The sequence below is a fragment of the Rhinolophus sinicus genome, linkage group LG17, assembly GCF_036562045.2.
Source record: "Rhinolophus sinicus isolate RSC01 linkage group LG17, ASM3656204v1, whole genome shotgun sequence".
In the NCBI taxonomy this organism is placed as follows: domain Eukaryota; kingdom Metazoa; phylum Chordata; class Mammalia; order Chiroptera; family Rhinolophidae; genus Rhinolophus; species Rhinolophus sinicus.
The window spans coordinates 11,536,744-11,590,563 of NC_133766.1; the positions used below are offsets into that span (position 1 = coordinate 11,536,744).

At 44.0% G+C, this 53,820-nt stretch overlaps 1 long non-coding RNA gene across 2 annotated transcripts; it reads left to right on the forward strand.

Moving 5' to 3' along the window:
- Positions 1 to 21,276: 21,276 nt before the first annotated feature.
- LOC141569335 (uncharacterized) lies at positions 21,277 to 53,255 on the forward strand. 2 transcript variants are annotated; one of them, XR_012492862.1, is made up of 4 exons: positions 21,277 to 21,402; positions 22,219 to 23,191; positions 50,418 to 50,558; positions 52,772 to 53,255. It is a non-coding gene; the product is annotated as an uncharacterized LOC141569335 (long non-coding RNA). The 2 variants fall into 2 exon arrangements; XR_012492863.1 differs by having other exon boundaries at positions 50,418 to 50,514.
- Positions 53,256 to 53,820: the final 565 nt, after the last annotated feature.

Sequence of the window (53,820 nt, forward strand, 5' to 3'; positions counted from 1 at the left end):
TCAGCTTGGGGTGGCTTTGCCCAAGCTGGAATCACCCCTGAGCCAAGGGCCTATGGAGACCACGACACTCTGGGATACCCACAGCAGTTCACGATAACTATTGAGGGAATTTCTGAGCTTTCCAGTTCCTTTTTACACTTCACTCCAGAGAGTCTGTGGAATTAATTCACATTTCTCCGGAATTCTAAGACTCATCTGTGGCCTTTTAGGTATCTTGGATCTGGAGTACATTCCCCATTTTTATCTGGACCTCTCTTACACCGCTTGAGGTAGCCCCATATACAAACTCCTGGTGGCAGCCCTCTCTCTCTTTCTCCTTTCCTTCCTAGAGAGGAGACCACAAATTACCATAGAATAGTTAAGAACTTCTTTCAGGCTCTATGTATAATTATTGAGCACCTATTCTGTGCAAGGTATCCTTTAAGGATTATGAGGAAGAGGAAGTTGTATGTCTCTTAATGGTAAGAAAGCTATAGACAAAAATAATGAAGGTAAAGCAAAATACGTAAAATTCCACTGAGGCAAAAGTAAAGTGCTGTGGGGGGTTGAGGAGCAGAAAACTGCATCTATTTGGGGAGAATCGGGAAACACATCACCAATCCTATTTCTAGTTTCAAACACTAGAGATAGAAAGAAGTTATTCCTGGTAAAAAGTACACCATGTATAATGGGATGAGGTTGGAAAACTCAGTTATGTTTTGAAAATAACCAGGAAGACAATTTGCCTAGAGTATATGAACATATGTAGAAGTCGTGATAGGTAAGACTAGAAAAAGCATCTAAAATTACTTTGGGAAGAGCTGAAAATGAGGTAGATGCGTTTGAAGTCAAAGGTCTTTCCATTCAAATCAGTAGATATGGAGCGTCCCAGAAGGTTTTTGAGTAAAGCCTTCTTTTTAGGAAGAATTTGGCTTGAAAGGAGTTGAAGCCAAAGGTGGAAAAAAACATTAGGCATCTGTACCTATACAAACTAGGGCAATAGGTGTGGAGTAATAGAGAGTTTACGGGACTAGAAAGCAGGATCCTGATTCAAGAGAAAGAACAGATAGAATTTCCCTGTGGGGTCCACGGAAAGGGGCAGCAAGGAAGACCGAAGAACTTAGACTGATACCTGGGAATATGGTGGAGACCACAAACGCGGGCCAAAGGAAGACCAAGAAGAGGAAACAGTCTGAAGAGCCCAGGCCCTGCTTCCTGTTTCTCCTCTCCACCCCATCTGGGCAGCCATCTTGAGGCCACCTGTTTGTGAGGTCCAGACTCTCTGGAGAATAAGAGCCCTCTCTGTATAAGAGGCTGGAGATTTTTCACTCTCCTCTTGACCACAGTGTTTCAAGGAATTTCTGACCCAACAGACCACTCTGATCACACTTTCTGGTTCCTTAACTTCCTTAGGAAAAACTATGGAGAGACAAGTTTTCAAGTTCATCTGCCAAATGTTCCCAATAGTGTAGGCTATTTGCTCCAAGTAGTGAAAATAATCTCTACGTGCCCGTACCACAGGGACTGAACCACTCAGCCTCTTGGCATATGTAAACTTGAATTACAAACTGCGTTTTTCACACTGGGGTAAATAAGCCTCAAGGATTACTCTACTTGGGGGTCTCCTAAATCCAATGAATGAATAAAGAGGTCTCTTGCTGACATATGTCACAGTACTGAGATTACCCTTGTCTACTTCAAAGATAACAAGGTTTTGGTTTTTATTTTTAATACAGTTAATTCTTAATATTTATGGACACTGTATTTGTAAGTTCGCCTACTCATTAAAAGATATTTGTAACCCCAAAATCAGTATTACCGGCACCGTCTTGATCATTCACAGACATGTGCAGAGTGGAGAAAAATTTGAGTCTCAGGACTTGCACGCTCCCAGCTAAGGTTGAACTAGGTGATACTCTGCCTTCTTACTGCAGATCATACTGTAAAGAAGTGTCCTTTTTGTGGTCTGTTTAGTGCCCTGTTTCTCACATTTTTTAGCTTTTTGTCAATAATTTCACTGTTTAAAATGGTCCCCAAGCCTAGTGCTGCAGTCCTTCCTGTCTGGTATTCCTGAGCCTAAGAAAGCTGTGATGTGTTTTACAGAGAAAACGCATGTGTTAGACAGGCTTGGTTCAGGCACGAGTCACAGCGCTGTTGGTTGTGAGTTCAATGTTAATGAATCACCAATACACACTAAATAAAGCGTCTTTAAACAACACTAGGCACAAAACAAGAAGATGTATTAATTGGGTGATAAAAAATCCTTGTGACCAGAGGCTCCAACCTCCTAATCCTGTACCTCCCCTGGAGCCATGGTCTGTATTCCTCAATTATAAAGGTGTTCGCACCTTTATACGATGAAACTACTGCAAATAACGAGAGGTGACTATAGCCCCTTCCAAGCCCATAGCCACGTACTGAAACGTAAGGAGCAGAAAGGCAGTCAGAGAAGCCAGCCTCTGAGTTCTGCTGGATCGATAAAAATCTATCCCGTTCTGAAGACTCCATGAAGGAGACGTCACTACCCCCATCCCACCCCCATTGTTTACGTAGGTGTGTATTGGACACCTCCATTCAGCCAAACAAAAGATTTGAAGTGACTTGCCCGAAGGACAGCATGCACCAGACCTAGGACACGAAAAAGTGTTAGAGAGAAAGAAAAAGACACCCCAAGCTGGGCACGAGCTGGTGCCAGGAGTGAAGTTAATAATGCAGGATCCTAGGCGTTTACCAAAGGTAAATGTGGGCCTGCACTTTGAGCAGTGGCTGAGAAAGGGAAATGGGTTAAGATATCCGGCTTAAGGGGTCCGTAAGCTAAATATGACAGAGCAGCCCACGTGCATTTCGAAGCTCTAGCAGCTTCCTCCTCTACCTAGAAACCTGCCGCGCACGTGTCCTTCCAGGCCCTTGAGTCTCAGCAGGGAGCCCTCCCTGCTACCTTGCCACACTTAGCACACTGGCCTCCCTTTGGTTGCTTGAACACACTAAAGTCAATCCTGACTGGAGACCTTTGCACCATGATTTCCCTCTTCCTAGAATGCCTTTTCCTCAGACCTTCACACATCTGACTTGTCATTCATATCTCATCTCAAAGTCCCATCCTCGGAGAATCGGTTTCTGACTGCATAATCGAAAGTGGTCTCTCTTCCCCGACCCCAATGTGGTATTGCCTTACCCTATTGGGGTTTTGTTTGTTTGTCTCTTTGTTTGTTTGTTGTGATAGCACCTAATCACTACAAGAAATAATTTTAATTGACTTATTTGCTCATTTGTTTATTGCGTATTTCTCCCGTTATAGAAGGTCCATGAGTATAAGGACCTGGTCTGGACCTCCTAGGACAGAGTCTGGTGCTTAGTAGGAGTAAATATTTGTTGCATAATTGAGGAAAAGCTGATACTAAAACTAGGATAAAGCTTTTTCAGAAGGGTCCACATAAAAGGGACACTGAGTAATGTGATGGATATATCCTTAGCAGCAGACACTGCAAGGAGTCTCCAAGGACTGTTAATGAGTCTCAGGTCAGCTCAGAGCAGGGACAAAGGGAGCCCACCAGGAATAGTTCTATATGCACTTTCATCCAGTCCTCCTTGCTCTCTGACTGCAATCTCTCTTGCTGCAACCAAAGACCATTATGCCATCCTCAATAGATTCAAATAATGGCTAGCTGCCATCGTCTGCCCCCACCAAAAACACACTTTATAGGTGTGAAAAATTTGGAACAAGGCCCCACAAATTAATAAAAAGTTGTCATTTTTGAAAGTATTTTTTATTATTGAATAGATACAGCGACACAATTGCTAATACAAATGGATATCTTCTGAACCTATTCAGATTATTCAAACAAAACACTAGGAATTAATTCATAAACTATTATGTGTAATTTCTGTTTGCTAAAGTCACTGGCTGTAATAAGTATTAATACCCACTTCATCAAACATAAGATAGAGCTGATTGTCTCTAAGAAAGAAAAAAGGCCAGCTATTATCATTGTAAGATTCAGTTTCAGGATGTGTCTCAGAATCTGTGAAAAACTGGTAAAAGCTAACATTTAAATTTTATCACTCATTCAGCATAAAAACAAGTCCTTGCTGTGACCTGCGTCCCTTCCCATTATCCCCTTGTTCCCATCTCCCACTGATTTCCTTCTCCCTCACTTGGCTCCAGTCACACTGATTGCTTTGCTGTTTCTAAATCATGCCAGGCATTCTCCTGCCTCAGGACCTTTGCACTTGCTATTTTCTCTGTCAGCAATACCTTTCCCCAGACAATATATGGTTCAGTCTCTCACTTTCTTTAGCGTTTTACTCAAAGTCCTCTTCTCAGGGGAGCCTTCCCTGGCCATGTTATCTAAAATGTCAACCCCTACCCTGGCATTTCACATACTTTTTGTCTGCTTCATCTTTTCTCTCTAGCCCTTATTGCTATCAGCCTTCCAAATCCACCTCAGAATGTGGAAAGAGAAAAGATGCCTAAGAAAATGCACTAAAAACAAAAACAAAACAGAACATCCAATAGGATTTAATATTCTGATCTGTAACTGATAAGAGAAAGAAATTCTGGCCAAAGTTAGAATAAGTCTAAGAACGAGGAAGGAAGTGACAGAAAGGATACTCATTTAGGTGAACAAGGGGGGTTTCTACTAGTATTTGAAGAGTGAGGAGACATTCCTAGATAAAAGTACAAAACCAGATTCTATGAAGGCTAATAGGAGTAGCAAAGAAAGACCATAGAGGAAAATAGCTAAAGACAGGGCATAATGTCTTTATAGAGGTCAGTAGTAATACCAGAGTTGAAGTAATAAAATAAACTGGAAATCTTCATATAAGAAGGCAAACACAGTCTTAAGGATTTTCTAGACACTTGATGGATAGTGTCTGCAGACTGTAATATGGCCATAAAAAGGTGTGCTTTTGCATATTTGCTGGACCTAGTGGACACGGCAAGTCTGATACCCATGAACTCAAGGACAGAAGCCCAAATGGCACCATTTAGGAGAAGTGTAAAGATAAGAAAAACCAGTAGTAGCAACATGGCTGGACTGACAAAGATGCTATCCTACCTGACACAGCACAGAAAACATGGATGTGATGAGAAATTCTTTTCAATTATCTGGAAATCTGTTGCGAGTTCCTTTGTTGTCTAAAACAGAACTTCTCTAAAATTTTTTTTTTTTTTTTTTTTTTGCACACAAAATTGAGGAAGTACTAAAGGAACTGCTATTCTAGACTGACTTAATTTTGATCAACAAGTCAAGAGTCATTAGGATCATAGTGATAAAGAAAAATCTTGGAATAAAAATAACCATGATAGCCAAAACTCTCAAGGCGCAAACAAGTTAATGGTGAGTTGTCTACTCTCAATTTCTGGAGGGCAAATTAAAGTTCAGAGAAAAAGACCACTGGTCCCATGGTCAGAAGCTGATTCAACAATATCAACTGAGCACATAATCTGGACTAGACACCATTCTACAGCAAGGAATAAGGCATTTAATAACGCAAAATCCCTGTCGTTTCGGAACTCAAAGTTCAGTTGGAGGAGAGAGGAACAAAACGCAAATATAAAAATATGTAACGTCAGATAGTGGTGTTATTGAATAATAGAGCTAGCTCTTTGGAGAAATTACTGATTCTAGGACCACAGCAGGAAATATACAAGATAAGCTTAAAACATCTTGTGGTTCCAGAAAGTAAAAAAGTGCTCCAACACAAAATAAAATCCACACTAATGGGAGTCAAAGGGACACAGGAGCAAAATGACCAAAACTGGAATAATTTGAACAAAATAAAGTAGTATGAAATTATAATCCTAGGTATAAAATAAATATCTATGAGTCCATACTGATATGAATAAATGATTTCATAAATAAATGGAGAAAAAACAAGTCCCCCATGCAGAAGAATTCCAAATAATTTATGTAGTAATTCACCCTGGAGGAGGGGGAGCCTAACTCCTGACCCGGTAAGTGTAGACCCCGTAAGTGTAGACCTGCCTTCCAAAGGCACAAGACAGCGTGGCGTCGTGTGTACTCTCCAGCTAGTCTGCCCGCCATCTCATCCTGGCTCTTCCACATACTAGCTCCACGACCTTGGGGAAGTCCTTTAACTTTTCTCTGACAGGAATTCTTTCTCTCTAAGAGGTAGTTCATACTAGAACCTGCCTGCGAGGGGTTTTGGGAGGATGAAATGAGTTAATACACGTAAAGCACTAACAGCCCTTGGTATATAATAGGTGCTGTGTAAATGTTTAGCTTTCATTATATGGAAAGCCACTGGGGGCGTTAAGCAGAAGAGTGCTAATGGCTTAAATTAATTTTTGAAGGGATCTCCCTATGTTCTGTATGGAGAATAGACTCGAGGGTGGCAAGCGGAGGACTAAGGTCAGTTAGGAGGCCAGAGAACAGCGGCTGAATCCAGAGTGACAGTGGCTTAGACCAAGGTGGTCCTCGTCAGGGTGATAAATAGCTTCCGGATAATTTTGAAAGTAAAATTGACAGGATTTCCTGATGAATTAGACATAGGGTATAAGTGAAGGGGCAGGAAACAATGACGTCTCCAAGAATTTTAGTTTGAGTAATTGAGTGAATGGCGGTACCATTTTACTGATACGGGGAACACTGAGGTGGGAGGGTTTTGTGTTTGGTTGGTTGGTTTTTGGTTGAAGGAGGTATTAAGAAATGTTAAGACAGGAAAGTTCAAGTGAAATGAGAATGTCTTAAGTCTACAACTCTAACAATATAACTACAAATGATTCCAATATTGGAAAAAGAGGACTCATCTAAAGAAACATAGATACTTTAGAGGTTTCAGTTGACTACAACGCTGTGATGTGGTTAACAGACAAATGCGGATGTGGCGAGGATTAATGGAAGTATAAAATGCCAAAGAAGGACTGCAGTAGTACCACTTAATATGGGCTCATGTCGATCCACATCTAGAGTGGTAAGTTCAGCCTCCAGACTGACAAACACACTGGATGACAACGAGACTGAGCAGCCCTGTCATATAAGCAAAAGCCGAAGGAGGCGAAGGTGCTTAGCCAAGAAAATGGCAGACTTCCAAGAGATAACTGCTGCCTTCTAAAGCTTGATAGATTGTCACTTGGTAATCAAATTGAGGTGAGTCTTTGACTTCCCTTTAGCTGCAATAAAGGTACACTTTTCACAAAATGCCAGAAGTGTTTTTGAAGAACACAGAGAAACCATTTTAGCTGCATTCAAATGTCTGATTTTTGAAACAACTGACACAGAATAAACCTGGAACATCGAAATGTTCTTCTAACTGAATCTGAACTGTTGCTTCATTTGGTTTGAAACTGACTCCACCAATTTTCAGGCGTCCCCACCACACTAACACCACCTTCAACCACCTCCTCCTGTAACTATCTCAAGAGCTATTACAGTGTAATATCTGTGCCTCACACTTAGGGGTCACATATATGTCAGCCTTTCAGATGGGATCAAGAAGCTTTAAATGAAATATTTGCTTTGACTGACCAGGAGAGGGGTACAGTCCCTTTCCTATTTTTCTATTTTATCTGTGCATGGAACAGAACATGGAATTAATTGTGTAAGATTAATATCGATACCTCTTCATATTAATTTATATCATACGGTGCGGTGAAGGCTAGACCGAAATTTTAAGAAGAAAGAAATTATTTGGTCCTTTGCTATAATAAAAGGCTATTAAAAAAAAGTATGATAATAAAACCCAATGAAAAGAATTTTGCAGATACTGTTTTCCGTACCCTGATTATAATGAGGGCCTTAATTAGGCAGTTTCATTGGTGTGGGATGAGCCTCTAGCAGCCAGGCCATTCTGCCACAAACAATAGCCAAGTTCAGGCATCCATTTATTTGTTTACTCACCAGTTCATTCATTCATCAAATATTTATTGAGTGCCTTCTATGTGCTAAACACTGTTCCAGGCAGGTGCTGGGAGTACAGCAGTGTACAAAAAAAACAAAAACAAAAATCCCTGCCATCATGCAGCTGCCATCATCATTGGGAGGGAGCAATGAGCAAAATAAATCAGTAGAAGATATAACTTGTTAGGTGAGGTGGGTTATGGAGAAAAATAAACTAAAAAGAGGAGATTAGGAAAGGCTGAGATAAAGCCCTAAAGATGAGAGAGTAAGAGAAGCCAAAAGCAGAGAGAAGAGCGGTTCAGGAAGGGGCCTGAGAGTGAGCCTGGCACATTCTGGAAACAAAGGCCAGCAAAGCTGAAGTGCAGCCACCAGTGTGAGAGGTCAGAGGGCTAACAGGAGGCCATGCTGAAGAGAACCTCGTAGGCCATTGTAAGAATGTTGGCTTCTACTCTGAGTGAGACGGGGAGCTGCTGAGGGTTTTCAGCAGACAGAGGCTGATCTGCGTTACAATTTCACAGAGTCCCTGCTTTCTTGAGAATCCACTGGATGGGGGGCAGGGGGAGCACACAAATGGAAGCAGAGCAGTCAGGAGGCTGCTGTCATTATCTAGGGAAGAACTCATGATGGTTTGGAGCAGGGTGACAAGTAGTTGAGGTGGGGAGAAGTGATTGGGGGCTGGGCTACACTTGGAAGTTAAAGGCCACAGGATCTGCCAACAATTTTGTTGTCGGATGTGAATAAGACAAGAGTCCAGGAAGGATGCAGTTGCTATGAACTGAAGTGAAGACGACGATAGAAGAGCAAGTTCAGGGGATGGAGGACATCAGACTCATTTTGGGGAATGCTTGGCTGAATGTCTCTAGATATCCAATGGGAGAGGAGACGCAGGCAACTGGATATTTGAATAGATCTATGCTATATAAATTCGGAATGCCCCTCATCGCTAGAATCGTCATAGAAAGTCCTTATGTCATGAGACTAGATGAAAACACTGGGAGTGGGTGTAGGTGGAAGAGAGAGGAGGTCCACCGAGCGCTGCAGCCTGCCAACCTGAGCCATCAGAGAAGGAGCAGCAGGAAGTAGGAGGAAAACCAGGAGGAGGTGGAGCCCTCCTTCCCCTCACTGCTCTCTCGCCAACTCTCATTGTATTTTTTCTTCCAGCTCTCCCTTGACCTCTCTCAGCATCGCTCTTTGGTAAATAAAGAAGTTTTCTATCAAAGTGCATGGGCCAAAATAGATATTTACCAGGCAAACACTATCCTTTTAATTGGGTGGTTCTTTTAAAAAGGCACACAGATCACTATTCAGTGCATTCGTTACAATTTGTGGATGGGCTGGAACATCCAGTTACCCAGCTCCGTGGGTTCCCTGGGCCCGCCTGCCAAGTGGTGTGAAAGATATTTTCATTATTGTTGTGGTTTCTATTGTTCGGGGAGGCTTCGGCCCCCACCCCCCACCGCACCGCTCCCACTCCCCACCCTCTGCTCCAGAGGCAATGAATGCTCACATCATTTCACTTGGGTCCAGCTGCCAGGCTGGGGAACAGATGTTGTATTGTTAACACAAAGAAGAAAACAAACAGCCCCCTCCTCTGTGTTCTCCCACCTCCCTCTCCATCCCTCATTTTAGCCCCTTGGTGAAAATGGACAAGCAACGCTGGGGAGAGGAGAGGATGGGGCTCCAATGAGTAATGCCATCTCCCCAGCCAAGGCCGAGCCCTGACCGGAGGCACACAGAGTGCTCTCCCCGGCCCTGTTTACAGCAGACACGGGTTCTGTCAGCTGAGAGGCTGGCTCATGGCTGGTGACATGAAGATGCTCACACTGAGTGGAGCATTGAGACAAAGGAGACAATGGCCCTCTTGTACGTGGGACCCAGTAACGAATCTACCTGCATTTGATGGGCAAAAGCCATGACCACAAGGTGACCCAGGGACAGAAGGAAATGATTCCTTGGCTGAGGTCCATCTCTGCGTGTTTGATTATTCCTCCTTTGGAAGCTTTTAAGAGATGGGGCTGGGGGTTGCTTGCTTTTCTGGAGACCACAAGCTTAGATTCTTCTGTTTGTTTGTTTGTTTGTTTGTTTGTTTGTTCTTTCACTTGTCCTGCAGACCCTTTCCTCAGGCAGTGGGTGGACTAAGCCTGGGAAGTCTGGAGTGAAGGCTAGGAGAGAAGTAGCCAGGGAGATGAGGAGGCAAGTGAGGAGAAGCGGGGCCTGCAGGACCTCGTCAGCCAGGCTAAGTCGTTGGAAAGTCCCTTGAAGTTACTAAGTTGCAATGGAAAGATTTTAGGAAGGAGAGTGATATACAGAGGCAGATACACAGCTCTTGACGGGTGGGTGGGAAGGGAGAGCTGGATACGAGGCTCCTGTAGCCATCCAGGCAGCAGACAGCAAAAGCCCTGAGATAGCATTCGAGTTGGCTCAACTGTGGTCAATGAGGCAAATGGACAGGCCTTAGGAACTACCTGGGCATGGAGAGGGGTGACTGGGGACAATCAGGGGTGCGGTAAGGATTGACTTAGTAGTTCTAAGCCCTGAAAAAGGCTATACACTGTATACATCATTCAAAATACAGGTAAATATCTAGCCTTAAAATGGATGTAAGGAATTGCAAAAAAAAGTTGTTTTTTTCCCTTGGTTGGCTACCTTGATATATTTTTTTAAGCACTAAACTCTTTCAAAGTGAGTTTTTGGCACCCTGGTTTTGTTTTCTTGGTGTTTTGGACTTAGTGGATAATCCTACACTGGGAGGCAGTCTCGGAATGCCCGTGTGGGCCACGAGTTGATGGCATGCCTCTCACAAAGCACAGGGATGCAGGGAAGGGAGCAGCAGCGGGAGGCGGAAGGATGAGCTCACCCTCGGATGTGATGCGCGAGTCTGCAGGATCAATGGAGCCCGACACTGCCAGAAGGCAGCTGATTCGATGAGTCTGGAGTGGAGATGGCAGAACGGGGCGTCATCAGTACTCAGGGGGCAGAGGGGTGGGGGAGCGTCATGGGAGAGGATAGGGTCATCCAGGGTGAACGTGTGGAGGGAGACAGAAGAGGGCCTGCAAGGAAACCTGCAGAATATTGGCATTTTAGGGACTGGGCAGGAAAAGGAGCCCAATGAGGAGCATCCAGGGAGATGGAAGAAAATGCAGGACAGAGTCAAGCCCCAAAGACTAAGGAACGACGGAGTTTGAGAAACAGTAAATAATCAACAGCGTCAAGTGCTGTAGGCGGATTTGTGGCAGATAAGAGGATGTGCACGTAACATCCAAGAGGTCACTGGTGGCCTTACTATTGAGAGTGATTTCTGGGGAGTGGTCAATACGGAAGGCTGAGCGAGAAGCAACTGAGATGATAAAAGCAAGATCGTAAGTTCGCACTATTAGTAGTAGCTCTAGACCAGGGGTGTCCAAACTTTTTTCAACGTTTTTCACCAAGGGCCATGTGCGGTAAAATACACAAACAGCCGGGCCACTCACTTGAGGTGAAGTACGTATTGCCTCACCTGGTTTATTTAAGTAAACTAAATATATTTTTGGAATTTGCTGCGGGCCAATAAAAAATGGATTGCGGGCCGCAGTTTGGACACCCCTGCTCTAGAGAATAGAAGGTTGGGGGAGGGTTTTATGTAATGATAAGAAACACACTTCTATCTCATTTACTCCAAGCAAATACATAAGAGCCCACCAGTTTGGGGAACAAGAATGGGGCTTTGATACACGAGTGAGTTTTAGGGGAAGATTTCTCTTTGCATCACCTACAGGCTAGAGACTCAGCTGAGGCAGTAATTTTGCTTGGCTTGGATGTGGTGCTCTGGGAAGTTGGACAAGCGTTTATCAGGCACCTACCATGCACGCTGGTGAAAGTATGAGCAGCTGTGGGGAATTCAGAAACAAGTTCAAGGAGCTCATCACCTTATGGAAAGAGAAAGCTGGTATCAGAGGCTGCCAACCTACAGTGTGAACCACCATTGTGTTTGTTCTTACAGAGCGTAAAATCAAACTATCATTTTTTTAAAAAATCATATAAAAAGCTGGGTATCTGGTTTCTCTTAAAAACCTAGGAGGTAGATGACTCTCGACCTACATTCCTGCCAGACAGAAACTGGCAGGAGCAAATGTGAGGCTGCGGGTGACTGACAGCGCCTACTCTCCAATGCACTGCAGTCCCCAGAACTGTCTAGTAGCTGACACCCAGCGAAGACTTCATTTACACTATCTGCCGAGCACTTGGAAGGCATCTGTGTTTGTGACTAAACCTGAGGACAATCTCAGGCATGAATTACTACCTGCTAGGTTGTGTGATGCCAACAGTTATGCTGCAGGGGTTCAGGGAAAGGAGAAATCAGTCGAATTAAATCGTTGAGCAAAGCTTCTTCGCCTCGGTCTTGACAAGAAGGTAAGATAAAGATGGGTGGATGGACAAATGAGTGGACAGAGAGAGAAAAGCATCCCCTTGGGTTCAGGGATGGACTTGATGCATTTGCTCGGCAGGCCAGGGAGGGAACTGAGGCAAATACAGATCTGGCACCTGTCCTTTACAAGTTAAAAACTCCTCGTTTTCAGAGCAGGGAAAAGGCGTTTTAACTTATTCACAGACAGTGTTATCTGGCATTTATCTGTTTCCACATGACTGTCCTGTTGCAGACAGTTTCCTAATAACCGCAGTGATCATACATAGTGATATTACAAGAAGCTGCTCCCTTGAAAATCAAACACAAAGATCATACAGGAGCATTAGAATTTTATGTCTCTGCAGGTGTCCCACTTTTGCTTGGTACAATTGTATCAATTCCAATTCTGGGGGTAGTCATGATGCCCAAATAATCTCTCTTTTCATCTTTCTCAATTGGTTGTTTGCACCCATCCCCAAAGAGGGTGTTTTCCAGGCTCAATGAGCTGAAGTTCCAACCTTGCCTCTAGTGGCAAGTTTCAGACAGCATCTGAAATAACCTTAAAGGGGTAATCACTTATCAATCCTTTTGATGATTTCTCAAGTTCAAGAATGGAACAAGAAAAATTCACCCTAAGTGAAAGAGGGAAAAGCATTAAACTTTTAGCATACTAATTCATTCATTGGCCAGTTCTCAATGACCCATTTCTAATGTAGGCCTTTGCACTACATTTCCTGTCTTCTGAATGTGACCTATTGTGCATGAAAAAACCATTTGCCACCTAATGACCCTAAAATGTAGCCCACCAGCTGACAAACCGCTGTTAAACAAGAACAGACCAGAAGGAAACATCAGATACTTAAAGAAACCTTCCAACATGAAAGATGAAGATACTAACAAACAGTAATAAAAACAACCTAAAGGAAGCAGAGGCAATTCAGAAAGCAGAAAACTACCAGGAACATATTATTAGTATCATTAGCATCTTCAGAAAGATAGGAAAGAGATTCTATACATGAAACAAGAATAAAATTCAAAAACAACAACAAAGGGAACCATGAGAATGAGGAAAAGTGCTTCACTGTAAGTTTATTGTAAAGATACAATAAACTCAGTGGAATACATAAAAAAAATAAAGTTGAAGGAATCTCCCAAAAGGTACAAAAAAATGTGCAAAATTATGGACAAGAAGATTTAGAAAATCAGAGAATCAATCGAGGGAGTTATTTTTCTGACCAATAATAGTTCCAGAAATAACAAAAAGAAAAATAGAGAGGGTATTATAAAAAATGTATACACACACACACACACACACACACACACACACACACACGAAACTGAAGAACACTAAGTCCCAGACTGAAAGTGCACAGTGAAGTAAAAAAGACTCACACTAAAGTATATAAACATGGAGTTTTAATAAACTAGGGATAAAAAAAAACTTCTAGGGATAAAAATAGGTTACAAAGAAATGAGGAATAAGAATAGCAGACTTCTCAACAGCAGCCCTAGAAGCCATTAGACAAAAAACAATTTTTTTGAAGGAAAATTATTTTCATCTCTTCCCAACCAAAAGTCCCGATACAATGTGAGCATAGAACACAGACATTTTCATACAAGCAAGATGTCACAATACTTACTGCCCATGTACTCTTTTCTCAGGAATTCTTAGAGAGTGTGCCCCGACAAAATGAGGTATAAAACAAGAAAGTGGAAGGCATGAGATCCGGGAAATAGGAGATGCAACGTAAGAGAAAGATGAAGAAATTCCCGGATGAGGGAAGGTTCTACGTAGACAGGTTTGCAGTGAGTCAGGAGAGCAAGCCAAACAGGTGCTGGAGGACAGAGGCTCCTAGGGGAAGGTCTCCAGAAAGAAACGGAGCTGGACACAAAGCAGGCTTCAAGATGAATGCAAAAGTATGTCCATCCCCCACAGACACCTGCAGTGACCACATGGAAATTCACATGGAGAGGATGTTAAATGCTAGTGGGAGGAGGGGCAGCTGGATGGCTCAGTTGGTTAGAGTGTGAGCTCTGAACAACAGGGTTCCCGGTTCGATTCCAACATGGGCCAGTGAGCTGTGCCCAACGACTTGGAGCTGATGGGCCCTGGAGAAACACACTGTTCCCTCAATACTCCCCAATTTAAAAAAAAATCTTTTTGGAGAAAAAAAAAAGAATCTTTGACTCTATCAATCCCATATATAAAATGGCTTTAAATAGTGTAGGGGAATTTAGCCATAGATATAAAGGTGATTGACAAAAGAAGAAGAGGAAGAGGGAGAGGAGCGGGGGGAGGAAGAGGAAGCAGGAAATCATGAATTATCTGAAAAAAACAAAAGGTTGAATTTATAGTCCACCGCTTGGCTTAGCACAAACAGTCTTTCAGGGGTTCATAACCATCTAAACACTGAATGTTGTTTTTAATTCCTTTTGGAGGAATCAGACACATGAGAGAAAAAAAGAGTACATACAGGAGATCTAAAAACTCATCTACAGTAAAATAAAAATAATGAAAAAAAATAAGAGAAGTGAAAGAAACGTTAAAAAAATTTAGAAAATAAAAATAAAAATAAAAATAATGGCAAATTATTAATAAAGTGACAGCAGTAGGAGCATATTATTTTAAAATATGGATGTATATTATCACAAGAAAGGGCTGAAAGACTTGAAAGCAGTTTCCTCTGGGGAGCAGAATACGGGGGAGATGGGCGAGAGGCTATTGGACTGCTGTGTTGATAAGTGTTTTCAGCACATTTGACTTGCTTCAACAGGGCCTATGTCACTTTGATTAAAATTTAAATTAATTGACTATCAGACACAAACTGTATCCCCCAAACAGTTTTCGAGTGAGTAACTACGTACCTACCAAGCTGCATACGTGGAAAAATAACTCACTTAGATGAGTTATTATCCTTTGTGCATCTGACACGTTATCAAGCAGTTACCGACCTGGAGTCCCAGGCCCTGATGCAGAGTCACCTCTGCAGACAAACGCCTGCCCCATGTGCTCAGACACCAGCTGCTCTGCCGGTCCATATTTCAGGAAGAAGGACAGTGGGCGAGTTCGACAAAAGAAGGTGTCCGTGTAGGATGGAGGTATTTTTACCTTCAGCTCTAGCCTGCCATGCATGCATTTACTATGGCAGAAGTCAGAATTGTCAACGGTGCTGAAATCCACAACTAGTTTTCAGCCTCGTTCAGAGAGGTCTAGACAAAGCTATACAAAATTAATTATTAATTAATTAATTAATTTTAAAAAATGAAATGTACCAAGTTGCTGAGATTTACAGTATCTCTTCTCAGCAAAATAGATCAGCTACTTAGGCTGAAAAACTGTCTTGTTCAGAGGCACGAGAATGCTTCACCCTGAAAGGGAAGTGTTAGAAAGGGCCTCAGAAATCATCCAATTCAACCATCTCAGGAAACCCAGAGAGGCAAAAAGACTTGTCCAATCCCACCCAGCTTACTTGCATCAGAAACAGATCTAGAATCCTGGATGGGACTCCATACTGCCTACCTCAGAACTGGACCGGTAGCCTCAGACACACATAGGTGTTAGAACAAGGTCAGAATACAGGTGTAACTCTGAAACTTGTGAGCCCTCCACCACCCCAAACCGCCTCGCAAAGCAACAACAATGGAAGGGGCACTGTAACATCCAAGTCCTGGCTTCCTTCTGCCTGAGCTGCCAACCTGTAAGGTTTAGACAGTCCATGCATTCAACAGTTACTAACTGAGCGGCCTCTGTGTCCTGAGGGACGTCCGAGTACAGGTGCCTGGCAGATATGTGGGTCCTGGGGTCTGAGAAGAAAGAGTTCAGATTCATCGACAGAGATGGTGATCACTGTCACACTGAAGAATGAGATTGCCCAGGGAGAATGAGTACACTGAGGAGAGAAGACACCCAAGACAAAATCCTAAGGACAGGCAGAGTGGAGGAGAAGATAAGGAGCCTACAGCTGTCTCTGAATAACTGTCTTGCACTGAGGTCTGAGACCCTCGTTGCTTGTTTTCCTCTCCAGTGTCAAACATGGGTTGCAAGCATGTGTAGCCAAAGCTTGAAGTGACAGAAGGAAGGAAGTGGCAGGATTTGAGGGTGAGCAAAGGCATGTGAGGGTCATCCTGGAGAAGTTGGTGGTACCATTTCTGGACTTCCTGCAGAAAAGTAGGCTGCTGCCCAGTCTGCCCCCATCCTAGCACTCTTGTCACTAGCACAGGGCCCAGGGGAACCTGGGGAGGGGAGGTGTTTCCTGGAAGGGTCAGTAGAAGGCCACCCACCCCTCTGCTAATGGACTTAGTCCAGGTCAGAGCCTGTGCGCTGCTCAGTCATGGAGCATAAAGGTTGGGCAAACATGCACTTTCTCCGTGCTGAGGACAAAGACCGCGGAGATTGGGATGTGACCAGAAAGGTTATCACAAGCGAAAAGCAAAGGGAAAAAGGCAACAGCATCCAGCTTTCCCGCAGTGAAGTGTATTTCTCAGAGAAATGTCGTTTTAGAAAAAAAATAGAAATTCCAAATAGGAAAGTGTTAAGTGGGCCTAGAAGTGGTGTTCGTTGATTGTTGTTAGCGTTGGATTGGCCCAAGATCCTGGAGGCGTTCTGAGCAAGGATCTCCTGATCTCCGCCCCCCCCCCCCACATGCTAATTACACTGGGACCCGACTGAAGGTCCTCCCTGGATTTCATAGCCAAAGGGAGTAGAGAGATCTGGAAAACACTGCTGTGGAGAACAAAGAGCCCACACGTTGGAGCTAGACAGCCTCTGTTTGAACCCTGACTTTAGTAATGGTGATCAACGTGACCTCATGAGAGTATGTGAAGTCCATGAATCTCAGTTTCTTGCCCTATAAAATGGGGCTAATAGATAGCTTAAAGGATTGAACTTGATAGTATTTACAAAAAAGATACCAATAGATATCAGCTCCCCTACCTACCTACTTCCTCCTGCTCAACTTACCCTTGAGAGTCACCCTTGAGTGGGCAAAATACCACTTCATCTTGGCTTCCTCCAACTCCTTGCAAATTAGATATATTGTCCAGATCAACGATGATCTCAGCATTTTCTCTGGACCATCCGTAGGTGGGAGGCTATCATTATGTCACCAAGCTATTGCACCCCGGACATTGCACACTCTGATCAAGGGTTGTGAGCTGACATGCTTTTGTAACTCTCAGCTGTGTATCTGGTTCTTGGAGAACACATGACATTTCTAGAAGTTATTAGAGGTAGCGGAAGCTTGATGTGGTTCCTGGTCTTCTGTCCTCCCTAAATCCCCAGAACGGCTCTAGTACCTCAATTAAACACAAGCCCGTCCACCCCACCCCTATGCCCCACCCACATATGGCTATGCAGCTGCTACTGGTCAGCATTGGGGAGATTTCCCTCTTTCTCTGTTGTGATTCACCAACCATGGCTACTGTCTTTTCTGGCCTCCCTCCCTGGCATAGCAGTGTTTCCTCATTGGTACTTTTTTCCCTGAAGTTCATGCCCTCAAGTACCTCAGGCAACCTGGATAAATTTAGCTCTTCTCAGAAACCTTTGCTGATTTTGTTCCATGACTGTGAAAGGTTTGGCTGCTCCCCAGAAAGAGTTTTGGGCTGGCTCCCCTCACTTGGAGGTCTCATCTGGTTCTGGTAACTGCTGTGCCACTTGCATAAGTGGTCATTTGAGTCACCTCGCAGAACAGTATTTACTTTGAGAATCAACCAGTTTGTGCTCGTGAAAGCTGAAATCCTTAATTTCAGCTTCTGACCCCTTGGAACTCCTTCCCTGTTTTTTTCCTTGCCCTGAACAACCTGTGGCTGCTCTTAGCGATCGTGGTCACTTCCCATTAGGGCCAAGAAGGAAATAATTGACCAAGGACTGATAAACTCTTCTCAGCTCTCTGCTCCAGGAGCAGGGCCTCAGCTCCCATTACCAGGATCCAGCACACTTAGCAGATGCTCATTTAATGTTTACTAATTTAAATTGTTCTAACTAAACATAAGAGAGGCTAGAATCAAACCCCCTTGGTCAGCAGCTAAACGAAAGAGAAATGTATGCAAAGCCCATTATGTGTTTAGATAGATATGCTCATTTTTTTCAAGGATCCAAAATAAGGCTCGTGGCTCATGCTGAGACTCTTATCGTTTTAATGGTTATTGACTTCTCTTTCATATAGACTAAAGCCAACCAATCAGCAAACGCCTATTGATCACCAACTTTGTGCAACTAGCTATGGGCATTTCACAAGTAAATGTCAAAGGGGAGATAAGTGATCTCCGGAATAAGAGCTATTTTAGGTAATGTGGGCAAAACATGAAAAGAATCCAACTTGGCCTCTGCCTTCCTGGAGTTCACAGACTCTGTGGGCATAGAAAACTAACCCAGCAACATAGGGAGATGAGAACCAGGGCCAAGTTGTGAGAAAAACAAAGGAACATTCTGGAGAGGTTATATGGAGGAGGGCCTTGTGTTGGGTCTTGAAGAATAGGAAGGATTGAATAGATGCAGAGGAAAGGGAAGGACTCATCAGGGGAAAAGGAGAGTGAGAATATAGGAAACAAAGACCAGACTACAAGAAAACTGGCACAGGTGTACACATGCATGGGATTTGGGGGGGTCTCTGCAAAGAGCTAGTCTTACTCCAGTGAAAGTACGTATAAGGGGAGGAGGAAATAAGCTGGGGACAGTCAGCATCAGCTGGGTCTTGAGGGCTAGGCTCAATCAACAAACCAGCTACACACATCCCAGCCCCCAACCGCATGAGCACGCTGTGGCTTAGGAAGGGGAGATTTCACCCTTGGTCCTTATAACCACTAGGTATGGCCTCTTTCCAGTCTCATATTCAACCCCGCCCCAATTTAGCTGCCCTCGCTTCGTGGAAAACCAGGTTAAAGCGTGTCTATAGAACCAAAGGAACCTACTCCAGGTCTGTGAGCCTGTTCATGCACAGACTGCACTGCGAGGGTCTCCTGCAGTTTCTGCAGCGGCAGACACTCCCGTGAGAACTCACGTGGCAGTAGCCAGGGCCACCAAAGGCTGTGGCTGCAGGAGGCAGTGAGATGCACAAACAGCTGTGCCCTGGGTAGATAAGAAGCCCACACACTCGTATTGGCATGTGAGTGGGATCAATGACCCAGGTGTCACTGTTACCCTCCTGGCAGAACCACAAAGAAGAGAGTCAGGTCTATTTTAAGACTGACCAGTCACATGAAGAAATTGCTCCTCAAAAACAGCCATTTACCAAGAAAACAAAGCTCCCTGCAAAACAAAAGGTTAGTATGCTATCCCCAGTAACTCTTTAAACCAAAGCAAACATCTAGGCAGGCATGTTTGCTTGTACAGTTCTTGCTTTCTGCCCTTGGTCACTTGATTCCCAAGGTCCCTGGTTGATTTCCTCCTCAGGATTAAGCTGAGAAAGGGCAGCTGGGACTATCAAAGGACAAGGGTCCCTGGAGGGGACGGAGGTGAGGGGCACACAGCAGTTCTCTTGTGAAATGATGGGACTTCGGTTGTTTTTGCTGTTGTTGCTGCTGTTGGGTTTTTTGTTGTTTTTGTTTTTGTTTTTCTTTCAGGAAAGTCAAGCACCTTGACCAGGCAAAACCCAAAAGAATTTATAAAGTTTAAGACCCTTCAGCAGAAAAGCGTCCCCCCCACTTACATTTAAGGATTCTGTATTAATGGATGGGAAGTACATCAAATATGGTCTATAGAGAAACTGCGCAAACTACAGGTCCAAACCATCAAGGCAACTCCAATAGCATTAAAATCCACATCAGACAGACTTCAAACACGCCGATTAGGGTGCCTGTGCATGGTGGCACTTACTGCACAATGTCACAGCAGTATGATCCCAGCTTCTCCTTGGGTCTCCCCAAGCCTTCTTTATCTCTCAGCTTCTAAGATACGTGACTACACTGAACCACAGCAAGGTAGGAAATCTTTATGCGACCTGGCTTATGAAATTTACAACCTTGCTTAGGGTACCGTGTGACACATATATCCAACAGAGAAAATAATACAAGGCAAGACGTAAATACTAGAGAATAAGCGTCATTTAAAAATGCAAGGGGTGGGTGGGGACAGATCCCTGTGGATGTGGGGGGCAGATCACTGTGGCTTAGAGCACAGGATGCAAAAGACTTGGCCTATAATGGACACGGAAGTCCCTCCCCCGCTTTCCAGCACTTTCCATAATCTGGCTTCAACCTGCCTCTCAGCCTTACCTCCCAGGACCCTCCTCTATAATCCAAACAGTCTGTGCCCTACGCTCACCTTGCGCCCTGGCTGGTTTTTCACCCCTTAGCACAAGTCTTCCTTTCCTCTCTGCTTCTCCAAATGCGAACCAGTTTCAAAGTCTGGTTTACATTTCCCTGGTGCCTTGACATCTTCCCAGCCCTCAGTGAACGCCCCTGTTCTGTGTTTCCCAGCACGTCACATGCAGCACGCCTTGTCTGGATGCTTCGTTCTCCATCAGTTGTAGGCTGCCTTGCGATGGCCCTGGGTTTGTTATCTCTGCCTAGTACCTTACCTGTGAATGACCTACTTTCGCTTTGACGTCTCAGACCCCTACCTCCCTCCCCTTAGCCCAAAATGGGATATTAGCCTCAACTGCCCTATTTGTCCTTGGGTCCCTTGTTCTTATGGAGCCTCTGTATGTACATAGTAATACATTTGGTTATTTTCTCCTGTTAATCTGTCTCATGTCGGTTTGAATACAGTAGCCAGAACTTCAAAGGATAGAAGGAAATTTATTTTTCCTCCCCTACAGTGGTCCCCTTGTTTTCTGGATGGCCAAGCGTGAGAGTCAGCCTTTGGGGTGCTCCAGCCCTGCTCCTGTTCCTTCACCTTTACCCTCAGTTTTCCTCTCACTCCTTTCTGACTCCCAACCATCGCAGGCCCTGCATAGTCCAGCTGCCGACCCTCAAATCTGAGAACCTTGGCCCTTTGAGGTGGGCTCACAGCTGCTATTGGCTGCCCTTCCCACTTATACTCCAATCTCCTATCTCGTGCCAGCCCCAAAGAACCCAAAATATAAGCTGTGCCTCTAGGGGACTGGACACATAGGCTATGACAGCGGCCCTTTGGGATGTGATGGCTACGATCGCCACAGAGAGGGAGCATCCATTCTGGAGTCCACGCCAGATAAAGGGCCACCCAGGGAACCAGGAAAAGAAGCCACGATATGGGTGAGTCATGTCGTCACTTCCAGGAAAACACTTCCCTTGTCTGATCCAGTTGTATTTTGGCAGAATTAAGGTTGAATCAGTTTGCTTACTTGAGCATCAAAACACATACCCACAGAGTTCTGAGTCCTGACCCAGCTGTTGTCAGGTAACTGGTTCACACTCTGTCATTGAGGAGGACGTTCTCTGGTCAAGGGGCAGGGCCTTCAAAAGGGGGTTTAAGCAGCTGCAAACAATTGCCCTATGCCCGCCTCCTACCCCCAGCCTTCCACCCCACCCCAAGCCCACAAGTCTTATCTGGAGAGCCTACCCTCAAAATAAGGGGTGTTTGATCCACCTGCCTTCCTGATAAACTTTCAGACAGAAGTGTGGGGGTGGGTTGGGGGGAGGAGAATTGCATTGAGTGGAGTTGTTAATGTCATCAATATTAATTCAAAACTAATTCCTGGATAAGAACACGGTCTTAGCCTTGGAAAGCAAATATCTAGTCATTAAATGTTGATCATTGCTTTGGAAGAAATTTTAATGTGAAAATACTCAAAAATGAATGCCAATGGAAAAAAAAAAACAGCAGTGTCAAATGGTAAATGTCATGTGTTACAGGCAGAGCTAGGGACGAAGATAGGCATTAAACAAAGAGCAAAAGGAAACATATCAAAATGCCGGGAGACGTTTTGTCTAGGTTATGGAATTAGGAGTCCTCACTGCTTTCTTTTTTTCTGTACGTTTCTGTACTGTTGAAGTTTTTTACCACAAGCACATGTGACTCTAGTCATGGTAGAGGGGAGGAATCAATTTGTAAATGATTGTCAAACGCAGGTCTCCTTGCCCCAACTCAGCCTTGTCAAGAAACCGGGATGAAAGCTGAGTGACCCAAGGACAAAGGCCTGCAGATTCACCCCATGGCCTGGCCCTCCGTTCTGTTGTCCAGCGCAGTGACCTGCAAAGGTCATTACCCTTATCTGAGGGCAGACGGTGAGTTGAAAGCCACACGGGAGCAGTAGCTCAGGCACGTAGGTCTGTAGGAACCAAGCTGGAAGGTAGGCCTGGAGGCCACCAATGGCTCCGCAGCGGTGCCCCTAACTCACCGGCACAGCTTACTTCAAACAAATTCATTAGCAAAATGGGAAAGGGAGGAGGCCATGAGTAGGAGAGGAATGAGGCCAAAGAACCAAGAAGGGGATTTCTAATAAAGAATTGAAACTGCCCTGTCCAGGAGCTGGCAGGCTTCCCAGGATCTCCGAGGGTGGGGAAGGAAGGTCTGGGAGAGAACCAAGGAGAAGAGGTGAGGTTCAAGTCAGCTCAGGGACACCCCACTCCTCCTCTGGCTCCAACCTAGTCTACTGTTTGTCAGATCTTTCAAATTCCCTTTTGTGTTGCTCTTATCTCCCTCGCCCAACCTCTAGCGCCCACCCCCGCCCCCAGCTTGATTCTATCACCCTTGAACAATCTGAGCTTGTTTCTCCAGGGACTGTGGCTCCTGCTGTAGAGAGAGGGTGACAGTCACCCCAGTTCTTGCAGAGGGAACTAACTTGTGAGGTCAGGGAGGAAGTGGAGGGTGGTGCTAGATGGGGGTGGAGGAGAAAAGACTAGAAGAGACTTCATGTGGAGGAGAAATGCAGAAGTGCAGAGAGGTCATCTGAGCTCCCGGCCCCAAGCCACCACCATACCCATCACACATTACTGTGGTCCAACCCGAGAGCTGCCCTCAGTGCTGGGTGCAGAGTGATGGGTGCCCAAGGGGGAGAAACTATGGGAGCAGAGGGGAAGAAAGAGCCGGAACAGAGGTGTGGTGAGTGATTCCTACAGGGGGGATTGTCCACATCTGCATTCAGCTGGCAGGGCCCTCTGGAAGCGGCAATAGGTTGACATCTGTCCTTTAGATACTAATGCCACACAGATTGCTTGACAGTAATTTAACATGCACACCCAAGAAGTATGTGTGCCTGTGTTTTGTTGGACTGAAATGTGACCCAGGCTCCTCAGGATTCATCAGATAAACCCAGCTAATGAGTTTGCTAAGAGTTTTCACTCTTCCCTAACTTGACATTTTAATCCACCCTCTGTCTCCAGAAGCTCTTAAAAGGAGAGCTGGAATAAAATGCTTAGAGCTTTTCCAATTCCCACAGTTATTTCCCTCTTTCCACCCCACTTCGACCCTCCGAATTCTGCATTTCCTCTCAACGTACAAGCAGGGAGATGTGGTTTGCAGGTGGGTGGGTGAATGAAGAGACTTTCCTGCCAGCGCCCTGGCTCACAGGATAAGGGAGAACCACCTTAGGACTGGCTGAGACTAGGTTCCAGAGACCTTCTGCCCTGTCTACTTGATTTATTGCTTCTGTGAAGATGGTTCTGGGAAAATTGCTTATGTCACCTCCTCGACCTAAGGGAAGATCTTTGGCTGCTGAAACTGCCACTTGCCTTCCTTGTGTCCCTGCTAAGGGCTAAATGGCTCAGGAGACTTTTGTTGTTGATGTTGTCATTGGAGGTATTTAGTTTTTCCTTTGTCTTTCTCCTAATTCGGAACAGATGGAACAAGGAAATGAGAGAACAGTTCATTGACAATTCTAGAAGCCCCTTCTCTTTGGTAAATTTCAAAGGAAAAGTGGAAGTGAGTAAACAACCATTCAGTAAACAAGTATTTAATGCACACTGAGGAAGAGCTGTGATGCTCCAGTTAGTCCTGGCCCGTAGAAACAGAACGTGAGCCACGTATGGCATCTAAAATGTCTAGTAGCCACATTTATCGGGTTTGTTTTAAAAACATGATACTGGTTTATGATATTTTCTTTAACCTAATATATCCAAAACATGATCATTTCAATATGTAACAGATAGGGTAGGTAGATAGATAGAAACGAGCAGGAGAAGGGAGAGATTCAGTTCCCGTTAGAAAGCCCCTTGCTGCAGCTCCGACTTGGGCCCAGAATCCTTGCAGCTGCCCATCCGTCTAGGCTTACACATACCCCTAAAGGATGTGTTTACACATGCCCCTAAATCAAAGGGATGTGTTTACACATGCCCCTAAATCAAAGAGATGTGTTTACATATGCCCCTAAATCAAAGAAATGCATTGTGAAATGCCAGAAAAGAAAGGAAGACATCTGCTTAGCAGAGTGCATATCCTGTTTGTCAGGACCACCAACACCTTACTAGCCCAACAGGATTCCAGGGTTAGGAACACCCCAAGGGATGTGTTTACACCTGCCCCTAAATCAAAGAAATGCATTGTTAAATGCCTGAGAAGGGAGGACTAGGCACCTCAGGGGAGAAAGAGAGATAAGAGAAGGGAGAGGGGGAGGCAATTCTACCCATGGAAATAAAAGCCTTCATACATTAAAAGGCAGGGCTGCTTTTCTTTCTTGCGTCAGCCCTCTGTCCATGTCTCCAAATGTATTTGCTTTTCCTAACAAATTTCTGGCTGTCCTTTGATGCACATACTGTCTCTTGACTGAATTCTTTCTTCAGAAGATGAAGAGCTGAGGGACCAACGTCATTTCCCAGTGACATAACCAGTATAAATGTATGACTATAATATACTCAGACTAAATCTCCAAACTCTGGGTGTGTCTTTTATACTTAAAGCCCATCGCAATTCAGACGAGCTGCATTTCAAGTTCTCAAGAGCAACATGGTAATGTAGTGGCTACCACTCTGGACAGCACAGCTCTAGATGGAAATGTCTCATGCCATCATACTAGTGGGAGAGTTAGAAAACACTCGTAAAGAAGAGATTAAAAAGAAGATGATTAGATTACGATAAATGCCAGAAGTGAAATAACAGCGATGAGATAGCAACTGAGGGGTAGGGATAGGCGTTTTGCTACTTTAGATGATGAAAGCCTCCGAAACCTCTCACAGGAAGCGCATGTGCGTGGGTACGCGCTACAAGAAAATAGAGCAGCCAGGTGAAAAAAAAAAAAAAATGGGATAGAGAATTGGAGGCAAAGAGAACTGTAAGAGCAAAGGCTCAAGGCATCAGAATGCTTGGCTGGGAATGTTCTCCTGTGGAGCTGGAGAACCATGACCTTGGAGGGAGGGCAGTGAGAAGATTTTGAAGAGATGAGCAGGAACCACAGCAAACAGGCTTGTAGGCTTTGGAAGAGAGCTTGATGAATATCTAGGAACAAGGGAAAACTGATGAAGAGATCTAAGACCCGTTGTAAAACATTTCTCTATTGTCTGCATGAAGAATGAATTAGAAGCAGGAGCACAAACACTAGTCGGAGGAGATGATATGCTTGACTAGGTGAGAAGTGGCAGAGGTTTGCCTAAGGTGATGATAGATGTGATTTCAGGACACGCTTTGAAGGTGGGACTGACAGACTTGCTAATAGATTGGTTACAAGGGATAAGAAAGAAAGAAAAATCAAGAATGTCACCTACAAGCACATAGCTCCTTTCCCCCTTTTCCTTCCCTAGCCCCAGCTCTGGTAACCCCCATCCCAAGAATTTCCAGTCTCCCCGAGACTTTAGCCACAAAACGAGTCTTCCTGAACATATGATAGGAATTTGTCTGCCGACTTTCAAGCCTGCAGATGGGTCCTTCCTCTCTGTTCACATGTGCTTATACACTCCTGAGAGATTCTGTGGGGATAGGCTTCAGGTCATCATATTCTGGCCTTAAAAATGCATTAGTTTTTAGAATTTCCTTTAGACAAATTCGCCCTCCTCCATTCCCCCATGAGAAAGTGTCAGAAAAGGAAGAGGGCCTAAACTGGAGAGAAAGTCAGGCTTTCTTCCCAGGGAGCTATTGGGAAGACTGTTTCTGGAGAGCCAGGCCCAGGATCTATGCCCACTGCTGAGACGGTGTCCTGACACAGGCTGCCCTACATTGGGCACTGTGTCCTCCCATCTCTGAAGTCCAGACAACGTTGGTCCCTGGGCTGGGGGAGCAGAGGGGAGGGATCTCCTATCTTGCACTAGGAGAGACTGAAAGCCAAACTGGATAGGGGAGTCTTTTTTCATACGTAGTTATTGTGACTCAGCCAATTCCAGGATTTCAGCTGAGACCTGTTAGGCCCTAGATTCAAGTCTTCTGGGAAAAATCATATGTTGGGGAATACTTGTTTCCAAACAGCAAAAATGCTATTAGTTCTATTTTGGTGTAGCTGCTATGTGGCATGGCTCCTCTCATCCTGGACCCCGCGGCAGGAAGAAAGGGGAGGGGTCAGGCGTTTGTCATCATCCAATCCACCCTTTTTTTGTATGTTCTGCCTGTTACCCCAGCTTACTGTCCCATCATCCCTCACTCCCTTTACCCCACACATACACGCCCAAAACCTCCCTTAGTTTTCAATCCATAACATGATTAAAATGTTTATGTGGATTTTTATACACAGTCTAGGCTTTGTGTCAAGTGTGCTAAGGCTCAACATTTGCCTCGAGTAAATAAGGAAGTGCTATGAGGAAATTCACTCATTAGGATCTTTATCATTTGTGTCATAAACTAAACCAGCACCTTTTGTTATTACAGTTGTGTTTTTAGTGTAGTGTACATAGGCTTGCCTTTCTGACTTCTTATATTGAATGCATTGTTGGTTGACATTCACCCCCACAATAAATTTTGATTCTTTCTCCAAACACTGGAACCAATTCCCACGCCAGTTTAGGCTGGCTCACCTGTTCAGTGCTGTGAGTGATTGGAATAAGGCCACTTTCTCGACACTTCTTTAGCCCCAAAGCATAGGGCATACTCTACTCAGAAATGGAGTTCTGGCTTGGAAGCTCACGAGCTCCTTACAGATTTCAGGGAATGTCACCTCCCCACCAGATCTAAGATATGAACAGATGTGAGGGAGAAATGCAGGGGAAGATGGAGGTAGGAAGACAGGTAATGGAAAAGAGAAGCCATCTGCTGAGCTCAAAGCAGTTCGGTCTCCCTTTGAACAACCAACAGGATTTCAGATCCTGACCTGGTAACCTTAACTGTACATCATCATTAACCTTTCATTATTCACCCTCCAAGCATTTCCATGATCTTCCCTACATGTTTTTTAAAATTTTCATTTACTGGTGTTTGTGTCCTCCCTTCAAAGTGTTACAGCCGTGCATTCACGCTTAATTGACAGTCTGGTTTTCTCTAACTCAGAACTGGCCTTTCAATGGATGGTGTGACACTTTCCCTAGAATTAGTAAGGACTGAAAATTCTAATTAACTGACCCCACTTTCTGATAACATTGTGTGCACATATATGTGTAATCTAAGCGAGGCCATGGGATCTAATCTAGTGCCTGGAGAGCAGAGACCCAATAATCAGGTGTCATAGCTTCAAATTTCAGTTTTGCCATTGAGTTGTTAAGACTTTCAACAGGTCACCCCTTTTCTCCTGCCCACTCCCATAGGTAAATTTAGGACATTAATTCTGAAATAGCAAAACTTCCAGTTGCACAATGTCACATTGTTTGTTAAGGATTGGATACAGGGGGGTGGGGTATAAATTATTTGCATTTTTAAACAACAGATGTGCACATATGAAAAATCCACTCAACAAGGGGAAAAGAAGAAACCTGATCTGAGATAAAATTCTGAACAACATCCTCATTAGGAGAATACACAAATTTTTAAAATTCAGTGCTTTTTGGTGGTTTGACCTTCTGGGGACTTTCAGATCTTTCAGCCTTACACAAGCAGCAGCTATAATCGGCAGGGAGATTCTGCAAGGGGGAAAAGACTACATTGCTGATCTTGGCCAAAGAGACTTGCTTTTATTTCTAGAGATCTGGAATGATCCTTCCTGCCTGGGAGGCAAGGAGGAACAAAGGGTTAATCTAATCAGCCTGGCTGTGAAAAATAACCCTGTTAATGGGAAGGAGGGGCAGAGGACTTAGGGACTTAACTATACCCCTTCACCTTACAACTGAGAAGTTAACTGGAGGCTGTTTCTAGAGAGGTCTGACTTTCTCAGGAGAGGAAATTCGAATATAAAGTCCAGAGAGAAATACAAAGTCTAGTTAGATCAGTAGTTTTTAACCTGTTGATTGTTTTATTTTTCTTTCAGTCTGTCGCAAGGTGTTATTTCATGTGTTTGTTTCTCATTTGCCTCTCTCATTACTTTGTAAGTGCTGTGAGGGGATCATGTCTATTTTATTTCTATGATATTCAGTGGGCCTAGTAGAGTACGTCACATACAGTAAGCACTTGAAAGATATTTGCTTAATGAATTAATTTATTTCTTAGCCATTTTTTTAGGTCCTGGACCTCCTTTTAAAAATGGGCTGAATGTTATAAAACCTCTCTGCATTAGAAAAAAAATGTCCAAAGGATATTCCTGCTTCACCTGTGACACTCAGTATCCCTCAAAAACCCATAAACAAAATCTCTATTCTCACTGCATTCTCTAGAGGAACGGTTCTAAAGAACCCCAAACTGGGACTAGGGTCTTGTGACTCCCAGGCTAAGATGTTTGAAATCAGCCCTTGAAGATGGCTGAGAATTCTGAGTCACCTTTGGACACGTGCCCAGTAAAAGGAGACCCTCGGTGAAAGAGAACAGGAAAAAAAAAGAAAAGAAATCTAAATCTGTGACTCAGAAAACTTGAGTTGGAATCCGGCCTTTGCCCCTTCCTAGTTGCAGTATCAGAACCAGCTACTGGACCTCTCAGGGCCTTAGTTTTTCTCATGTGAATCAAGAGGTCTGGCCTGGGCTCCGGGTTCCAGATTACTAGATCAGGCCAGAGAGGCAGCTGGCAGAACTTGAAACGCAACAGGATGTTGCCATGTAGTTCACGTACGTAGTCTGTCCATAGCAATGCTCCCTCACTCACAGAAGAGAGCACACCTTATTCTGAGGCAAGAGGGATTCTAAGTAAGACATCAGGAAGAACTCTGAACCATATACTGCTTATGAAACATGAGTTGGGAATCTGGTGATAGTGGAATCTCCTTCTGAGGGTATGTCAGGGTGAGGGCTGATACTCAGCTCTCAGAATGATCTATTCACAGTATTGCCTGGAAAGGACTCATCAGGTCCGATTGCCTCCAAAATCCACTCACTCTTTTCATTCTAGGAAAAACCCTAGGCTTACCTCTGCCACAAATAAGATCATACATGCAAACTCCCTGACAATGTGTTCCAATGCTTTGGAAAAGAATATTGGTTCCCTTGAGGTGTTTTTCTTCTGGTCAGTTCTTTAATGTAAAGAAGCCTGGGAGAAAGCAACATTAGTTGAGCACCTACCTGGCAGTCCTTTCCATTTGCTATCTTGTTTAATCCTAGAGCAACTCTGCAAGGCACATTTTTTCATACCAGTTTTATAGATAAGAAAACTGAGACTTAGAGATAACAAAGTAACTTGCTGCCAGATAACTAGGTAGTACTGTAGAATTTAAATCCGGGTCCCTCAGGCTTGGAAATTATTTTTCGCAGCAGCTAGCTGCCAATGGGGAGGAACTAAGTGGTGGCTGGTCATCTGAGGGGTTTCTGGGTAGTGCTGTATACAACAGTTTCCTTCTGCTCATTGAGGGCTAATGTGCATCGTACATCTAGAGCGTTCTCTGCTTACTCTTTCCCCCACATTACTATCTCTGAGTATCTTCTTTAAAACAATGGACATTTTAGGCCCCAGCACTACTTGGAATTCAAACAAACATCTGAAAAAACAAAGAGATAATGAACTTGGGAAGAGATTCTCAACCTCATTAGCTATCAAGGGAAATGCAAATTGAAGTCACAGTGAGAGAACACTTCACACCCACTGACAAGGGCAAAAGTTAAAACTTCTGACAATACCCCATGTGTGGTGGGGATATTGAACAAAGGGAACTCGGGTACACCAATGGAAGAATAATATTTGTACCATCATTTTGGAAAACAACTGGCCTTATCTTGTTATGCTGAACGTGCTATAACGCCTGATTCAGCAATTAGTAACTAGAATATGTTATATCTATTCTTCTGTATGTATCAACCATTTGATTATTATTTTAAGATAAATAAATTAGAATATACTGTAGTCTACCGTTTATGTAGACACTGAGCTACTGTGGGACTGAGAGGATTCCCAGAAGCCTTAGATAAAGAGGTCCCCAGGAGGGGTGACAGAAGAGGGCAACACTAAATGGCCTACAGAGGGACTAAACTCACCAACTTGGTCTCATTCATGATCGATATGGATGCCAGATAAGATACAAATAGCCAGTAATTCTGAGTTTCAGATAAAACAATAGATTTTTAGGATTAAGTTGGTCCCATGCAATATTTGGGATACTTATACTAAAAGTAGTTAAACTAAAAAATGATGTTATCTATCTGGAATTCAAAAGTCCTTGGTACTCTATTTTTCTTTGCTAAATCTGACAACCCTAACATGCGTTATAAGGGAAACGTCTTTTGACCCTTAAATCAAAACCAATCATTCAGCAAATACAAGAGAACCATTTCATAGTAGTAGGATTTCCTTGCCAAGGGAGGACTAAAATACTACTGTTAAGAATCTAACGTGTGAGATGAGGCAAACTTGAGTCTGCGCCCGACTAGCTCTGCCACTTGCTAACTGTGGTCTCCAGTAAGCTACTCACTCTTTCTATGTGTTGGTCTCTTGATCTGTAAAACGAAGTGCCTACCTCATTAGGGCTGTTGAGAGTATTAAATGAGCTCAGCCCTGTATCAGACAATATCATGTGTTCATATGTGGTTCATATGAACCACTCTTACCCACACCATGTGGTTCCTTTAAAACTAAACACTAGAAGAGATTGATGGCCTCTTGGTTGCCTGGACACCACCCTCATTTCAGGGTATTCTGGACAAAATCAGAGGTAGGAGCTCCCTCCCTCCCAAGTCACTCATTGTCTGAGAGCCAGGAAGGCAGCGTAAAGGGCTATGTGACCTGCAATGGTCTCCCAACCACAGTATTCAATGGTCTTTATGTCCTTAGCCATCTTAGGGGCCTGATGACCGCGTCTCTTTGGGGCTGTAACTGAGGAGCGTGTCAATTCTATTCTATCCGGTGTGAGTCAGTCCAGTCATGGGGATTCACTTGGAGTCTGTAAACCACATATTCATATCTCTGCTCTGAAAAATGTACTTGCTCATGCTTTGTATCTCATTCATTGCTCAGGTTATTACTTTGGACAACATATAGGAGTAGACGAAGACTTGGCCACGATTTGAGAAATTCCAACAGCAACACACTCTTCCACCTGCAGAACTCTCTGTCCCTTTCTAAGTCCCTTTTCCTGTTCTTGTTTCCACCGTCCCTGCCCGGTCCATCACTATCTCTACACTCTACAGTGAAGATTATTTTTATTACTGCAGTCACAGGTATAATGAAGAGTTAGTTCCTGTCATTCCATATTAACTTTAAGAATGTGGCTAACAAGTAATTGACACTTGACAACATTGCCCATCACAAGAAAGTCCACAGAATAGGATGTCCCTCTGTCACAGGATAAGGAATCAATTGTCTAGAACAGACATTGCCCTGCTCTGTGCCACTGGCTCCATAGCATCAAATGACGCGAGACTCCGAACAGGGAAATACCCCTTGGAGGAAGGATGAGCTGAGTAGTTTCTATGTCAGCTGCAGGCCTTGAATTACATGGTGACCACCCATTATAGGAGATAACTTTTCACCGCATGGTTGAGGCCCAGAATCTGAACTTGGCTGTCATCTCATGAAATTACCCGGGGGCTTCAAGTGATGTCACAGCCCTGGTGGGTTTCCCTGAGCCTGGTGTATTCCACACCTTACTCAGTTTCCCTTTCTCCATCACAGATGCCTCAAACTTTCTAATGTTGGAAAATTAATTTTGACTGAGTGACCAAGCATGTTTGCAATACCTTTAGTTTTGGGATAAGCAGCCTTTCTTGTGAGGCTGGTTATGTCATCCCTACCGCTCAGCCCACCCAGGGAGCCCACGAATATGACCAAGCTGACCAGGCCCCAGCACCATCCAGAGGATGCTCCAGCTTAAAGGCACCAAAAGTATCATGTCATGCTGGACGGAGCTTCAGACGGAGCTCCAGCAGAACTCGTGAAATTATTAATGCATCACAAATACTGCTCCCACATCCAGCTGGAGTAGCAGAAAGAGATAGTGCTGTAAAGTAAATAAGAATCCCGCACCAGGGCTTAGCCTTTAAGGGTTCATCTTCTTTGAGTGGGTGAGTCAGGACAATCCCTGAGGTCCTTCCTTGTTTTGACATTTTATGACATGTACCGTGTCACAGAACAGGATGCTTTCCTCTTACTCCCAGATATAGATTCTGATGGCTCCCTATTGTCACCTCTCTCAAATGAGTAATATTTTGTTACCCTTTTTCATTGAGAAAAGGAAAGAAGGGAGGGAGGGGGTGGGGGGAGGGAGGGGTGTGGAGAAAGGAGATAGGAAAAACTTTTGGAAACAAAATAAAACGAAGCCATGCATTTTGGAGTTGGTTGGTTGCTGGAGGGGGGTGAGGTGGCTCTTCTGGGAAGCAGTGGCTATATAAATGGCATCCCATCCCAGGGCCATGACCATTTGACTTCACTTGGTTATCAGATCCAATTTATTTATTCAAAGTGAAATGTGGGACCCAGACAACTCGCCAAGTGGCATCAGAGGTCTTCAATGGGTTAGCAGACGAGATACCACATTCTTGCCTTCTCCTGCCCTCAAAAGATTGGGGCCTCTTGGCTTCTGCTTCCTCACCCAAAAACACCATCTCTAGAGTTTCACTAGAAGGACTTATGAAAATATCATCCATTAGCCCCCAAATGGGTGCTTTGTTAAAAAATAAAAGAAGACACTGAGAAGTGTTTGAAGGCAGAACCATCCTTCCAAACACAGGCCTATTTTGGTGTCTCTCCTCTTCCACCAACAGTCAGAAGTGGGAAGCAGGTTTTGCTGAGGGGCTCAGGGAGGGGTTTCCTCTTTGTTTCCATCAGACAAACTGTCCCTAAACTGCAGTGACTACAGCCACGTTAATCATTACTGGAAAATGAAGACCAAATCACTTCACCATGGGATCTAGGCAACCAGGGGTGCAACATTCAAATCCACTTAGTTCAAAAGGATTTCCACAGGAAAATTCCACTTGATGCTCCCTAGCCCAGCACTTTCCTGGCTGCCTATCACCTACTCCCAGAGCTTCCTCCTCCTCTTCCTCCCACCCTAACTGCCCCATTAAAGAGCAGCCCAGACAGCAATTAAGGTCATACCTCCAGGCAGCTTTACATCTGGAAGGGAACAGAACTGGAACCTTCTGGATACTTCCTCTCCTGCCTGTCTGGGAATTGAGGCTGGAGGCTGCCTACTGCGCATTGTGTGAATCAGATTGTCCTCACGTGCCTGCATAAAGTTTCCATGGGGGGGGGAGGGAATTCCTCCCTTTGAAGAGAGAAGGTCCTCAAAGACAGTGCGTCTCCAAGTGCGTGTCACAGGATGTGTGTTATAAGCAAAAATGCTCTTTGCTCCTATTTCCAAAGACTGAGCTTAATCTTAAACTGATTTCTTGACTACAAGACTTCTCAGATGTGCACTGTGAGTCCCCAAAAATGGGCTATGGCTTTCAGGATCCTCTCATTTCATTTGACTATGGAACTCGTGTCATGGCATGATTTTACAGAACTAACCATGTTCTTCAAAATACACTTTGGGAAAAACTGTCTTTGAATGAAGACAAGAATTTCTCTTTTTCCTACTTTTTAACCTCTGGTTGAGATCTTTTGGGATTGTTGAAGCCAGAATTGGTGAACGCAGGTCACCATTGCCAACTGCTGAACACGATCGATACTCATTTTGGTGGCCTATGAACCACTATTTAGCTCTGCTTATTCTGGCGGCCACAGAAGGAAAGATGTGTTTATCACCAGGGCGTCCTCATTGGAAAAGCAGCCTTTTATCTCAGAAGCCCAGGTTCTCTGAGTAGAAAGAGACCTGGCCATTGTCCTGGAGCCCTTACCTTTCCCATAGTACCTTTGAGATCAGTTGTCTTGACTTCTTTTTCTCGCACTTGATCCCTCCTCCCAAGCTCCTCCCTGTGACTCGCCAACAGATGTGCTTTATGGGGTACAGATGGGGTTTGGTCTTGTGCAGTGTCCCGCAAACTATGGTCCCTGGACCAGCAGCATTAGCCGCACTTGGGCACTTGTGTCTAACGTCCCTGCCCACACATTCAGAACCAGGAATTCTGGGAGTGAAGATAGAGCAACGTTAAGTGAAAAGGCTTCCAACTGATTCCCTTACATGCTGAAATTTGAGAACCCCCACCTTGAGAAATCCTATTTTACACTTTTCATTAATTCTACAAATATTTACTGAAAGCTGAGGCGAAAGCAGTGTGCTCCACCTTACCCAGGAGGAACTTACCAGAAGTAACTTACACATTAATGGGGGAGCCAGCAATACAAAAGTAAGTAAACAAGACAATTAAAGATTGTTCTAAGTACAATGAAAGAAAGAAATAGGGGAGTAATGGAAGACATAAATGTGGGGGGATGCGTTAAAGAGGTCAGTAAGAGCTTCTCTGAGTGGGTGACAACTAAGCTGAGAACTGAAGAAGGAGAATGAGACATCCTTTTCAGGAGCCAGAAGAAAACTATTCAGACAGTAGGGACAGCAGTGGCAAAGCCTTCAGGAGAGAAAGAGCCTGGGTATCAGGGGACAAGAAAGCAGGCTGGGAGGTAGAAATCTATTAGGGGGTTGGCTCGGTTGGCAGAAGTCAGCTTGCAGTGAGATTTTGCTTTGACAGCAGTGGGAGCTCAGGAAGAAGCAGCACTTGTTGGCTGGTTTCTGTTTGGGGTGCTTTGCAAGAACCAAGGATGCATTGAACTATCAGTTTTGTTCCTGATTCTGACTCTTAAAACAGACAAAATGCCCAAAACATAGCATTTAATTTCAGAATGGTTTCTTCTAGGAACAAACTATCTCCCTGAGTTCTTGCTATGGTGTACCGATGGTAAACACACCTGTTCTAATACTCACTTGAGTCAAACTGAAATTTGATCATGAGGAAAGTAAGTCTGTAGGGGGAACGCCTCGTATGATGTGTTGCAAAGCCACATGAGGGAATTCAAATGACTGTCCTCCCATAACCCTTGATCTCCACCACACACACACCTTTCAGCACATGGCACCCAGGCTGCCTTTGAACTTATGTCTTATAAACTTTCCTTTCAGGTAAAGAATCCTGGGCTCTTCCTCCTCTCCTCTGGTTGTCAGTGACAAACCCTTCTCCGGGCCATGTAAGTCAGGTGTACACCTGTACTGTTCTCTGGGTGTGAGCATATGAGATTAGTTCCTAGGCCTTGGAGAGACCCTCACCCTAAAGGAGACCCAGAAGTCCTAGATGCTGTGTGATCAGAACCAGCCCACTTACACCCCCAGCACGTTTGCAAAATGCCTGTAACATATGATTCATTCATTCACTTGACCAACCTTTATCAAGGTACCTCTCATGTTCCATGGACTAGGATAGTTGCTGGGAGACCACACTAATAAGGCATGGCCCTATCACAGAAGAGTTACGTTTCAGTTAGGAGACCTGCAGTGATGTGTGCGGGAGCTGACTTGGACAGACAAAAGCTGTACAAATGCTGGTCACTGCATTTTCAGGAATTTTAAGAGGCAATTGTTAAATACAGCCATTAATTTTAAAATTACATAAACTTACAATTAAGTAAATTATATTACAAACTAAAGTGATACTCATTGCTTCCTAATTACTTATCACTTCATTTTACTATTTACTACATTTTATTAATATTATCTATGCTCTTGTGATTACTTATGTGTATTGCATCTATACGGTAAAAAAGAAAACAAAAAACTATAATACTATGCTATGTACATCTCTTTCCAACTCCTCATTGAGTGATATCACATCAAAACCTGGAATTTTCCATGGTAGAAGAATTTACACCATGGAAATTGGCAAACACTATGAATTAGTGCTTGGTTTATTGTTTTGTTGACTGTCAGACTCAAGCAATGGGAAAAATGTTCATAATGCAAATAAAAACTCAAAGTGTGTCATGTCTATAGCTACTACATTGTAAACAGCACAGAAAATTGAGGAAGTATTCTTTCAGTACTCAAAAGCTGTTACCCATTTCAGCAAAGTCATGGCCAACAAATGAAGTTCCAATAGGTCTTTATCGTTTTACTTGTTCTTATTTATTAATGTAAGACTGGCTATGAATTCAAGGTTTTGCAGAAAATCAATGAAAACATTTCATGGGAATCAATCTGGCTATGTAGAGTGCACATAAGGAGATTGTAGATTATATTATTTATAAATTTTGTACTATCATCCTTTATATCAGTAAAATTTATAGATAGAGCTCTAGCTTTTTCTTTCCCAGGGAGAGCCAGTTAGTAACCCTTTACCAGCACGCACTGGCTTGGACACATTGCCAAAATCTGCAATATGGCATGACAAGTGCTGTGATAGTTATGTGGGTGAAGGAAAGATATGTCAGTAATTGGAGCAGTAACTTTACCTGGAGCCATTGGGCAAGACACTGAAGAGGAAGTGACTTAAGTTTTATCTTGAGGAAAGAATGAGAAGCTCTTAAATTAGGGGAAGGGAATTCCTAGGAAAGAATCCATGAAGATTATAAAACAAAGTTTTACCTAAATTTTATACCCTGCTCTGATTGTACTGTTATTGCTCTTTAAATAAATAAGGGAAATCATAATGTATATATTCTTCTATAATTTGTTTTTTTCTTCAATCAATATATTCTTGAATTTCATCTGTGTTGATGTACAATTATAGTTCATTGAATTCCACTGCTGTATAGCTTGCCATTGTATCTGCTTAGTGGTTTCTTTATTCTTCTACCATTGGTGTACGTTTGGGTTGTTTGTTTCATCTTTTCGCCACATAAAACAATGCTGCCATGAGCATTCGTACATAGGTCTTTTGTTGTATATGTGCAAGAATTGATTAGCTCTAGTGCTTGAGGATGTCCCCTCTTTTTCCAAAGTGGTTGAACAAGCACTTGACTAGAGTTTATATTGTATCACATCTTTCTCAACACTTACTATTGTCAGACTTTTTAATTTTTGCCCATCTGGTGGGTGTAAAATGGTTTTCCACTATCGACTTCATTTGCTATTTCTTTGTTTTTAGTGAAGGTGGTTATTTAGTAAATTTTCCTAACGGCCTAGCTGTTCTGGCCCTGGTGTCTAAGGGTAAGAAAGGAAATAAATGACTACATCCTTTCTCACTACAATAGAAATTGTGTGACTCACTTTATTGTGCCCAGTTGATGTATTTGCCACGTCACTGGGTATCAAAACTATCTTGATGTCCTAACCTGACTTCGGTTTTCATACAGTACTGATTCTATGGCAGGCAGTTTGAATCAGATATTTGGTAAAACAGGGAATTCCTTCAGACAGGGTCAGTCTACCTCAATGGGCTTTCAGATTTTCTCTCACCCAGGGGAGACAGAGAAGTAGGTGGTGTCATTACTTCATTCAGCATTTTCAGGGTGTATCAGACCCTGGGAATAATTAAGAATACAGCCCCTACTTTTCTAGAATTTGCATGCTAGTGGCACAAACTCGTAATGAACAGTTTACCCAATTGCCCTCCCCATATTTCCAAGTCACTTGGCCCTTCAGTCATCCAACCAGCATCACTGAGCACGCGCTCTGGACCCCGGCACCACGTGAAGGGTTGGGACTACCTCTGAGGAGTGCCACCTCCAGAAGCCTGTCTGGCAGCCTGGATACAGGCTCACTAAGGAATCCATCGTCCTTTAAGGGAGAAATTAACTGGATCACCCTTTGCTGGTAACCACCTTAAATAGCCATGTTTCCCTAACTGTAGTTGGCATGCAGTCAGAACCACTTTTCAATGCCTGTTAAAAACTCAGATTCCTGCCCCTCTCCTGAGTGAGCTAGCTACGGATTCAGCAGGTCCAAGAATCTACTCTGTCGCAAGCTCTTAGAGAATTCTGATGCCCGTGGAAGTTTGCCCTGCTCCCCTAAAGTCACACAGCTAGAGAATGTTAGAGGGCAAAGGGCATAAGTAACAATCACAAAACTGCAGATCAGTCCCCCGGCTTAGCAGGTGAAAACCCTGATGCTGCATTCCTCCCTCTAAGGAAACATGCCCAGAGGGAATCTGAAGCAGTGAGCCCCACTGTGCCCACAGATCTGAGGTTTGCTCCATTGGTCAGTCATGAACTTTGCTAATAGGACGCCCTGAGGGAGATGGGCTGCCTGACCCCTCCACATGCCTCTGGATATTTGTCCAGAGAGGACATGCCTACTGAAACATTCCAGCCCCTAGATGGCCCATAGGGGTGGTGAATGACATCAGTTTACAAACACAGCATACTTAGAGTCCCACTGACTGCCCAATGGGATTTAGCTGCACAGCAAAATAACAAACAAAATGGATTGTAGCCACCATGCACCCAAACATGGGCAGGCTGGGAAAAGTGGCCTCCCAGAGGCCTGGGGCAAGGAGGAGCGGCTGTTACTTCCTGAGTTCCTGAGGGAGGATCCCCATCTCTTAACAGGTGCTCCAGAAATGCAAGGTGAATGTTGAAAGGAGGATGACAAAAACTGGAAGCATTTGGGGACACAAGGCGGGGAAGAGAGGGTCGCTCAGTATAGATTGGGTTGTCGTGTCCTCAAGAAGATCAGAACTCTTAGCCCATGCATCTTTCCACCACACCCTCCCACCCGAAGCCCCAGTTTGGCCTCCTGTGTCACAAATTGTCCCACCCCTAGACAGTGGTGCCAGCTCTAGGTTCTGATCAAGGAACATGGGGCAAAGTCACAGAGAATGAAGGTGCGTTAACTCACATTGAACTTGATATCTGTGTTGCACTATATACTTTCAAAACATTTTTACTTTTGTTAGCGCATAACTCTGCCAGGAAAGCTCTTCCCTGGTTGACAGGACTGGCTCCTTCTCAGCTTATCAGTGGAGGCTTTTAAATAAATATCATGTCCTCCAAGTTAGTCTCTATTTCATCATTTCGTTTATCTCCCTCAGAGCGCTTGTCACCATCAATAGTTATCTTATTTACCTGTTTCTGTGTTAATTGTCTCATTCTAGAATGCAGTCTCCATTAGGGCAAGGATCAGAGTTGTCTTATTTACCACCATCTCCCACCACTGGAAAGAGCCACATAAGTTTTACTCATGAATAAGAATTCTAAGGCAGGTGTCACTTAGATGAGTCTCTGGGACACAAAGGGAAAAAGTGGCCTGCCTAACCCTTGACGCGTGGTTAGTGGCAAAACCTGTACTAGAATCTGAGGTCTCTGGGTCTTAGTCCATTAGTTAGCAGGATGCCAACACCTGTCCTTGTCCTGAAAAGGAAAAAACAAAAAAACAACTCAATGATATGCCCTCATGGGAGGGCAATGAGGGAGAGCCAGACACAGGACGAAGATCAGCCAAAGTGGGTTCTCTCCATAACCAGTGTTCCCAAGCGATGTCCTACTCCATGCTTGGGACTTGGCACAGAGGAGAGACGGAGTTTGGGTCCAGGTTGAGTTGACCCAGGGCACATCCTCCTGCACCATCATCACTTCCTGCCTGAGCCTTTCTAGAACCCAGAGGTGAAGACTCTCAGGTCAGTGGAACTGACTTAGTCGGTTTGGGCTGCTTTGACAAAATATCAGATTTTGTGGTTTAAACAACAGAAGTTTATTTTCTCACAGTTCTGGAGGCTAGAATTCTGAGATCAGGGTGCCAGGATGGTGAGATCCTGGTGAGGGCCCTTTTCGTGGCATGCAGATGGCTGCCTTCTTGCTGCCTCCTCACATGGCAGAGAAGAGGAGACTTTGGTCTCTTCCTTTTCTTATAAGGGCACTAGTCCCGTCATAGACTCTCTACCTTCATGAATGACCTCATCTAAACCTTCCAAGGGCCCCACCGCCTAACACCATCACTTGTGGGATTAGGGCTTCACCATATTAATTTCAGAGTGGGGGGCAAACATAAACATTCAGTTCATTACAGGGAGCCAGAAAGTAGCAGCCCCAGGGCAAAGGAGAACCAAATGTGAACTTTCTGAGATCCTCAGCCAAAAGTGAGAAGAGGTAACAGGAAGTGAGCAGGGCGCCGAAGAATCCCACCCATGGGTTAGTTCACAACAGCCCTTGGATGGTTCCCATGGACTTCCCGGCCTTACGGGACACCATGGGGAACGAAGGCTGATCAGCTGGACCCCATTAGCAGGCCTTGTTTTCCATCTCAGTTTGCCGCTGACCTGGTGCTGGCTAGCACGCTGCCCCAGGCTGGGAAAGAGCAGGGCACCACCTCATGCTGAGTCACCCAGCTCAGGCACCAGGGAACTTATATAACAAGACAGATTCCGCATGTTTGTACAGCGGTCTCCAAGTCCAGGGACAGGAACGAAGGAGGCAAGGCTGGGGTGTCTGGCTCGCCCTCATTTCCCTCCCATGTAGTCCTAGGGACCCTGGGTCTACCTGTGCCTAGAAGTTGCTGTGGCCCCAGGGGACTATGAGCGGGCACACGATGTGGCAGGATTCCTAGGGGTTAGAGATCCAGATGAAAGAGAACAACAATATGGAACACTAAGCTTGAAATCGGTATGGCACCATTCCCTGTTCTCCATTGCAGCCTGATCTCCACAGCCAGGAAATGTTGAGCCAGTCCAAAAAGGACACAGGTGGCAAATGGGGAACTTAATAAAAATGTGAACTCCTGAACTGTGGAAGATATGTGTTCAGGGTATTGTTACAGGCACACAAGAGAGCAAAGCGGTGACATTGGACAATGTTTATCGAGTAGAGAAATAGCCTGTGGGCTAGAAAAATGTGAGTGGGCAGCTGTCTGAACTCCACTGCAAACCTCCTTTCAGTCAGGAGCCTTCAGAGATGAAAAGTAGGAGACTGGCTGTGGTAGGAGACATTCCTGAGAACTGATGGAAAGGGAATATTTTCCTTTGTAAGAACATTTTTCCACCGTAGCCCTTCAATCACTTCTATAAAAGCAGCCTCCTTGTGCCCCACCCCCTCCTCCACACACACACACACACACACACACACACACACACACACACACACCTTAGGAAGATGTACGAAGGCAAGTTGTCTACAAATGAAGTGAATCATTCTTTCTCACCAAAAACTAACTATCAGTTGCTTTAGCGAAACTTTTTCTGTGCACACCCAATTTCTTGGTGTCTGGGTGCAAATGGAGTGGCCTCAAGTTGTACTATTGCAGGTCTGTGTAGAGTTCAGCTCTGTGTGGAGTGAGAGCGGAGTTAGTTACCTTCGGAGTGAGGAAGACCTGAGTTGAAACCTTGAGTCATTTACATGCCTCTCTGAGCCTCAGTTTCCTCCTCTGTAGGATGCAGTGGCCACAGTACTTAACCTCACAGTGTGTCTGTGAAGGCTTTGAAAGGACATCGAGAGTTTTGATACTCTAAATCCCTGGATAAATATTTGTTAGTGTTTTTTATCAGGATTTTTTAATGGTTAGAAAATTATGAGAGAAAGTAGGAGAAAGTGAAAAGAACATGCTTTACCATGTAGGGATAATAAAAGGGACAGCGAAAGGACAGTGTCGTTTTTATGAACAACTTTTTGGTTTGATGCACACACACATACAGAATCTGATTTAAAAACAAAAAACAACAACAAAAGACATTATAGCCAAACTCTCCAGACAAAAAAAAATACATAGTCATCACGTTTTCATACAATTCCAGGTTTAGGGATACTCGGAGGGCCCAAATAAATCTCAAAATAAAAGCCCTATAATGTAAAAGAATTCGTGCTCACAAGTCCCATGCCCGCCTCTTGGGAATCCACAGAATCCACCGAAGGCAAGGACATACCATCCCTGAAAATCTTCACCCACACAAATGTTGTCTCCTTCAGAGGACAAATACTCTAACACCATTTTCTCCTGTGTGGTTTTTTTTTTGTTCCAGAGGCCAAAGATGACTTCTGGGAACTGAATGTTGATTGTTTGCAGAGTGTAAGGCTGGAGCTGGAATGCAAGTGTCCACCTGTCCCCTGGCTGGACACACCTCTTTCCCATTGCCTGGAGGGTGTGTCCAGGACGATGGGCCCTGAGGAGCCCAGCTCCGTGCACTGTGTGACTAAGAGAACCAAGGCTGGGTACTAAAGAGGGGGTGGAGGAGAACACAGGCAATTTTCCCATCACCAAATGCTCCTGCTATCCCTTCCCTGTGGGGTGCTGCAGAGATGACACGAGGCAGTGAATTCTTCTCACTCACCAGTGACTTAGCCCTGGGCCCAAATTGGCCCTGAAAAACAGCGACCACACTCCCCAGACCTCAGAACAAAAGACTGTGAGCCTCCATCCTGAAAAATCCTTCAGAAGTGAGACTCAGGGCCCCTTTCTCCATCAATCCATGCTACTTTTTCATGCTCAGTGACTCCATAAGAAAATAACAGCTCAATGGACTAAGGCTAAGAGAAACAGACAGGGTCTGGCTAAGGGTGGGATGGGAGCAGATACTGCTGCTGCCTGCAGAGCATCCGTCATGCGCTCATTCTTCGGGCAAGGCTGGAGGGTCTTGGTTTGGCAGAGAATTGAGCTTCCTGCACTGGAAAAGTGGTCTCACTGCTTCTGCTGAGTGCCAGGTGTTTCCATGATGATTTACATCTCTAAGTCATGGCTTAAAGAGCATTTGTGAAAATGTTTGTGTTCTTGTGTCTAAACAGCTCCGAAACCATTACCAACATTATTGGTTCCATTTCATCATCCAAACTAGCAGGAAACAGGGGCTTAAGAAAATGGAACACAGGATAGGTAGAAACTGGAAACAAACTGGGCCATGGAATGCCATCCAGAAGGAAGGAGCTGGGCGGGGCTCTCCAGAGAGGCCTGGGGGTTTGAGCTGATGCCATGTAGTTCTTGTGGCTTTTGATGACTTGCTTCTGTCCACTTTCATTCTGGGGTCTGTGAGAATACCTTGTCACCTATTTTAAGATAAATGTCTTCCAAGCATGTCTAGTTTTAATTCTAGTTTCTCTCTTGTTACGTGGAGATTCAGAGATATCCAAACTCTGCGCTGCCACCACTGCTGCTGCCGTTGTTCCAGAGTGATGCTTTTGAACCATGTCAAAAACCCTGAAATGACTTCCCGTTTCAGTCCAGCTCAAGGTTTTCACAATGGCTGACAAGGCCCAGGAGGACCGGTGTCTCCCCCATACCACCACTTCTCTGACCCCCTCTACCAGTCTCCTCTTTGCTCCCTCTGCTCCCGCTACACTGACTCCCTTGCTGCTCCTGGAACATGCAAGACATCTGCCCAGCTCTACGCCTTTGCTCTAGCAGTTTTCTCTACCTTGGTCACTGTTCCCTCAGATACGAGCTAAGTTCACCTCTTCCTACTAGGCTTTGAAATCTCCTTCTCAGTGACATCTAGTCTGACCACCTTGTCTAACACGGCACACTCCCCTCCGACACTCCTGATCTCCTTTTCTCTGCTGTGTTTTTTTCTTTCCGTAGCATTCAACATCTTCTAACACTAAGCATTTTGCTTATTTATTATGCTTAGGTATTGTCTACCTTCCCGTTACTAGGATATAAAATCCATGAAAGCAGGAATGTTAAGTCTGTTTTGTTCTCTTATGTATATCAAGTGCCTGGAACAATGCCTGACAGATGTATCTGCTTAATAAAATGCATGAATGAATAAATAAATGAAACAGCCAAGGGTGTGGTTTGCTCGGAGCCAGCCTCTTGGGAGCTCCTTGGGTGCTGGGTCACCACCTGCATCACACTCCCTCTCTGGCCCCTCTCGATGCCAAGAGCTGCAAGCCTAGTGTGTACATGAGTACCGAGCACAGCCAGGCAGAGTTTGTCCCTAAGCCTCATGGATTTTCGGAAGACAAGCTGTGTCAGAAACATTCTTTCTAGGACTGCTGAGTTCAGCCCCAGCCACAAATAGCCCCCGAGCCGTGCGCCTTCTAGCATTTCAGCACATTGCTCCTCATCCCACCGGAACAGCAGAGGAGCCTAGAGAGACAACGCCAGGCCTTGAGACGGGGCTCAAAGGTAGGGAAGAGAGGAGAGTGCGACACAATCTCCCTGCCCCTGGGCACCAGCCCAGGCCCAGCTGTGTGCTAGGCTGTTCCTAAAGCCTGGAATCTGAGTCAGTAGTGTCCTGGTCCCTTTAGATGGAATTCGTGACTATTGTTTACTTGGTGTTCTCAGCTTAGTCTCCGGGTACAGACGTCACATTGCCCATCTTCTAGCTGTTCCAGCATAACTAATGAAGTCAGGACTGACCGAACAAGCAAAGGCTCAACAGTCTTATCTTCTAAGCAAACTGGCACATCTCAGGGAAGTTGGCCTTCCCTCAAAACGAGAAAGCCTAAGGTGGAGGTCATCTTAACAGGGAACCCTGAACCAAACAGCTTCTCCTAAATTCAGACTAGTCTTGAAAATGCTCCCTGAGCTTGGATGCCTGAAGTATCAGTGTCTAATCAGGAGATTGTAGCCTATTGCCAGGGCTAAGAAAATAGGTAAAAGGTCAAAATTGAGGCCTTTTCCAGCCCTCAGCTTAGGATCTCAGCTCTTTCCTTCAGATTTTATTATTCTGGTGGAATGTGCAAACACAGCAACCAAGATTACCTCCCAGACTATCTACACACTGTCACTGGGTACAATGGTGTCACTGCCCCCACCCCCGGCCTTCACTGTCCTATCTCCAGGGCAGTATAAGAAGCACGTTTTGCAGCCCTTTCTTTCTTTGTTTCCCCCTCCTCATTCTCAGCTGGTGGGTGGATATTCCTTAACCACTAAAAGTGAATGGCCTTCACATCCATCAGCTTAGAGTGCGCCAAGAATCCTCAAAACACAAGAACCTGGAACTCAGATCCTCTCTCAAGGCTTCCAGCATTCCCTTGAACTTGGTACCAAATATCCAGTGGTCCCCTCACCACGCCAACCAGCCACCAGGGCTCCCAACCCAGATGACAAAGGGACTACTATGTACCAGGCATGGTACATAGTATGTCTTATTTGTTCCATGTAAGCCCCTTGAGATAAGCACCATTGTTTCTCACATGAGAAAACCGAGTTTGGTGGTTTGAGTGGCTTCATCAAGGTCACGCAGCTCAGAAAAGGCCCCCTCCATGGTTGCTGCCTTTTGAGGTTTTCCAGCAGATGTGTTCACTGTGTTTATGGGTATCAGGGTTGTTTCCCTTTGGGTTTCTGAAATGTTATAGAAATAGGCCTTCCAAAACAGGGAGACCATGCATGTGGCTTTCCCAGAAGAGCTCTGATATCCCATTGTCATTATTAACAGCACCCTCTTCTCACAATTGTCTTCGTTTGAACAATTCACACAGTCACCTTATTGAAAATAGACCAGGAGCAAAGGAGTGAAAATAACTATAAAAATAATTGCTCAAGGCCTCATGAAGGCTTTGATGTTCTCGGGTCTGCCCCACCCTAACTTCTCTCGCCAGCTTTGCCTCAGATGCTCCCTTCCAAACCGCTTTTTGAACAATGCCAGAGCTCTGACCCACAGGACAGGAGGAAATGAGTTTGGAAGATGCCAGAGGGTACGTACTACACCACATGACCTTTCAGTGGATCCCTGCATGCCTGTGAACAAACTAATTCTGCAGGCAGGAGACCCATGTCCTTCCAACCCTAACACATAATGGGCTGTCTCCTGTGGAGGAGAAATCTAAGAGACCACCAAGGTTTTGAATGTCCTGCTAGGGAAGAAAACAAGAATGTCTTTGACCAAAGCTTTTACTCCACATTGGAGCTTCCTCAGAAACTCTCCTCTATCACACGGTGGAATGACACTGTGGAAAGAGCAGATATTTAGAAACCAAAGATCTGAGTTTGTATCTTAGCTTGCCCACTTATTAGCTGGGTGACTTTGGGTAAGTTTCTCAACCTTTCTGAGCTTCAGCTCTCTAACTCATCTGAAAAAGTGGGTATAAGAATGTAATTTGCAATGTAGTTGCCATGTAACTGCAAAATATCAGGTGAGATTATGGGTAAAACGTCTGGCACATGAGAGATGATGATGATGATGGAGGTGAAAGTCGTCTTTCACTGAATGTAACACAGCAGTATTGATCTCTGGGCACACAAGGAACATTCCAGAGGCATAAACTGTAAATGAAATAAGCAATAAGTGCTTCTCAGACGAGAGGAAAGAGTTCAATTATTTAACCAATTCAAACTAAACTGCGATTTTATTTGGCAACCAGTATGAGCTAAGTAAGATAATGAATACTAGGGATTGTAGGGATACATGCGAATGAGTCCATGTCCTTAAGGGTCTCACAGCCAAATGGGGGGGCAGGTTAAAGGGGGACATGTGACACTACTTCACCATGATGTCAGGAAGAGTTTTAAAACACTGTTGGAGCAGAGGATGAGACAGATCAGTTTTGCTTAGGAAGTGAAGGAACCTCTTAGAAGAGTAAGCAAGTAAACTGATTGATCTTTGATGGTAAGGAAGGATTTCTGGGCATCTGACAGCATATTTAGTTTATATTGTAGGCTGGGAAAACTCAGTTCCATTCTCCCTTCTCCAGAGAAGACAAATTGTTTCTCAAAATGGAGGATAAAGGAGACTCCTTCAGACTCCTCTTCCACTTTCTCATCTGAAGTCAGTGGCCAATTCTAAAATCAACATACATTCTAAGAGGAATAGAGACTGAAACACAGAACTTTGACACAGAAATTAATCAAGTCTTGGATAAAAATTCAATTTACATAAAAATTGTTTTAATTTCAGAGTTCACTTTGAGACATTTAAGGGAAAACAAGGCCTTGCGTCACAAAATAAATACACAAAATATGACTTATCGGAGGTAAAAAGACAAATAGTACTTGAGATCTGTCACTGCTAAGAAATATCAGCCAAGTTCACTGGCTGGAAAGAAGAATTAGTAAATTCGTTCATTAGCCTTCTGCTTCTACTTCTATCCTCAAATCTTATTTAAACTAGTAAATTGGAACTTGTTGGTTAAATAAACAATTGGCTCTGGAAAAGGACAACGAAACAGAAGCATAATTCAGTCTAATCATTCTTCTTGTTTGGATATTAGTTAGTAGGCTATGAGGTGTTTCTATGTCTGTCGATTGATATCTTGTCCATTTTTCCTCCTTTTGCTGTAAGTCAGAAGCAATAGTTCTCAAGCTGGGGAGACATTTGGCAATGGCTGGAGACAGTTTTGATTATCAAAAGGGACGTGGGGGTGGGGTGGGCTACTGGCTGGCATTTAGTGGGTAGAGACCAGGGCTGATGGTAAACATCCTACAATGCACAGGACAATGCCCCAAAGCAAAAATAGTATCCAGTCCAATATCTCAATAAGGCTGAGACTGAGAAACTCTGGAAGAAGTCTGGGTAAGTTGAGAAAGGCCTCGCAAAGAAAAATGAAAGAAACAGGATTCACCAAAATGTGAAAGGGTATTAGTATAGGCAGGTACTTAAAATCAAAGGTACGACAGCCACTTGAGAAAAGCAGAAGAAAAGGACTGCCCCTGGCTTCCCAGAGTGTAGCCTCCATGGTTACCACTCAGGTCCTGCAGTGATTTTTAATTAGTGAAATTAACTTTTATGAAGTTTTTTAATAGTTAAAAAATAATTATACCACTTATATGTATATATGTGTGTATATATGTATATTTGTGTGTATCTATATATCTATACATACACATATATAGCAATTCTCTTTTTATTAAAAATTATGCTGTGAAAACAACTTAAATATCCATCCACGGAGGACTGTTACAATAAATTATGGTATATATCTTTATATCAGAGTACCTGTATATCCATTAAAAATAATAAAGAAAAATGTATATGGAAACTTGTATAAAGAAATTTTTTGTGGAAGCTGGCAGAGATTTGCTTGCAAATACTACAACAAAAATTTAAAAGTGGAAGAATAGATTAAAAATTGGCAAATTCATAATAATTGTTGAAACTGGGTGGAGGTAAGAAAGGTTAAATTTTCTATATGCTAAGTTTAAAGTCTTTTATAATAGAAAGTCAAAAGTAATCATTGGGAAGCCCTCTATGTTCTCATATGGAAATATCTTCAAGATATAATGTAAATTAAATGAAGTGAAGAACAGTGGGGGTGGGGGAGCCACATAGTAGAAAAACAGAATTTTTACATATGCGAGTATTTGAGTAAAGAATCATTCAGTGATACCCAAGAAATGAATTAAAGTGGATCCCTGGGGGCCTGGATAGAGGAGTCAGGGACTGAAAGGGTGTGTTCCTTTTTGTACTTTTGAAGTTTTAAGCCATGTGAATGTATTATATATTTAAAAACTTGAATAATAAGAAATAAGAGTTTATCAGACAGAAACCAATCTGCCCTAAAAATTGGGACATGTTGTTCATACATACATTCTAGCCTTGAAAAGAACTCATACTGCTTTCACAAAGCTTATCCCATTTATCTTCACAAAAACCCTGAAAACTTAAAAACGGGCACGGTGTGGGAGGAAGCAGGAATTTCAGCCTGATACAGGCTGGGCACCTTGCGAGAAGCAGGAGTTGGGTTTGTTCTCCCTGGTTTGTAGGGGTAGAAAAGGACCAAAGTGTAACAATAGAGAGAGATAGGAAATGCTGTCCGTTAAGTGCATCGGCTAACACAGAAAATTGTCTAAGGAGTCCTCAGACTGTAGCAAATTCCCTATGTCATCTTCACACAAAATATTGGTGGGGCATGCAATTTAACATTTATCTAGCTTAGGCTGTGCTAGGCCCAAAAGTAGACCTGAGTTAAAAAAATAAATAAAATAAAATATAAAATAAAATAAAATACATTCTTAGATACAGCTATCTCTGTGGGGGAGGAAAGGGTTACTTGGCAATATTTTTGAAGACTTAAAATGCTTACATGCTAAAACCCAGAAATTGCACTTGATGGTAACTACATGTGCAAAAGAGGCATCTGTATAAGGGTAATCTTTGCATTCTTGTCTTGCAGTGGCCTAAGTTGGAAATGATCTATGCGTCAATGAATAGGGAGTTAGCTAAGTAAATATATTTCCATATTAGGAAATACCAGGAAGCAATTTGGGAAAAGAAGATAAAAGACAACTTGGGAAAACTCCGTCTAATAAAAAAATAGATTGCTAAAATATATTGGAAAAAATTACATAAAGTTGAAGGATAATCCATACAATATGGTACAGGTGAAGTTTTTTTAAATACTTCATATTTTCCCTGAGTCCATATACATATATGAAACGTATAGGAAAAGATCTAAAGGAAAAATAGAAAGTGATAATAATGCTCAATTCCAAGGGATTGGGAAAAGGGATGGTGAAGGGAATGGGGTTGCCAAAGGGGCCGTTAGCCTTCTCTGTAACGTTTTAAATGTTTACAAGGCAAGTGAATGTATGGATGACTTGTCTAGTTAAAATAGTGCTTTTATACTTAAAAGTGGTGGAAAAGAGAAGGCAGCATCTTTGCTCAGAGGGCTCACAATCGTTTAAATGATGTGTTAGAATATAACCCAGTATGATCTGTACAGCAATTGACTAACGATAGCTAATATTTGTTGAGTTCTTATTATGTACCATGGGCTACATATTTATTAAATCCTGACCACAACCCTAAAAGTGGGAATGATTATTATCCCTACTTTATAGGTGGGAAAACTGAAGCCCTGGGTGACTTGACCACAAAGCCAGTGAGTATAGAACAGGGATTTGAACACATATGTTTCTGACTCTAGAGTCTTGACTCTTAACCACTTTGCTCCATTTTCCAAGTTTAGAGAGAGCGTAGGTGGTCTATAGAGGTAGAGTTAGGACTTGGAAATATTTGTGAACTTGGTTGGGGTACTGTGGCAGGAGTCCCAGTTATGGCAAACAGGGATACCTACCTACAAAATTACATGTCCCCTAAGAGACCCCTGACTTGGTGTTAGGTGTCAAAGTCCCTCAGTTAAAACCCTCACAGCCTCCTTTGCACATGGGGGTACAGATGACATGGTGCTGACCAATGAGATGCAAGCAGAGGTTTGCAGGAGAGCTTGTAAAGGGACAAACAGAGCTGGTAAGTGACACTTTGGTCCTTTGCCCTTCACCATTCATTCCTTTCTCTTTTCTAGAATACAGAAATAATGCTGGGAGGTGCAAAAGCCATCTTTAGACCACCAGAAGAGCCGCTTATGAAGGATGGTGGAGCAAAAACATTTAAGGAGTTTGGTACATTGATTACACGCTGGCAGCTACCTCTGATTGCTTATTGTGTGAGAAAAATGAACCTCTTTTGGGTTAAGCCCCCAGTTAGGTTCCATGCTGACAAATGCAGTCTAAGGAACACAGGGGGCTCATCCTTGGAAGAACACGGATGCCTGAAAGGCCTTGGCCTAGCCTGGCTTTGAAAATGTAGACGAATTGTTGCTCTACTTCAAGTTCCCCTGCGACTACCAGGCCCAGAGCATGTGCCAGCCACAGCTGGCTGTCAGAGCCCTTAAAGACACAGAAAACAGGGGATGGAGCGAGGGGATCCACGGGGCTTCAGATTCCCTTTAAGCAAAAACACAGGCCAGAAAGAACCAGGCAGAACAGTCAGCTCAAGTTGAATATCTGCAACTTGACTCCAGTGCTTGGGGCTATAGATCCCGTTCTACTAATAGCAGCAGCAAGTGTGACGGGGGAGGGGTGGAGCTCTGGCAGCTGTTTGTTTTGAGCCTGCCAGGGGCAGCTCCTTGAACATTTGTTTCAAACGCAGGCTAGGGAAGGAGACACTTTGGGGGTGGAAAACAGAGTTTAGGAGAAAGTAAAAGAATGGCACACACCCTTGAAATGGAGTATTGATGTCTAAACTATGAGGGTTAGACTCCCCAAGGCATCTTGGTTTTTCCCAGATAGACCAAAACGTCCCCTGATGAGGTTCCCTGAGCTTGACACCCACTAGGCCTGAGCTCGGCCAAGGGTCAGCAAGACTAGTTAGAGTGTTTGGAAGTCAAAAGGAGGCCGAAGAAGAGACAAGAGTGGCAGCCAGGCACTGACCCTCACCGGAGAGAGCATTCTGAAAAGGAGTCAATTCGTCAGCTCCTCAGAGAGGCCAGGGAGGATGGGGATACGGCCTGGTGGCCAGGTAGTGTAGGGAGCTGGGGTGGACCATCCTTTCCTAAACTCTGCAAGTGAGAGGAACAAATAAGGTAGTAACTTAACAATATCGTGGAGTTGAGCACAGGAGGAAGGTAGTTCTGTCTTTGCAAAAGAAGTCGCTGGTAGGACTGCAGAGGAACTGAGTGGGAATTGTAGATGGTAGGGGGTGGGGCAGCCATCCTCCTCTGCCACCCCACCTCCAGGGGGCCTACGGTCCTTTGTGCGGTTAGGGTCCTTCATTCTTTTTGGCTTTTAGGATTTCCCAGAGAATATGAACGTCAACGGGACAGTCTTCAAAATCAAAACATTTATAATGTGCAAAGACAGTTATAATGGTAGATGCCAAGTAATCCTTTAAATGGTAGAACTGGAGAGTATGTTCCAGTGATTAAAAAGAGGTCGGAAGCCTAGAAATTGGAAGTGAGAAAGGAATTTGCCTCACCTAATCCCACCCCCTTACTTTATAAAAGAGAAAGTGAAAGCGGAAGGTCAGAGAGAGAGGAAGTGAATCACCCAAGTCACACAGCTAGTTTGGGGATAATAAAAGCAAACACAGTATGTACACCCACTTTACACTCCACATGCATTAATTCATTTAATTTTCACATCAACCCTATGAGACAGATATTCTGACAGGCAAAGCAATTCACCTAAATTTACACAGAAACAGTAAGAGGCTGAGCTTGGGTATGAACCCACATAATCTGGCTCCAGAGAGTCTGTGCTCCTAACCGCTACTTTTTATTCCTTTAATCCCCTCAGCAGCTTTTCCTCCCCTCCCCCAAGCTACCTCCTCCGTCATCCCCAACCCCCGTGCCTGCCACCTCCTTTCCACGTCAACAGAATGTCCTCACTTCATTCCCCCTCTGATGGCGGGCAGGTGAGAAGTTTGATTTCTTGGTGTGAAAAGAATGGCAGAGGAAGAATAAAGGAGAGAGGCCCACCCTGGAGTCCAGGAAGGGGCTGAGGCCTGAGCCTGCTGCCTGTGTTAAGTTCAAGGGGAGAAATGGCCTTGTCTTCCTGTCTCTTGGTTTGGAGTAGGAAACTGTAATGTGGAGTCCGTGGAGACTTGCTAAGGTGGGGGTGATAAGCCCCAGAAAACGGTATGAAAAATTTTGATCGTAGGCATTTTTCTACATCCCACCACGCTGATGTAAAAGCTGATCTAGAATGAACTAGACTTTTGGCGTTGCCCATTTCAATATCTCCTGGGATCCTGGGAAAGACAGCTACGATGTAGAGGCAAAAGCACTGGGGCTGCAGTTAAGAGACTAGGGCTCTGCCTCTTTAACTAGCTGTGTGTCCTTAAGCAAAATACTAATTTCCTTTCTTTTCTTCTCACCAGAAGCGGGAGCCACAGATGGGCATATTGTAAACATGACGGAATGAAGAAACACAATATCCAAACAACACTGGTAACAGCACACTGGAGAATATGGGTTATTTACCATCGTGAAAGCATGGCTGAGAGCTGCAGCTCACGGCTGCTGTCCAACATCACAAGAGAATATCTTACTGCCTATTGCTAGCCCCCCAAAAGATCAAACTTCAAAACTCAAAGTACAGGCTCTAGTGAACGCGCATCGCTTTGCACCATCGTAAAGTCAAACAATGATGTCAGTGACCATCTGTACATCACTTCTTGAAGCCTCAGTATCTTTATCTGTTAAGTAACCTACCTCTCCATGGAGAAGAATTGCGAGAATCAGATGAAAACTAGCTGCAAACGCACGCACCCAGCTCTAGCTCGGTATGTCGCTGGCCCTCAGACTGTTGGTCACATCTGAATCTGAGGAAAACGCAGCCCTCCTCTCAGGGATACCTGAGCAATGGCGAGACAGAGGGTCTTCATGGCCTCACCTGGTTGAAAGAGAGGCTTGAGTTATCTGAACTGAAGCTCATTTCCATAGCAAGCACACTGCTGCTTTTTGGTTTTTACTTTGAAATTTGTTTTTACTTAAAAATTCTATTTTGTCATAACATAAACCTTGTTAAGAAATTAATCTTAAATGCGTTCATTATAAAATACAGTCTCATTAAACATTTAGAAATGTCAGAAAAAAAATCAACCCTAGGTCTATCATTTAATGTTAACATTTAATATATTTTTTCTTCTTTTTAAGTATTTATTTATTTATTTAAGTGTGTTTTTCCAGGACCCATCAGCTCCAAGTCAAGCAGTTGTTTCAATCTAGTTGTGGAGGGCGCAGCTCACAGTGGCCCATGTGGGGATCGAACCGACAACCTTGTTGTTAAACGCACCGTGCTCTACCCAACTGAGCTAACCAGCCTCCCCCCAGTTTTTTCAATGCCTGCTTTTCTTTGTTTTGACTTTGGTAAGATGTTGATAAAAAAACTTTTTAAATTAGGTTTTGCTTGCTCATAGGACAAAAT